Genomic DNA, 72,089 nt, shown 5'->3' on the forward strand with positions numbered 1-72,089 from the left:
AATATCGAATATTTTATTTTAATTATTAAATAGCATATAATTGTTTTACTATTAAAGTATTAACCAATATATTATATATGATACTAAAAGATTATACATGTGTTGACGAAATTTTGTAAAATAATTATTTTAAACGATCATATAATAACAAGTAAAATATTGCCATCAACAAAGGACTATAATTATAAATATAAGATCAGTAGATCCAACGGATTAATGTAATCTTATATTCTTATTATGATTATTAATTCGATAATCAAATCTAAGTATATTCAAAATATTGTTATATAAATTAAGATTCAGTTACTTATATTGTGATGAGGATAACTAATATAGATTTTAATTTATTGCCTTTACTTTAAATATAAGAGATTTCTATTATGTACTATTAGCAAGATTCTAAATAACGTAAGACATGACTTGGTGTTAATATCAAACCTTAAATTTTCTAAGTTTTTGTGAACTACGTCGTTTGTAAAGCGTGACTTAAGGCGACAGTTTTGAATATATTTAATATTTTTATATGTATTTTCAATCATTTTTTTATTTTATACACATAGCGGTATATACAAACATTGGAGTAGAACCTTGAATATTAATGCAATTACTATTGCAAAAATACCTGTTATTTAAGAGTAAATTACAAAATTCGTCCTTTTCTATTAGTTAAAATTCAAGGTTACCACAATAATTTTCTTTTACACTTTTAGTCCGGCATACTTAATTCTTATACCGTTATTAATTTAGGCCTAACAGCGGTGGTTAGTGGCTTAGTGCTAAGAGTAAAGATGAGCATGTGCATAACACCGACTAGCATGATCTATCAAACTCTAGTTTAGAAAAATATTGTACTTGTAAGACTTGAATTATAAAATTAAGATTTACATTCTTTAATTAATATTTTTAAAATGATACTAGTCATATTGTAAAAACAAAAACCCTAGAAAACAAGGTTTAAATGAAATTTATACATAAAAGCATACCCTAACCTAAATTAGTTATAGAATTAATGGAATTCATGCATTTTCAAATATTACAAACACAATCTTTTCTATGTACATGTTTAAAAATATCCGTAACATAACATTTTTTAACCTAAATTGGCGGGGTTGTCGCGTTTCGCTGCAACCCCCATCGCCCTTAAGAAGATATGCCCTAATGAGGATCATCTATCATCGATGCCTTTTTTTTTCAATTGCACCTCCGACCGACACAAACGTCGTTAGTTTTCATGTTAAGTCGATAGAGTTTGACTTTTTTCGGTCTCTAATTATGTTTGGCAATGATTCGCCGTAGTGATGGGTTTTACATGTAATAACGTGGATAAATTTTTAACACTTAAGGATGCATACAACCTAAATATCTAAGTCATAACACTATTGAAATAATATATGTTAATTTCGAAAATCATAAACAAGTTAGGCTTTACATACCTTTTAGTTATTGTAGTAAATAACTAATCAAAATCTTCTTGAAATACTCTTGGAAGCAAACACCAGAAGTGTTGTATCTCTGATGGTTCATACCCAAACCCTTGCAACCAAGGAGACTTGAAGAGAGAAAATAGAGGAGGTTATTTTAAAATTTGAGGCTCTTGAAGTCATGAATCCGAAAATCTAAACCCATATGGGTTTGTATAGGTGACTAGGAAGGTATTGGATAAGGTAGTTTCCTAAGATAAACCTTTATCCATTTTCTTCCTCCCTAAGGTTCCAAGGTTGCTTAATGCCCAAGAAAAAACCTCAAAGACTTTCTAGAATTCGTCCCCCACCTAGGGAGGTTCTAGCATTGCTCAATGTTCAACTTTTAAACATTGTCACCTTTAGTCCTTATACTTTTTATTAATCCAGTTAATCTAAAACTTAACTCTAATTAATTTCTAATTCATTGTTAATTAAACAATACTATTTCTAATTAATATATTATTTTTGTAATATATTAATAAATCATTTATTGGGATTTATTAATCATATAACAAATCAATAAACCAGTCTCCTTTTTTAAATTTCATCTTATTCAGTTACTAGGTTTGAGAGCAACCTAAAAGAACTTTGTTAATAATTCAATTATATACAAATTTAGTTATTACCTTAAACACCTAATCCAACACTTATAACACACACTTTGAATAGCGAAAAAGTCCAATCAACGAGACGATTTCAGGTTTTGATTTATCATCACTTTGATTCCTAACTTCTTCTTCCAAAATCTTGATTTCTTTTGTGTAGCTTGTGGAATCATATAATTGTAACCTGGTGAAGATTTCCTTGATCTGTTTTTTTTTTCTTTTATGGAACAATCATTCTCTTGATTCCATCTCATTTATGTATTACATCGTTTACTGAGATTGATATCTTTTCATCTATCCAAACTGTTATTTTGGAGCACTGTTTCTGGATTAAGTTGACTAATTCTTCAACACCTTGGCTTAGATTCATTGCTTCAATAGCACATCCCACCCTCATATCACTTCTTTATCATTAGTAAGTGTTACCCCATTGTCCTTTTGTTTACGGTCTCAATCCTCCATCAATTCTAAAGTGATACAGCCTAAGAACTTATCTCATGTCCATTTTGAGCTTATTATTGGCAGAGAAATCAATTTATGCTAAACTTATTATTGCCTGTCAGGTGTTTGTTAAAATGCTTGTCGTTTTTGTTTGAATCTTTTGTCTTCATCTTACTAAAATTTTCTTCATTTTAATTGTGTCGTTTTGATTTGATATAGGGACAAACTACCTTTATATGTATAGATTAAAATATATAATGAATTTACCTTATTGTTGATTTGAAAATGTTTTATATGATTTTATGCGAACATTGTGATTATTGAAGCTGAGTTTGTGTTTTGTTTGTTGTTTTGGTTATTATAAAAGTTATTTTAGTATTATTATAGTTGTTTGTGTGATTGTTAATTCATCTTAAATGATATAGGTTCCATGGGAAGAAATATGGTTTTATATCAACCTTAAGTTTCACTAAGTATGGTGGTGATATCAAGCTCAAGTTTCACTAAGTGTGGTGGTGTTCTTTATGTACCATTTTCAAGAATGAAGGTTGCTTCCAAACAAGGTGCATGAAAGTGTTAGCTGAGTCTCTTGTTTAGCTCCTCCACAAAACTTGAGAAGCACATTTCTGATAATAGGTATTTATTTATTTATTTATACATATTTTTTTTTCAAAATATGCTCTTAGTATGTGAGTTAATTATGTTGTTTTGATTACAACTTTTGGTAGAGTTAATAAATAGGAAGCTTTAAATTCCTGTATCTTTAAAGTGGGTGAAGTTAGTGAATTGGAGAAGGTATTTTTCAGTGAATTACAATTTGAAAATATTTTCTTCATTTAAGTAATATAAATATGTTACCATTATTTTTTAATATCCATTTCTCACTATTTTGATTATGTTGTAGGAATAAGTTGTTAAGGTGACAGGTCTTGAGAAACAAAGAAATGAGCTCAAAGCTGAATTAAAAAGGGTTTGTATAATTGTATATATTTAATATATAAATGATTTGTTATTTTCACAATCATGGTAATAATAATTACTAATAAATAACAAGTTTGAATCATGTTTTTTTGGATTAGTGTCTAAGTCCATAACTATTTTGGTATGTACTTGACTCGATGGTGCATGGTCCTTTTGGGTTGCCTTCACCAAAGCAACTTGATAGGATGAATTATGGAGAGAAAGGATTAAATATAATTTATTAATATATTATGAGAATAATATATTAAAGGATAGATCATATTGTTTAATTAATATTAGTCAAGAATTAATAAGAATTAAGTTTGTCGCTAAAAGAGATTAATTAAACTTAAAGGACTAGAATTGTAATTATAAGATAATTGCAATTGGGCTATGGATTACCTTATAATATAAGGTTGGACGAATTCTATGGGGAAACCCATTAGAAATCGTCCAAGGCTTATTAAAGAAGGGTCCATGGGTTGCTTAGGGCCTAAGCATCCAAATTAGGGTTTCCTAGTTGAGAACCCTGATAGCCTACATGTATATATAGTACCCTTAAGCCCCAAAAACGTGGTGAACTTGTTCTCTAGGGTTTCCACATGTTTTGGGCAGCCTCTTCTCTTCTCTTCTTCATCCTCTTGCTCTTGGTGTTTGTGAACCATTAGAGGAGTGTCATTTGTGACTCTAAGCTTTCTAAAGTCAATACAAGGAGGATTTGAGATTGTTATTGCTACATAACAATCAAGGTATGATCTAAACCCTAATTCATATGTTATATTGATTATCATATACTAGATCTAGGGTTTATAGTCTTGGATGAATTGCATGTACAATAGAGAAACCTAGATCCAAGCATTAGGGTTTGCATGAGCACATAGGATGTTCTTATAGCTAAAACCCATCAGTGGTATCAGAGCCTTGATTGGTTTCTATTGTATTGATGCCTTGTATGTTTGTTCAAGTTGCAAAATCGATTTTTAGCCAACCTGCCTGATGAACTCGGCGAGTCCCATTGTGGACTCGGCGAGTAGGCCCCTACTCGGCGAGTTCATAGGGGTACTCGGCGAGTTCGAGCGTCAGAAGGAGGGGATTTTGGGATTTCTTGCTGTTTTACTCATGGATACTTGCCTTATCTGTTTTAGGTTATTAAAATCCGATTTTAAACATATTTATGAGTATATCCTTGATTAAACAAAAGATAATTACCAATTGAATAGATAATAACTTCCTTATATGATTAAAGTTGATTATTTGTATTAATTGGGTAACTTATTTTGCAAGAAATTGAAATTTGGTCAAATATAGATAATGATAAAATTAATTGTTTAATTTATATTGTTTGTTATTTGATCCTTGTGTTATGAAAAGTTTCAATTTTCCCCTTTAGGTTTTATAGTTTAAATTTGAACTCAAAAGTTTTGTTTTGAAATTTAAATAGTTGAAACCCTAATATTTTGAAATGTTTCAAAACTTGCCCTCAAGTTTTGGAATTTAAAAGTTGATTAAAGGTTTAATTTAGGAATGTTAAATTCTAAAACCCTAGTATTGTTTTGAAAAGTTCATATCACACACTTATGGTTTTATTAATTAATTAAGGTGTATAATTAAAAAGAGATTTAATAAATCCATATAGTTTTTGGTTTACATTTAATTAAATTAAGGGTATAATTTTTAAATTAGACCAACTAGTATTTTAAAACTGTAAAATACACCTTATACTATATATAACATTAAAAGTCTAACATTATATATATGTATGAGTAAAAGTCAGTCTTACCGTTAGTAAGCCTCATTCACGAAGCTGGTCTATAAGGGGTGTTTAAGGAAATTGCCTATAAAATGGCGATTGAATGGGTATCCACTCTTACCCACCGCACTCTTGACTAGTGGAGGGTCGTTAGTCGAACGGGTAGGATAGGACAAAACTTTCCATTATAAGTATAATGAAGTACAAAAGTAACTAAATGTTTTACAAATTCCCACTCTTAGTTACTTTAGGCAAAAGTGAATTGATGCAATTCCATGAAATTACATTTTGTACCCTTGCAAAGACGTTAGTGGAGCGTGTGTGGTTTACCGGCACACTAAATGGTTCTAAGAAAAGGTAGCAAAGAATGACTCAATGTTTGTTATAGTTCGGTGGAGCGTGTGTGTTTAACCGGCACATCGAATAGGTGACTGTAAAATTGGGGGGACCATGTAAGTTTGCATGGTTATTAAAACCCGCTTTGTGATCCTCGGCATCCCAGTCACAAACTAGAGGGGCATATTGATATTTAAACATGCCATTGAAAAGGTTCAATGAATCTCAAAGGATCTAGGAGTTTTCAATACATTTAAGACTTAATCTGTTTTTCGTTTTTCATGGTGGAAAATTAGTGAATCGTCATTCACTTACCTTCAAATGTTCTGCAATTAGGGTTACGAAATCCCTCTCCCGAGTTGTGGAATAATGTGTTGGGTCCTAGCCTTAATATCTCATTTAAGTGATTTATTAAGATCTCAATCAATCAACTAACTTAAATTTGTTTTCTCCCGTTTTGTAGATGTCAAAGTACGACAACTATGGTCTTCCCAAATCCCATGGAACAAGCATTCCACATGAAGATGATATTCCACGATTCGATCGAGGAACAAGAAATCATGCTTCACTTCCTCCTCCTCCTCCCATTGTTCTCCCTAACCCACAAGATTGAAGAATTGAAAGGTTCAATGTCACTAAAGCCCTATTGGCAATGAAACATGAAGATGGTAAACCCGTGTGTGCCCACGTTCTAGGAATGAAATCACACATCGATAGGTTGATAATGTTGGGTGCATCATTCTCTGATGATTTGGCTATAGGCTGGGTTCTACAGTCACTTCCTGAATCATATAATGAGTTCAAAAGAAAGTATTATATGATGGATCATGATGAAAACCTCATTGAACTAACTTACATGCTCATTGCTGCTGAATCAGAAATGATTTGGCAAAGCAATGGAGCATATTTGTTGGGAAAGTCAACCAACCATGCTTCCGAGGATGTTTTAGGAGAACCGACCTGCATTTGGTGCCAAGAGAAAGGGTGTTGGATACAAGTCTGCCCTAAGAGCCTGAAGAGTCCAGAAGATGGGAGAGTCAAAGAGTATGGTTGTGCTTCAGGTAAAATCCACTATCTAACTCCATTAAGTTCCTATTCGTTGATTCTTAATACGTGATGTGATAAGATTGCATTTGAATGTTTTGCAGGATCAGTAAAAAGAGAGGAAGCTTGATGGAAAAACAAGATAAGTCTAATCACGAAGAAATGGATCTCGATCGCATGGATTTGAAGATTAGATTTTGAGCTTAGAAAGTTATGATAGAGGTGTTAGGAATTTTTTTCTACATAGTTTTCAGTTGATTTTTCATTGTAAGGACAAATGTTTTCCGCTGCTTTTATGAATAAAATAAATTTTGATTGGACTCATTTATTTATTTATTTCCTTGCGATGAAATCGTTATGAAAATTGATGTTTGCATATTTCTACAACGAATGGATGTGATTCTTAATTATGTTATTTATGGAAATGTCAAGAATTTACCAAATAGAGAGAGTTTCTCATCACCCAAGTTTCAATTGGACAGAAACTTGGAATCATGCAACATGGTTGCACGGTGAATGAGAAATTTCATATTTGGAAATTAGACTGATTCATTGACAAAGTGTCAAGTGAAAGACTAAGAGATCGAGTACACAAAGTTGTGTGTTGATCAAATCCACCACAAGAATAACAAAGATATTCGTCATGATTTACTAAAGGTTTAGTAAATATGATTATACTTATAAGATTAAGCATAATTATGAATTGATTGAAAAAAAAGTTTAAATCAATAGCAGAACGAATAAGAAGAATCAAGTAGGCAGAAAGATAAAAATTTCTCTATTCTAAGAAGAAGGGAGAGTACCTTTTATTATGTTTTATGATGAGTCTTAATGATTAAGAACCATATCTCAATTGATCCTCTAAGTAAATCTTAGTACAATTGTATGTCTGAGAAGAGGAATCGAGAATTGAAGAAATGGTTAAATCAAGAAGTCAATCATACTTCGTTCCAAAACAAGTCTTAAAGTTAAGATTGTGACATTGAGTGACAAGTCTTAAGAAGGTTTATAACACTCATAAAATGTAGATATGGAAAAAGTTTTCTTATTCTTGCACATTTGAGATTGGAAAGTTGTGATGTCTTGGATAAGACAAAGATCAACTAGGACCAATTTTGTGAAGTGTTTTGTCTTGATAAAAACTACACTAACTCTTGAATATTTGTTTGTCAAGAAATGTTTTATTGACAAGAGAATCTTATATGTCAAGGAGTCAGTGGGAGTCTTAATGGTCTTGAAAGGTTTCAAGAACAAATCAAAATAAACCTTATCGAACATCACTAGCACACGACTTGAGGTTTACAACCTATCGTGTTGACATTATCTTGTTTCTGTGCCGTTCCAATTGAGTTAATTATGCATGTGAGCCCTATGAGTTCTCATTTGAATGCATAAAAGGCAAGGACCTTGATCAATGAAAAGTACATTGATAGGAAAGGGTGAGCTGCTTAACTACTTGGAAGACATGGTGGGCAGCCGTGTTACCATAAGGCAAGAGATCAAGATTAAAAAAAAGGTTTCGTCCATAAGAGTTTGGATTTGTCGCAAAATTTGGTTTTGACAATTCGTATGGATAAGAACACATACACCATTGAAATCTAAGTGTCATAAGATTTTCTCCTTCATGAAAATGACTGTGAGAAAATGCTTTCACTAAGAGAGATTTTAAGAAGATAGCGATTGTAAAATTGTATTCTCAAATTTGATTATGGTTACGGTATCCCTTTCCATGATCCGAATTGTGAGATTTGGCAATTAGTCTGAATTGTTTAGACACACATATGAGTTATCTTAGACAAAGGTGTATGAGATTAAGAAGCTTTGATAAAAGATTATCAAAGCATTAAGTATTAGAAATATGAACTTAAGAAATTCAATAGGTATTGTTTTTCTGTAAGTTAAGCTGTTTTCTAAATACATGTTGATGCTAATGGAAGCATAAGTGTTGTGCTTATTTGATAATAATCATCATGATAGTGGGAGCATAAAAGTTGTGCTGGTATGATTATTAAGTCAAGTATTGCAAGTTAGTAGTATTAATTATAGAAAACAAGAGTCATACTTTGCAAAGTAGTAAGGATGTAAAGTTGTTTTTCTATAATTAATGGAGAGAATATTATGCTTCATTTCAAATCTAAAGGCTTAGGTTGTGGAATGTTAATACTTTTTGGTCAAAGATACATAGTGTGTTCTTAAATTTCGATTATGATCACGGCATTCCTCTTCATAGTTCGAATTATGAGAACGTAGCACATAAAATATTATGGCAGAAGATTGATAAAGTATTAAATCTTCATGTAAGACATTATGCATCATGTCCCATACGCTTCAGGTATAAGATCGATTGCAAATGCTATAATATTTGACCATTCTAAATTTTTTCAAATGTCTAGCACATTAAAAGGGAAAAGGACAAGAATCGGTTTTGATTAAGATAATTAAACAACTATCAAAGGACGATCTAAAGTTCGCTGAGGATTGGTCGCTTGTAAGTAGTTGGAAGTATGATATTGGATGGATCATATCGACATTATTATGAATAGATAAGATTCTATTAAGAATAAGTTGTGGTATGGTAAGTATGGAAAGGTTTCCATATTGGGTGTTAGATATTGAGAATCTATGTCTAGATTAGAAACTTTATGCAAAAGGATGTTCAAAGGAATGTACTTTGAGTGAGAGACATAACATCTATGGAATTGTCTTGGAACAATTTCCGATGGAGAGCTTTGTAATTCATTGGCAATAGTCATTGTGACCTTAGTGCAGTGACATTACAAAAGGAACATTGCATAAAATGTTAGAATCTAGCATATTCTATAAGTGGCAAGAATTTGATATTCTTACACTTGTGATAAGGATTGGGAGTTGTGAAATGAGTATGATTGGAAATGTGTTTATTTGATCTATTTCACAAAGTAAGGACCATAGGTAAACATTGTGTGCATGCTAAGAGCATGGGACAAGTGTAGTTATAGTTCAAGTAAGAAGTTGATTACCCGAAACGACAAATAATGAGTAATCGATATGGTGATAAATAAAAGGTGTTTTATTTATACTCAAAGGTTTGAGGCCATATGGGAATAGTATTATTCTTGTGTTTCACCTTGCATGTTTTGACTTCCTGAATAATTTAATTGGTTAAGAACAGTCAAATTATTTGAACGGGCCACAGTCGTTCATATGTTGGAAGTAGGTATGAATGAAGACTGTCGTGAATTGGTGTGTAGATTGTCTAAAGAGCATTAAACATAAGCAAATGTTTGCTGCAACGTTCATGAGTGCTTATGAATATGATTTGAGCATTGGATTAAACCCACGCTCACTTGGATCACTTCATGGATTTTATCACGAGTGATTGGTGAGACGATAACATCTTATATTCTTGAAACCGAGATGTGTGAGTTGTATGTTGCGAGTCGGTTGCACATTCATAATATGTAAACGCACCAGTAACTTGGTGTTATAAAACATATTGTTGTGTGTGATTTGGTGAGTGAGTGCAAGCGAGCATTGAGTCAAAGTTTATCCGTTCCTTTTATCTAAAGTAGGATAAAAACGATATTTGTGGGCCCCTCAATGATTTAGTGATGGCACCTAAGCGCTTGGCCAAGCCGGGACTAAATTGATGTGTTCAATTGTAGTCTGTTGTTAGTCGTCATAAATCTGAATTCGGGAACAATTTGGAAATTTAGGCCATGATTGGGCCTTGGTCTTTTGGATGGTAGGTTTGGGCCTTAGTCTTGGACCAAGCTAGGTAAGGGGTAACATGGTCATTTACCCAAATTTAGACTGTTGGTTATAGATTGGAATCCAATTATTAATTGGATTTATTTGTGATTAATAGCGCGAGGATTTTTACCGGGCCAACGGCTAGGGACTTATTTATGAGATTCAGCGGTGTGAGGTGAGTTTCCTCACCATGTTTAACGGGTATAAGGCACCAATGTCAGCCCATCAATTGTTATGTAGGATGCTAGATGCCTAGATGTTTGCATGACTCTTGAATGTGTATGTGACTGTACGCTTACCAGGAGGGGCCTAATGGTTATTTTGTATGTTAGTATCTTGTTATGCTTGTATGATTTGTATGTGGGCGAGACCAGTTATGCGAGTTTGGGCGGGGCCCATTATACTCAGTGGGCAGGGCCAGTTGTATGAGTTTGGGCAGGGCCGTTATACTCAGTAGGTGGGCCCCATTATATTCAGTGTGTGGGGCCTATTATGCGAGTGTGGGTGGGACCCGATACACTCTTCGGGCGGGGCCCGTTATGTTATTTATGTATGGTATGTGGTGTGTTGGGAATCTCACTAAGCTTTGTGCTTATGATTTTCAGTTTTTGTTTTAGGTACTTATGGTTCTAAATGGAAGAGCTTGAGATGATTGCAAAGCACACACCACATGTTTCTGCATTTTGTGATTTACTTTGATGATTGATGATGTATCAATACAATTTGTTTATCTGGATTTTTATGATGATGTTTTTGGGATATTGATTTTATTAAATTAAAAATGAAATTTCCGGGTCTTATTTTTTAGATGTTACAACAAGTGATCACATATGAGTTACATGTGTCTGTGTGTGAGAGAGAGAAAGAGAGAGGACCCTTTTATTATTATTACTATTATTATATATATATATATATATATATATATATATATATATATATATATATATATATATATATATGTTCAGGTTCATTTGAAACCATGCTAATTTTGTGAGACCGTGAGACCAAATCTAAAAATATTTATAATGCAAAATAAAAGGAACAATCCAAAAAAAAAATTTTTAATTATTATTTTCGGAACTTTAATTACCTAAAAAAATATATTTTTTTAAAATACGTGAAATATTCTAATAAAATAATGTTAGAATATTATACTAGATTTATCAGATATATAGAATATTCTATTTATTCTACTAGAATATGTAAAAAATGTATTTTTTTTATATTTTTATATTTTTTTTGGAAAATATAAATTCCGAAAATAATATTTGATTTTTTTTTTTTTGAAAAATTTCAATATTTTGCATTTAAAAAATGTTTCTTGTTTTATCTACAAAATGAATGGTTAGGATTGCGTCATACGGTCAAAATTAGGCTGTCTTACATGAACCTAACCCTATATATATATATATATATATATATATATATATATATATATATATATATATATATATATATATATATATATATATATATATATATATATATGCAAAAGTTCATAAATGGTCATTCAGGTAGTGAAATAAAGAAAATGTTATTCAGTTAACGGATAAAAGATGACGGGTGGATAATAAGGATCAAACATCAAAAGTTTTGAAACCAAATGGACAATCTGTGAGGTTTTTTAAAGTTAAAGACTAAACTTCAGAATTCAACATACTACAGGAACAATTTATGAACTTTTGTCTTTTAAGATTACACTTTTATACACTAGGTTTGATGTCTAATTATTGTTTTATATCTTTTGTATAATATCTTTATGCACTTTCAAACTTAGCTGATGTTTGTTTTTACAACGTGATAAATTATTTTGCAATCGTAATCGTTGATCAGTTTAATCTATCTTCGCCGTCACAATTTAAATATTTCTATGTAAAGTGTTCGAATATTTTTATGATCACAATACAACTTATATTGCATCTTGTACAAACATATGACAAAATTGAAGTATTTTTCTACTGATTTTTTTATTTTGTTATTGTAAAAGACAAATTGATGAAAATAAACATAACTGCTTATGTCTGACAATTGGGTTGAGTTCAGGTTGGCGGGTCACGGGTTGACGGGTCGAAATATATTGATCCAACCCAACCCATATAATATATGGGTTGGTAGGTTGGCGGGTTGAAAACATCAACCCGAGCCAACCCATATAACCGTATAAGTATATGAATTCGTGGGTTTGTGGGTCGAACTCAACCCATATAATAAGCAACACATTTTAAAATGAAATTAAAAAATACAAATAAAATGAAGTTATAAAGTCTTAAATATTCAACATAAAGTCATAAACAAGAGTGACGACGACGAGTGGTGTGTGACAGCCGGAGGACGAGAAGACGAGTGGTGTGCGTGCGACACTGCGACAGTCGATGACTCAATGCCTCAATCGATGGAGACGGGAGACATGGAGTTGTGAGTTTGGAGACTGAAGACTGAATTTCTTTGTTATTAGGGGTTTCTTAGGGGCTAGAGCACGCTATGTCGACTCGAAGATGTTTTGCAGTTTTGGAATCGAAAAACAATTAAACGATAATCAAATATTCAAAACTAATAAATAATTAAATATATGTTTTAAACATTATATATGTTATATATAATTGGGTTGGCGGGTTGACCCATGAACCCAAACAGATAACCCAACTCACTCATGAAATAAACGGGTTGGCGGGTCAAAAATCTCAATTCAAACCCGTTTATTTTCGTGTTGATTGGGTGTCGGGTTACAAGTTGGATCAAGGATTGTCATCCCTATATAACTGCTTACATTTTCACCTTCCAATGATTATATTTGCAACACTAGCTATGGCTATTTTAAGCTGAGATTAAAAAATAGGAATAATCTAAGGATCAAACTTGCAAATTGATTATAGAAGACGTTTTTGTGTATCCTCCAAATGGTGAATTTAGATTTAAGTACGAGGTATTTAATGCAAAAAAAAAAAAGGAAAAAAAAAAAAAGAAAGAAACAAGGACCCAAATTTACAATATCTATCCTCATCGGTGAGGTACACGCATGCATATAAAATCTCTTTGCCGTGAAACGTGGAAATCCCAAGTTACTACACTTTTCTCCTTCTTTCTCTCTCTAAAACTCTCGCTTTCTCTCTCTAGAAATCCTGTGTGTATATTTATAGTCAGAAACAATACACGGAGCTAAATTCGCGTAATCTGACTCTCGCGGAAATACCGATTCCAATCGCTGGTGATTTGTTCTTCCCCGAGCTTTACTTCAGCTGCTAAGATTTTCAATTTCACTTTACTGATTTATCTGCAAATCTCGGAGGTCGGTGTTTCTTATGTTGTTTTTAAGTATTCAAGTCTCTGATTGGATTCCGTCAAAATATATGTACCAGAGATCTATCGATTCGTGTGAAAGGACAATATCTAGTGTGAATAGTAATTTTCGATTGAGATTTGTCATCCGAATTCCGGAATCGTTGATTAAATCACCTTCCTGAATGTGTGTATTTCGTTTTGTTTGCTTAAATCGATTTCTAAGAGTTGATACGAGAAAAGATATCGAGAAAATACAGAGTTCGATTAGAAGGAGATTTTCTTTGGCGTCTAGTTAAAGCTAGATATCTTGTGCTGTTTTTCAGCCTTTCTATTTCAAATTCTTGATAGGTCGAGTGTTTTGTTTATATATAATAAGTGTACAATTGTTTTTATGTGCGTGTGTCCCTCTCCTTCTCTCTTTCTCTCTCTCTCTCTAGGAGTCACATGCAGACAATTTGCATCTCGAAATTTTCACATATTGAGTAAGGTTTACGGCGTACACGCAAATTGATCCAATTGTTGAAAAGCCTACTAAATTGATTCATCAATCTTCTCTCTTTCTCTCTCTAAATTCAAGGATTACTAGCTGATACTGTTGTATTATTTGCCGTTAATATCTAAGTCTGACATTTGATGGTCAAACTCACGGTTTTCTATATCAAAAGAAACAGAAGAAGTTATTACATGGTTTATTTAATACACACAAATTGGTCGTATGTTCTTTATTGGTTTAGAATTTTCATAAAAACGTATCAAGATTACCTAATACTGCATTATCAGGGCTGATTACTTTTCAAGAAGTTTCAAACTGTTAATATTTTGACTTGAAAGTGATGTGCAACAGCAAACATATGATGTTTTATTGTCTTTTGCTTAAGAGCTTATTGTGGCTCTGTCATAAATCCTGCCAAAGCTCAATACCTGACTTCCTTGAGAAACGTATACCATAATAAATGCATAACGGCTTTAACAGTCTAGCTGAAGATTCTGAATCACTGATAATTATCTGTGTGCTCATTTATTACAAAGGTGTCAAATGTTATTGATGTTTTCTTCAATTTAATGGCTGCAGTTTGGCATGAGAACATATAAGAACAGTATCTGTCTATGAGAGAATCCAAACCATGGAGGAATCTATTGAAGAAGAGACACATCCTTCTTGATTGGGTAAGCTTATTTAATTGAATTCAGTTTTATTCCGAGGCAAACTCTGTAAATCTACGTTGTTGACATTGCAAAAGGGATTCTAAACTCTCATCATACAGAGTTATTAAATATGCAGGAACTTAGCAGATTCAAGATGAAATCATTCATGGGAGTTGTCTGTACAATAATGTTATACATTGTATATAGAACAACCAATTATCAGTATTTAGAGACAGAGGTAACATACTTCCAATGACTGTGTTGTTAATTGGACTAAAACTAATTAACTAATACTTTTTTATTTGTCTGTGTCATCAGCTGGACTCAAAATTATATCGGTTCTACACGTCAAAGGTGCAGCTCACAACAATCTGTTTAAAAATATGACCATGGGTTGTGTTTATTTGTCCTCTGATTTGTGTTAATATACTAATGTGGTTTTTAGGAAACTGTGTCAGCTTCCACAAGCTTGAAGGGTTTACCTCGTGGTATTATTGAAGCTAAATCAGACCTGGAATTAAAACCTTTATGGTCAACAAGTAATTCAAAGTCAGAGGTTAGACAATTTTTAACTGTAATTATTTCCATAAACTAAGTACTATATTTGTATTTTGGGTAAAGAAATATAAGTAAAATTTATGCTTGCAGGCTAATATTTCCACTACACATAACTTGCTGGCAATTCCAGTGGGTTTGAAACAGAAGCGTAATGTGAATACAATTGTTCAAAAGGTAGAATGATGAATCAAAAATTTTATATGATCCATATGTGGATATTTAATTTGTGAATAATAGCAGCAGCCTGACATTGATAATTTCAGTTTCTTGAAGAAAATTTTACAATTGTGTTGTTCCATTATGATGGAATGTTGGATGGTTGGCAAGATCTTGAGTGGAGCAACAATGCCATACATGTTGTAGCTCAAAACCAAACAAAATGGTAAGGAGTCAAATTTATTTTTCTTATTAGGAGATTGTAATGTATATTAAATAGCAAAGTTATTTCAGGTGGTTTGCAAAACGATTTCTGCATCCAGCTGCAGTGTCTATTTATGATTATATATTTCTTTGGGATGAAGATCTTGGTGTGCAGCATTTTAATCCCCGAAGGTATAATAGGATGCTTAAATCTAAATAAACAAATATATGAAACTACATTGCTGTTTCTTGCATTTAATCCCTACTACTTTAAAGATACTGATTTTTTTTTTTGTTGAGAAAAATGGCAGTAGTAAATTATTATATGACATGTTTTTCAGATACTTGGATATTGTTAGAACGGAAGGATTCGAGATATCACAGCCAGCCTTAGATCCAAATTCAACTGGTATACATCATAGGATCACAGTACGAAAAAGAACAAGTAAATTTCATAGGTGAGAATATTTAATTATTTCCACTTTATACTCGTAAAACTATTAATTATTCTTAATACGCCCATAACTTGTTTAAATAAACAGAAGAGTGTACGACAGCAGAGGCAGTGTGAAATGTTCAGATGCCAGTAATGGCCCACCATGTTCCGGGTAAGTTGCAGAAAATACCAACATACTTTTACTTTTTATTTTTTTATAACAAGACATGTGATATTTAAATTTTGCAGATTTGTGGAAGGAATGGCTCCGGTTTTCTCCAGGGCTGCATGGCATTGTGCTTGGCATCTTATTCAGAATGACCTTGTTCATGGATGGGGAATGGATATAAAACTCGGGTATTGTGCTCAGGTAAGTTTCAACTTTCAACCAATAAAACCATGTTTTTTGTATTTGTTTATAATTTCATCATACTATAGATTTTGATGAATTTACTTACTATTCATTCAGGGGGACAGATCCAAGAAAGTGGGAATTGTTGACAGAGAATATGTTGTTCATCAGGGAATACAATCATTAGGCGGACCCTCTGCCAAAAAGGTTTCCTCTTAACTAATTCCATTTAATCATTTCACTTATTGATTAATTTAATTACATTGTGATTTATTTTTTCTTGTAGACTCCATATGATTCAGATTTAACAAAGGTACAAATCCCTAGTGCTTTCAATTTAACTCCACTTCAGTTATATTTTATGTTTTCATTTTTTTTTTCTTTTTCTTCAGAGACACACTGTTGATATGCGAGCTGAGGTAAGGCGATTTATCTTTTTGAAAATGCTTGGAAACTTTTATTAAATGTAAATGTTTGTAGTATGAATTTAAGCACATATGGGATGCAGATTAGGAGGCAATCAACAATGGAGCTAAAAACGTTCAAACAGCGGTGGGAAAAAGCAGCAAAGGATGACACAAACTGGGTGGATCCATTCTTTAGAAGAAAACGAAGACGCAAACAAAGAACAATTGGAAGTACTGACTCGTGAGTTTTGACCATGAAATTTATTTAGTTTAGTTGAAAAATATAGTGACTGTTCATAAAGCTCTGTGTTTTTAATGTAATTTACTTTCTCTTCAGGCCCATTTGACCTTATGTTTATATCAAATTTGTTTTTTTTATTGCATTCGTCTCTTTACCTTTTTCTTTTTGTTATATTTCCACGGTTGTTTATTGTTTTACATGATACATGTGAATGTGATATGATAATGATATAAATTATCACTTTTCCCCAACTCAAAATCCAAATGTAACATGCTTTAACTTAGATAACATTTTGCGTATAATAGAACAATATTGTTAATTTTTTTGCAAATAATAATGCTATCGACATTAATGATGAAATATTAACTTTTACACTAAGTTAGATTTATAAAATTTGAGTCATTGTATAAGATAAACGTTTATTATAATCACTAGAATACAATTTAGGGAGACCCACTCGTGGCTTCTGTTCCGAGTAAAAATCAAATAAGGTTCTCGTGCTAATTTAGTGAGAGCCACCACCGCCTCTGCCCTACTTGCGCCACCTCCGCCACCACCACCAAGAATCTAGAAGAAACACCAATAATGGAACAATGACACACACAATGAAGTTCAACTTTTGATAATCCGGGGTAAGAGATAAGAACATCAAGTATCAGTATGCTGTTCAAGCACGATACCATCACCTATTAAAAATATACTTCGTAATAATTATGATATAAAAAATGTAATAATTGTGATGTATCTTATAGTATGTGTGTCATATAGTTGTGAATGTGTGTCCAGTGTCCTAAGTCTATAAACGTGTTTGATATGGCTAGTAAAAATTAATATATATGTGTAATTGACTAGCAATAGTTTGTCGTGTTGTTTTTTGATGGTATCAATAATAGATGCATATATGTAACATGCTACATAAGGATTGTCAATCCTTAGAAATAAACAGAACGTAAATATATAAAAAAGATTTTATTCTCAACCATGTCTGTTGAAGTTTTAAACTTCTGAATAGCAGATAGTCTATCAAAAATATCATTCCATAAGAACACTTGCAAAAAAAAAAAAAAAAAAAAAAAAAAAAAAAAAAAAAAAAAAAAGAAGATAATCAGGTGCTCTCTTTTTTATCAATCCTGAAAATTTATATATTATGACTGATGCTAAAATTCAGATTCAAAACAATATATATTATCTTATTTGTTAAAAGAACTTATATTATACTATTATTTTCTTTTAGCATACAATAATTTTTTTTTTGAGAAAGTTTTACCATCACTATTATTTTTTATAGAAGATTTTAAAAAACAAATAATTTTTTTATTAAGACTAAAGACATGGGAAAAAAGTGTCCATATCTTATCCGTAAACATGAAAAAAGACTGAATACATTTACTTCTTCCAAAACAAACATCATCAAAATTTTGTCCTAGACACTTAACCGGGAAGTAAACACAACTTTCTCACTACCTACTTATTAAGTTAACTAAAACTAAAACCTAATATATTTTAATAGATCTGCTATTATATGAAAAATGCTACTTCACGATATATAACTCTTGATGTTTATTATTAGAAGCTGTAATTTCGATCACTAACTTTTTTACTTCATTGTTTTGGGTATGCTTGATCTTTTGAAACAAAAAAAGTTGGCTAACAAGAAAAATAAGTTGAAGCCTTGAAGGATGTTCTAAAATAAAAGTTTAATGCATACAACCTTCGAAACTGTGTTATTTAAAAATCTAGATTATTATTATTATAATAATCTAGCTTTTGTATTTGTATATGATGCATTATTTATTTATTACTATAAAAAAACCGTGCAATGCAAAAATAAAGGCCCATTGAAAAATTGGTTTGACTAAAAAGCGCGCATCTTATATGATTTCGGACCACCTTCTGATTTTAGTGACAAGTAACTGGTCCAAGACAAAAAAAGTCTCGTAGATCCGTATGTTCACCTCTATTACAAATTACACCCCACAATTCGTATAGAATACAATACCCAATTTAGTTACATAAACACCTTTCCAAGATATTACAATATTCACACGAATGAAAAACACAAATATTGGTTTTTGACATTTTACAAGAAGCTAGAGATTCACATATCATTCTGTCCAAGTAATATCCAAATCTCCCCAGTTACTTTCGGATACCCCTAAGGCTTTCCAAACAGCTTTGGAAGCATCAACGATATTATTAGGGCAAGGTGGTTGATAGTCACGTATGGCATCACACCCCATTGTAGAATCACACTCATCCACAACCATTGTCTTCACACTCCTCCTGTTTCCATTAATGGTAATGTACTTGTGGCACCTGTCCCCTCCTTTATACCATTCAGTTGACAATGCCACAACGGGTGTGTCATCAGAGTGGTACTTTTTGTCACACTCTGATGGACCACAGCCATCGCCTCCTTTTTGGAAACTGTTTAATGTAAGTGTTGCTTTTGTCTCACTTGTCACCGGAGCCGAGCATGTGTATGTGGTGTAAAACTTACCTTGAACACAACAAACCAAGTCATTCTCACGGTTGCATTTTCCATGAGGTGGTTTTTTCCCCTTATACCACCGCTTGGTTTGCAAGTACTCTCAACCTTCGATATCTCTAATGAAGTTGCTGCTGCCAGGAGAACCAAACCAATACTAAAAGAAAACAGAAGCTCTTCATTCTCTTCTTCAGTTTGTGAGTAACTTCTTACAATGGTACTGAATACTGCGGGATGAATAGCAAAGCACATGGATTGTGTTTGATATAGAATTTGGCTCAACAACAAGCCTACGTAGTAGTCAAAGTTTTTTTTTTTTTTTTTTTTTTTTTTTTTTTTCTGAATTGACAAGATGTTCTTCTACGTTTTTCAAAAGCATATATCTTAGACATTCAATTTCCCTTTAATTTTCATAAAATAAAATAATTGCAGATGCTGTTTCAACTGATTTGACCAATATAATACAAAAACAAAATTGTCCACTATATATGGTGCTGTGCATAATTTTGTCCCTGTAGGGATGTTTATCTGCGAAGTTCAACATTGCGTGCAGTGTAGGTTGGACTATTAATTAGGACAAACCTAGTTTTCCAATCCAAGGCAGGCATGTGCAAAGGCTTTATATTTTTACCAATCTTTGCGATGTATTTTTATTGTATAACTCACAAACGTAGTACAATCTTGTTATAACAATTACCATTTTAGTTAGTTAATAATTAGTCATTCTTCCAAGTAATCATATTATAATTTCACTAGAAGTTAGATAGAATATGGATAGTTTTTGTTTAACCGTACCCTCTCTATATATAACTTACAATATCCTCCATACACAATCAAACCCATTGCCTCAACAATGAACCAGAATAGATATATTCCAAGACAACCATAAACCGAACGAAAGTACGTAATTGTAACGCCTGTGTTTCTGGGCTTGCCATTTTTAGCAATGTAATGGTCTAGGTTAACCTTTGTAACCCGTTTTGAAATAATAAGATTGTATTATTTGAGTATTACGTGTTTTGTGCTTAATTGCTTAATTATGTGGTTTGATTAATTAAGAATAAAAATAAGCGTAAAAAATTTAACTGTAAAATAAACTTGATATATTTAGATAATGTTGTAGTAGTTAAAACAAGGTTTCCGAAGATATAAAGAATGCCGAAATCCGAGTTATAACGAGGAAGTTATGACCTGTCGAACTTTCGCGACAGAACCGGCACCGCTGATTAACGTAAAAAGTGAAATTTACGTTAGAGCGATATTTAGCCTTAGTGATCTAAATGAGAATCGAAGATCTCGTTGTTAGTTTCAAAGCGATAAAAAGTTAGGCGAGAACGGACGTCAAACGAAGAAGTTATGAATTTATAACGAAATTTTCTGTCTCGGCCTATTAAAAATAAATAATAAAAATAAAGTCAAAATTAGCCGACGGAGTCTAAACGAAAGTTGTAGAGCGTAGTCTCACCTTTCCGTGGATATAAAGAACGTCGAAAACGGAGTTCGTATGAAGAAGATATGAATTTCCGAAGTTTGATAAATAATTTGTATTTATTTTTAAATCAAAAATCCGGCATTATCCGAAGGGGGAGTCACAGATCTGATCCAAGGTACACGCCGCGTACTCCCCCTCGTACAGCCAAAGTGTCGACACTTCGGATGACGCATGCGATGACGCATTTCGGAAGCAGCACGCGCTGCATACTGCTGTACGCCCCGCGTAACTCGGGCTTCCTGCCTCCTATAAATAGGATGCGAGGGGTCCGGGTTTAATTGCTAATTTCCTCTCGTTTTTGTGCCGAAGCTCTGCGTTTTTACCCCCGAAGCCCCGGTAATATTCCCGAGTCCCGAGATCCCGAAGATCCCGAGAAGTGTGGTTTCCGAGCCGAAGCTCTGCCCGCGAGAAGTTCGATTTTCGTAGAGATCTTCCAGATCTGCAGAGGATTACGACTTTTGCAAGCCGTAGTGCTGTCCGATCATCTTCTGATCAAGTGAGTGTATATTACCTTTCATAAACGCAATAATAATACAAGTATGGTTCGAGTGTATTAAGTTTATTGTCGTTTATACGTGTGAATGCATTGTTACTTTCTCATAACGTATAACTACGAAGTATTTTATACGAGATATGTGTTATGTGTATATTTTGTTGTTATGTGTGTGAATGTATATTCACTTTCTTCTATCTTACAGATATGATTATTTCTATATGAAATACGTGTTATGTGTGTGTGCCTCATCTGTTATATGGAAAATGTATTGATCAAGCATGCTATACAGGTTTTGAAAATATGTATAAAAATGTATGTTTTTATCTACTAATATGTTGGGTAGAACATGGGTAGATAGTTGGAGTGTAATAAACAGATGAGAGGCCTCGTTGTTGTTTTGATCCAGTCATCTAGCGGAATTTAGATGACGACCACGGACTTTTCTAGACAGTCCAGTGGAACGCTAGCAGGCTCATAACCTGTAGGTGTTAATGAACTTGGGTGTTCATTCGATATATTCCATCCCCCTCATGGTTGCCTTATTTGACTTATATTGCTGAGGAACCCCCGCAGCATGTGTTGTCACCCCGATGAAAATATTCTTAGATTAGGTCCCTTGTGTTAGTTATTTTAGGGACGTAAAGTGAGAATAACGGGAATGGGTAACTGGGTTATTGTTGGTTGATAATAATTAATTTAATTATTTATTGTGGGTTGAAAACCCTATATGCTCACCAGGCTCCCAAGCCTGACCCACTCAGTTTTATTTGTATTACAGGAAGTGGCGGAAGGGCATGAGATGGACGAACCATCAAGTTGTTTTGTTTGCAAGTCTGCATATGTTTTTATTTGTTATATGACTTGTAATGTATTCGTTTATGCTTATTGGTCTGTATCGGAACATGACACCCCGAGTTTTGATTATAATGAAAATACATTTCTTTTATGAAATGCTTTGGTAAACATTGTTTTATCATGTTTTGTTTTTGGGAACAAATTCCGCAACTCTTTCAAATCAAAAGGATTTACTCTGAATTTATTTAAAAGCATAAATGAAAATCGGTCTTTTCTGGCCGAGATTTTGGGGATGTCACAGTTGGTATCAGAGCATTAGTTTAAGCGAACTAGGAATTTGTAGGATTTCTAGACTTAAACTTAGAATGCTAAGTGGAATTTTGAGATGTGTGTCTGTTATATTTTAGACACGAGCACTAGTTTATTTTAGGAAAGTTGCCTAAAATGTTTTATGTGCTAAATGTTATATGTTGCCATATATGATATTATTTGTTCGGATTTATGGTTTGTTGCCAACCGGATCTAGAAACCTTATGTGTGTAGGATTCTAAGCGTACGTCTACGATATTAGAACTAGCATGTAAACATTTCGGAGTGATAAGGATGATTTGAAAATCTATCGTGAATAAGGATCTAATTTCGCCTTATTCGGTGTGTAGATCAAAAATGGTGAGAACAAGAAGTGGAGTTGGAAATGCTGATGAAAACAGGAATCAACCACCAGTGATTGAACAAAGACCTGTCGTAGCAGCAGCACCTGAGCCAATAACCATGGCTGGTGTGCAAATGATGATTCAAACAATGTTGGATCGTCAGATGGATGAAACTAGACAGTTGCTTCAACAGAATCGTGAAGAACTGTCAATTCGTGTGGAAGAGCCTGAATTAAATGAAGGACACTCGGAAGGTGGAAACTTCAGTAGATCAGTTGGTCAAGCCAACCCACCGATCGTTAGGCGAGACAACCAGGATGGAAGGAATGATGGAATGGGATGCAAGTACAAGGACTTTCTAACTTGCAAACCATCGACCTTCAATGGAAAGGAGGATCCAATTGGGGTTATGGATTGGATCTCCGAAATGGAGTTAGCCTTCATGACGTGTGGCTGCAGAGGTAAGTTGCAAACTATCTATGCCGTGCGTCAATTTCGAGGTGGATCCGTTCGTTGGTGGAACACTCTAGGGAAGACTTTGAGACCTAATGAGCCACTGCAAATGTCATGGGCAGAGTTCTTGGTGCAGTTCAAGCGCAAGTTCTGCTCGGCTCAAAATCTATTGGAATTGGAGAACAATTTTCTGACACTAACGAAAGGTAGCATGTCAGTCGATGAATACACCAATAACTTCACCGATAAAATGGAGTTTGCCTTGCGTATCATTCCAGACGAGCTGACTAAGGTGGATCGGTATGCAAAGGGACTTCCATGGGAGTACGAGGTGCCAGTACGTCAGGCACTTACTCTAGAGGCAGCCATCTGGGCTGCCAAGTCTGTTGAGAACATGATCAAAGGGAGAACCACCAACAAGGTCTAGGTTGGTGAGAAGAGGAAGTTTGAGGGAACATCTGGTTCCGGTAAGAAAATAAATTTTCAAAATCTGATTCGAAAAGGTTTGGTGGGGGAAAAGGAGGAGAAGCGAAGTGGTGTGAAAAGTGTAAGAAAAAGCACTTTGGGAAATGTAGCGAGGATGTGACCTGCTACAAGTATGGAAAGGTTGGACATTTTGCCAATGAATGTCCGAGCAACAAAAGGATGTGTTTTGGTTGTAATGAAGAGGGGCACATTTTGAAAGACTGTCCGAAGAAGAAGGAGGCAGCTAAGCCCAACATTCCACCAAAGCCGAAGGCGAGAGCATTCCAGATGACACTTGAAGCTGCTAAGGATGAAGCTGATGTCGCTTCAGGTACCTTTCTCGTTAACAATTTTCCTGCCCAAATTTTATTTGATTCTGGAGCCAACTACTCCTTTATATCGCATGAATTTGGTAGAAAACTAGCTTTGCCTGTTGATAGACTAGATGATGCTTTATTAGTCGAAGTTGCTAGTGGCAAGTTTGTACCTGTTAGCCATCGTATGAAAAACATCTTAATTGACTTGAATGGGAATAAGTTCCGCGAGGAATTATTGCCTATCGAACTTAACGGTTTCGACATCGTGTTGGGAATGGATTGGCTCAGCGCCAATGATGCCGAAATTTTATGCAAGAAGAAGATTGTTAAAGTAAACCCGCCTGGAAAAGATTCGTTTATGGTGTATGGGGACAAACGCCGAGTAAATTCTGGAATCATTTCTCTAATGAAATCCAGAAAGTGTTTGACCAAGGGATGTACATCATATTTAGCATTCGTGATTGATGCTAAGAAGGAAAAGAAGGTGATGCAGAGTATTCCAGTGGTGTGTGATTATCCGGAAGTATTTCTCGAAGATCTTCCTGGAGTACCGCCTGATAGACAAGTGGAGTTCAGAATTGACTTGTTACCAGGAACCACGCCAATAGCAAAAGCACCTTATCGATTAGCACCGACGGAGATGAAGGAGCTGATGATGCAACTTCAGGAGTTATTGGACAAAGGTTTCATTAGACCTAGTTCATCACCCTGGGGAGCTCCGGTGTTATTCGTGAAGAAGAAAGATGGAAGTATGAGAATGTGCATTGATTACAGAGAGCTGAATAAGGCAACAATAAAGAATAGATACCCGTTGCCAAGGATTGATGACCTGTTTGATCAATTGCAAGGTTCGAGTTATTTCTCAAAGATTGATCTAAGGTCAGGATATCATCAGCTGAAAGTAAGAGAGCAGGATATAGAGAAGACTGCATTCAGAACTAGATATGGACACTACGAGTTCTTGGTTATGTCATTTGGACTAACCAATGCTCCGGCAGCATTCATGGATTTAATGAATAGGGTTTGTAATATGTTCCTTGATAAATCCGTAATAGTGTTCATAGACGACATTTTGATTTACTCAAAAAGCCAGGAGGAGCATGGCAGACACTTGCGAGAAGTGTTAAAAGTCTTGAAGAAGGAGAAGCTGTATGCTAAGTTCTCCAAATGTGATTTTTGGATTCGTGAAGTCCAATTCTTGGGTCACATGGTCAACCAAGAAGGGATAATGGTTGATCCAGCGAAGATCGAAGCTGTAATGAAGTGGGAACAACCGAAAAGTCCCACGGAGATTCGAAGCTTTTTAGGATTAGCCGGATATTACCGCAGGTTTATCCAAGGTTTTTCTTCGATCGCTACTCCGTTGACAGCTTTGACCCACAAAGGAGCTGCTTATGCTTGGAGTGAGAAGCATAAAGAAGCATTCGAGAAGCTAAAGAAGAAGCTATGCGAGGCACCGATACTTTCTCTACCCGATGGAGTTGAAGACTTCGCTGTTTATAGCGATGCGTCTGGGGTTGGATTGGGTTGTGTTTTAACCCAAAGAGAAAAGGTGATAGCATATGCGTCTCGACAACTGAAAGAGCATGAAAAGAACTACCCGACTCATGATTTGGATTGGCAGCGGTAGTTTTCACTCAGAAAATATGGAGGCATTACCTCTATGGCACGAAGTGCAAACTTTTCACTGATCATAAGAGTCTCCAGTATCTCTTCAATCAGAAAGAGTTAAATATGAGGCAACGATGCTGGCTAGAGTTACTCAAGGACTACGACTGTGAGATACTTTACCATCCCGGTAAAGCTAATGTTGTTGCTGATGGTCTCAGTCGGAAAGTCAATCTTGAAAGGAAAAGGCCAAGAAAGTTGAGAATTGAAGTTGTCTCGACTATTTTAGAAAGTAGAAAGAAAGCTCAAGAGGAAGCTTCTGAGAAAAATGACCGGAAGGAGGAACGTTTGGGCAAAACATTGGTGTTTGGTACAAACGGTCATGGACTGAAGGTATTCCAAGATCGTATTTGGGTACCTAAGTCAGGAGGAATTAGGGATCTTCTGATGGAAGAAGCTCACAAGACCATGTACTCGATTCATCCCGGTAGCACTAAAATGTATAGGGACCTGAAACCCTACTACTGGTGGCCGACGATGAAGCTTGATGTTGCAAAGTATGTGGCTGAGTGTGTGACTTGTGCAAGAGTAAAAACACAACATCAGAAACCGTACGGGAGTTTAGAACCTTTACCTGTGCCTATGGGTAAGTGGGAAGACATTGCTATGGATTTTGTCACTAAACTGCCCAGAACAAAGAATGGTCACGACATGATTTGGGTGGTCGTTGATCGATTCACTAAGAGTGCGCATTTCATAGCAGCCAGGGAGAAATGGTCTATGGAAAAGCTTGCAAATTCTTACGTAAAAGAAATTGTGAGGCTTCACGGTGTTCCGTTAATGATTGTATCGGACTGTGATAGTCGTTTCACTTTGAGGTTTTGGAAAAGTCTACAAGAGGAAATGGGTACCAAGTTATGTTTAAGTACAGCTTACCATCCGCAGACCGATGGTCAGAGTGAAAGAACGATACAAACACTTGAAGATATGCTGAGAGCATGTACCTTGGAATTCCTAGGTAATTGGGATGAACATTTACCACTGGTAGAATTCTCCTATAAAAATAGTTTTCACTCGAGCATTAAGATGGCACCTTACCAAGCTTTGTATGGACAAAAGTGTCGTACGCCGTCTTGTTGGCTTGAGGCTGGGGAAAAGCAGTTTATGGGACCGGAGATGGTTCATCAAACTGCTGAAAAGTTGAAAATAATTAGGGAAAGAATGTTAGCAGCTCAAGATCGTCAAAAGAGTTATGCTGACAAGAAGCGAAGACCGATAACTTTTGAGGTTGGGGATTCGGTTTTGCTTAAAGTCTCGCCGTGGAAGGGACTTATAAGATTTGGAAAAAGGGGAAAGTTGAGTCTAAGGTTTATTGGACCGTTTAAAGTTCTTCAGAGGATTGAGAACCAAGCTTACAAGCTCGAATTACCCGAAGAACTGAATGGAATTCACAACACTTTTCATGTGTGTTATTTGAGGAAGTTCACGGGAGAAGTTCCCGATATAATTCCAATTTTTGAATTGAGAATTGATGAGAAAAAAAGGTTGATTGAAGAACCAGAGGCAATTATTGACCAAAAGACTAAGAAGTTGCGACGCAAGATGGTCGAGTTAGTGCTTGTCCGATGGAAACACACGAATGGGCCGAACCTCACCTGGGAGACGGAGAGTGACATGTTGAGTCGCTATCCGCATTTGTTTGTTGATGTGTGATTCCGGGGACGGAATCATTCTAAGATGGAGAGAATTGTAACGCCTGTGTTTCCGGGCTTGCCATTTTTAGCAATGTAATGGTCTAGGTTAACCTTTGTAACCCGTTTTGAAATAATAAGATTGTATTATTTGAGTATTACGTGTTTTGTGCTTAATTGCTTAATTATGTGTTTTGATAATTAAGAATAAAAAAAGCGTCAAAAATTTAAGTGTAAAATAAACTTGATATATTTAGATAATGTTGTAGTAGTTGAAACAAGGTTTCCGAAGATATAAAGAATGCCGAAATCCGAGTTATAACGAGGAAGTTATGACCTGTCGAAGTTTCACGACAGAACCGGCACCGCTGATTAACGTAAAAAGTGAAATTTACGTTAGAGCGATATTTAGCCTTAGTGATCTAAACAAGAATCGAAGATCTCGTTGTTAGTTTCAAAGCGATAAAAAGCTAGGCGAGAACGGACGTCAAACGAAGAAGTTATGAATTTATAACGAAATTTTCTGTCCCGGCCTATTAAAAATAAATAATAAAAATAAATTCAAAATTAGCCGACGGAGTCTAAACGAAAGTTGTAGAGCGTAGTCTCACCTTTCCGTGGATATAAAGAACGTCGAAAACAGAGTTCGTATGAAGAAGATATGAATTTCCAAAGTTTGATAAATAATTTGTATTTATTTTTAAATCAAAAATCCGGCATTATCCGAAGGGGGAGTCACAGATCTGATCCGAGGTACACGCCGCGTACTCCCCCGCGTACAGCCAAAGTGTTGACACTTCGGATGACGCATGCGATGACGCATTTCGGAAGCAGTACGCGCTGCATACTGCTGTACGCCCCGCGTAACTCGGGCTTCCAGCCTCCTATAAATAGGATGCGAGGGGTCCGGGTTTAATTGCTAATTTCCTCTCGTTTTTGTGCTGAAGCTCTGCGTTTTTACCCCCGAAGCCATCCCGAAGCCCCGGTAATATTCCCGAGATCCCGAAGATCCCGAGAAGTGCGGTTTCCGAGCCGAAGCTCTGCCCGCGAGAAGTTCGATTTTCGTAGAGATCTTCCAGATCTGCAGAGGATTACGACTTTTGCAAGCCGTAGTGCTGTCCGATCATCTTCTGATCAAGTGAGTGTATATTACCTTTCATAAACGCAATAATAATACAAGTATGGTTCGAGTGTATTAAGTTTATTGTCGTTTATACGTGTGAATGCGTTGTTACTTTCTCATAACGTATAACTACGAAGTATTTTATACGAGATACGTGTTATGTGTATATTTTGTTGTTATGTGTGTGAATGTATATTCACTTTCTTCTATCTTACAGATATGATTATTTCTATATGAAATACATGTTATGTGTGTGTCCCTCATCTGTTATATGGAAAATGTATTGATCAAGCATGCTATACAGGTTTTGAAAATATGTATAAAAATGTATGTTTTTATCTACTAATATGTTGGGTAGAACATGGGTAGATAGTTGGAGTGTAATAAACAGATGAGAGGCCTCGTTGTTGTTTTGATCCAGTCATCTAGCGGAATTTAGATGACGACCACGGACTTTTCTAGACAGTCTAGTGGAACGCTAGCAGGCTCATAACCTGTAAGTGTTAATGAACTTGGGTGTTCATTCGTTGTATTCCATCCCCTCATGGTTGCCTTATTTGACTTATATTGCTGAGGAACCCCCGCAGCATGTGTTGTCACCCCGATGAAAATATACTTAGATTAGGTCCCTTGTGTTAGTTATTTTAGGGACGTAAAGTGAGAATAACGGGAATGGGTAACTGGGTTATTGTTGGTTGATAATAATTAATTTAATTATTTATTGTGGGTTGAAAACCCTATATGCTCACCAGGCTCCCAAGCCTGACCCACTCAGTTTTATTTGTATTACAGGAAGTGGCGGAAGGGCATGAGATAGACGAACCATCAAGTTGTTTTGTTTGCAAGTCTGCATATGTTTATATTTGTTTTATGACTTGTAATGTATTCGGTTATGCTTATTGATCTGTATCGGAACATGACACCCCGAGTTTTGATTATAATGAAAATACATTTCTTTTATGAAATGCTTTGGTAAACATTGTTTTATCATGTTTTGTTTTTGGGAACAAATTCCACAACTCTTTCAAATCAAAAGGATTTACTCTGAATTTATTTAAAAGCATAAATGAAAATCGGTTTTTTTCTGGCCGAGATTTTGGGGATGTCACATAATCTCATCATCAACATCCATGTATCAAAAAAACTTTTATTATTCATTGAAATTGAAACGTAGAGAGAGTAAAACATACAGAGGTTCTCAGACCAAATCGTCTGAATTATCGCGGTCGCTGAGGTATAGATTGAACACGTCGATGATGGTTGGTCATGTCGGGTGGAATTGGAAAGCCGTGGGAGCGACAGCTCGGTGGTGACTCTGATCCCCCATATCTGCCAGGTTTGGTGATTGAGTGGTGATGGATGTTAAAGGACACCACCACCACTAGCTGCCGGAGCTCTGAACATATACCGTCGCCATTGTCCCCAACAAATTTAATTGTATCGAACTGTGGAGGGTTTTAGAATTTGAGGAAGATGGAGGGGTTCATTACCGGTGGAAAAGGCGGCGCAAGCAGAGGCGGTGATCGGCTGATAGAGTCGATTTCAGGGAAGGTCGACGACGGGAGGAGGTCGGAGGAGGTGATCGACGCTCTACAGGGTCGGAGGTGGGAGGAGACAGAAGAGAAGATATGAACGTGGGGATTTTATTTGGGAAAATGACTTAAAAGGGTAATAATGTTTCTAAAACGTACAAAAAAAACACCATTATTCTTTTTTTAGTAAAAAAAATACCATTAAATCGGGTATTATAGGTTAGCCGGTTAAAAGATTTATCAGAATAATTGTGCCCTTACCCTTTGTTATTTCCCCCAAAATCAAGGGTTCCTTTTTTCCTTCTACTTCGTTCGTTCATCCTTTCCACAGAATCACAATGGATTCCAAGTTCACAATCGAAGTAAATCATACAGGTTCTTTTGTCCCCAAACCGATTGTGTATTTCAATCCAGTAAAAATGGTTGTTAGTAATGTCGATTTCAGAAGCATGAGTTTCATGGAGTTCATCTCGTATGTGAAGAAGTTGGTCAAGGATGGAACAATCAATGTGTACTATTGTCTTCCACAACGTTCACTGAGAGATGGGTTAAGAGTCTTGGAAGATGAAAATGATTATGTTTGTTTCCTTGATGCTGGGTATGAGAATGGGGGTATGATCAATTTGTACATTGATCACAGTCAATATCCAGTTATGGAGTGGATTGAAGAAGAGATAGCTAAAGATGGATCAGTAGATGGTAATACGGATGATGATGATGATGTAGACTCTGAGCTTTCAGATGATGAGTTCGTGGAGCATGAGCCTGATGATGAAGTGATACAACTACAGCCATTTGATGATCCTTTCATTAGAAGAAAATTTTTCAAGCCTCCAAGAATTGTGGATGATGAGAAAGATGATAAGAAAGATGTCATGAAAAATCTTCATAAGTATCCAGTTCGTGATCCTAACCAAAAATGGGATACAATGTTTCTAGTCTTAGGTATGAAATTCTGTGATCATTATGAACTTAAGCATTTGTTAAGTAATTATGCTGTTGCTAATGGGTATAAACTGTGGTATGAAAAAAATGATTCAACAAGATTATTAGTTAGATGTTGCAAAGGTGAAGAGAAGTCTAAATGCCCTTTTAGGTTGTGGGCAACTTGGATGAGTAAAGAAAGATCATTTCAGATTAAGTCCTTAATCTCTGAACATAATTGTAGTAGGGCCTTAAATTTAGGTTCAATGGTCACATATAGTTGGATTGGAAAACAATTAATAGAAACCATAATAGATAATCCAAGAATTAGTTACAGGAAAATGGCAGCAGCAGTCCTTAGAGATTTTAATCTAAAAGTTAGTTTTGGACAGTGTAGAAATGCCAAAAAAATTGCAATGGATGAGATAGAAGGGAGCTTAGTGGCACACTATGAAAAGCTTAGGAGTTATGGTTTGGAGTTATTGAGGACTAATCCAGGTTCCACAGTGAAATTGGATGTGGATATCATGCCTGATTCTACAGTCCATTTTTCTAAGATGTATATTTGCTTGAAGGCTGTGAAGGATGGTTGGATTGAGGGGTGTAGAAGAGTGATTGGTGTAGATGGATGTTTTTTACAGGGACTTTGTAGAGGTGAGGTAGTTTTAGCTGTTGGTAGGGATGCTAATAACCAAATGTATCCTCTAGCCTGGGCTGTTGTACCAGTTGAAAATAAGGCAAATTGGAAATGGTTTTTGGATCTATTACTTGAAGACATTGATATGGGACAAGGTAGAGGACTAACCATCATATCTGACCAACACAAGGTACTCAACTGTTTTTTCATAATAGTATTTCTATTTTATTTTTAACTTATAATGACATCAAAATGTTACTTAATAGGGACTGATTGAAGCAGTTAAGGAAAGAGTGCCAGAATGTGAGCATAGACAATGTGCCAGGCATGTTTATGCCAACTTCAAGAAAAAATTCTCAGGAGCAGAATACAGGAAACTTTTCTGGTTTGCTGCCAAGGCCACAACAACCACAAAATTTGAAGACATCATGAAGGATATCAAACTGATTGACAATACTGCCTATGAACAACTGATGGAAAAAAAAACCAAACACATGGTCCAGGGCATTTTTTTAGGGAAGATAGTGGTAGTGATGCCATTGAAAATGGTGTATCGGAGTCATTTAATGCAGCTATTGTGGAAGCTAGAAAAAAACCAATAATAGCAATGTTGGAAGACATTAAAGTGTATGTCATGGAAAGGATGTTTACTCAGTAAAGGAAGGGATTGAAGTGGAACTTGGACATTTGTCCCTCAATAAGAAGGAAGATTGAGGACATGAAGAAAATATAGAGGTATTTATACATTATATATATATATATATATATATATATATATATATATATATATATATGTTACATTTCATAACAGGTTTTGGGGAGTAATTCCAAGTGGTTTTCATCAATATGAGTGTAGATGGTTGAATGAGGTGTATGCAGTTGACTTACATAAAAGAACATGTGGATGTAGATCATGGAAACTGACAGGTATACCATGTGTACATACTATTTCTGCAATCTTGTGCTTGAATGGGAATATAGAGGAGTATGTAGCAAATTGGTACACAACACAAATGTTTGGAAGCTGCTACAAGTATAATGTTAAGCCAATTAATGGACATGAAATGTGGCCAACAAATGATATGAATACCATCTTACCACCAAAGCGTAGAAGATTGCCTGGCAGACCAAAGACAAACAGGAAGAAATGCATTTAAGAAAGAAGTGACAGACACACTGTCAGCAAAGTTGGGATCACTTCTAAATGCAGTTTATGTTCCCAACCAGGTCATAACAAGAGGAAATGTCCTCTGAAACAGCTTAATGCAGTAGATGATTCAGATCTCTTTGATTACCATGAGCTATTTGAGGGTGAGGGGCAGGGTCAAGGGCAAGGACAGGGAGAAGGACAGGGACAAGACCATGAGGAAGCTGAGGAAGTTAGAGTTGATTTAGAGGATGAGGTTGGAGGTGATTCAGGGAAAGAAGTTGAAGGAGATTCAGAGGATGATTTAGAGATGGAGGTTGAACAACTAGTTGATGAAGAAGTGGTGAATCATCATGTGGTTGCTCCAACTTTGAAAAGGAGAAAGTGCGGTCCTTCTCAGAGGAACATAAAACTTCGGTTGAGGAGGAAGGTGGTGACCAAGGATGATACAGGGGGAAGTCTTGAAAATCCTGTAACACTCTAGGAGTAGTAATGGGGATAACTTTTGTTAGCTTTTTTTAGGGAATCTTTTGGTAAGTGCAGGACAACTTTTGGTAGGGAATCTTTTGTTAGGCACAACTTTTGATGTCTTGTTTACATTTAAGTCAAAAACTGCTGAAGCTACATGTGGTTATGTGTAATGTGTATTTTGACAATGTATGTGGTAATGTGTATATTTAATGTATGTAGTAATGTGTATATTTAATGTATGTGGTCCCACTTAGATAATGCATGTGGTTTGGTAATGTGAGTGTTTATATTTATGGACAAGGACAGAGACAAGACCATTCCAATATGTGGTCCAACTTTATCCCATTATATAAACCAGGAATCATTAATTCCATTTCAATATATAAACCAAGAATAGTTAATTCCATTCCAATATGTGGCCATTCCAATATATAAACCAAGAATCATTAATTCCTGGACAAGGCCATTCCAATGTGTGGTTTGGTAATCAATATTTCCATTCCATTCTAGGAATCAATGATTCCATTCTTGGAATCACAATGACAATTAACCAAAAATCATTAATTTCACTTCTATATACACAAAGATAATTAATCAGGAACCATTAATTCCATTCATGTGTGGAGAATCAATATAAAGCAATAATCAATATTTCCATTTCATTTCAGGAATCAATGATTCCATTCTTGGAATCACAATGACAATTAACCAAAAATCATTAATTTCATTTCTATATACACAAAGATAATTAATCAGGAACCATTAATTCCATTCATGTGTGAAGAATCAATATAAAGCAATAATCAATATTTCCATTCCATTCTTGCAGTCACAATGACAATTAACCAAAAATCATTAATTTCATTTCTATATACACAAAGATAATTAATCAGGAACCATTAATTCCAATCCTGTGTGAAGAATCAATATTAAGCAGTAACTAATAAATCCATTCCATTTCAGGAATCAATGATTCCATTTCAGTATTAAGCAGTAACCAATAAATCAATTCCAACACAAGACTTTTAGTTAACCAAACTTTCTAAATACATTACCAAAGTCATTACATTACAATTTTCATTTCATTTCAACATAACATTCATACAAAACATAACAAAGAACAACAACATACAACATTTGAGATTCCAATACTTCCTAGTTAATTTATCCAAGTCTTTTCTGAAACTCATTGATTCTTTATCTGCCTTCACCTTATGTGTCCAAAAATTATTTTCCAATATTGATATCTTGACTTCAGTGTTGTCTTCTTTTATTAGTTCTTCATTTTGATCGACCCATTCCCAGAAATCACATTTCTTCTTCTTCTTATCCTTCAATATACATAATAAAATTCACATAACAAATTAAGTATGAAGAAGAAGTAGATGATAGATGCTAGAACCACTTACTAGTGAGTTACGACATACTCTGAACTTTCTACCCGGATTATTAGTCGTAGTTGAGGTCCAAACTTGGGAAGGCTTCTCACAGTGACAAGGGTGGGCATAATCAATTGTGCTCCTGCTCTTCGAAATGTTCGAATAATTCGATGAACTTGAAGATGCCATAGGAGCCAAAAGAGATGAAGAAGGGGGATAAAGATGGAACCCTAATTTGATGAATGAAGGTTAATAAAGACGTTCAGTAGTTGACTTGAGGTAACCGGTTACCTCAGGTCATTTAAAAGGTTATTTGTACTTTGTTGGTATTTTTTGTACAAAAAATTCACTTTAATGGTATTTTTTTCACTAAAAAAAGAATGATGGTGTTTTTTGTACATTTTTGAAACATTTTTACCCTTTTAAGTCATTTTCCCAATTGTAATTTTCGAAATTTGTACTAGGCAATACCATTTCTTCTATCCCGTTTTTTTTACATAAAAGTAAAATGTGAATATTGTAAAATTCTGAATTCATTCTTTCAAAAGTATCTTATGTATCTTGGTGAAAGAACAAACCATTTTGGGGCTTTTGACATGTATAAACATAAAAGCTGTGTTTACAAGCAACAAGTTTAGAAAATGAGACTAGCTGCTCTCTCTTTGGTGTGTGTTTGGTTCTGATTGGCAGAAATCGAAATGAAATCCTTTTTGTTTTCTGTTTGGTTTGATAAATGTAAAAAGATTACAGTATAAAAAAAAGTTCATGTTCCAAAAAAAGTCAAGTTTGAATAAAGGGGAGGAATGGTCATAGAAACAACCCAAAAGTATGATAATTTGCAAAGCTAAATTACGATGGGAACTTCTGAAATCAACTAAAGCTATCCATCAACCTACCAGTAAAGAACAAAGCTAAAACTCAAACTTAAAACACTCAAATTGTTCTACGAAAAGCTACTTGAAACTCGCACACTAAAATAGGAAGAAGGGCTAATCTGGACTGCTTTTTTATCATCATCCTCATCATCAAGTGGCCTAAAAATGAAAAACATCAGCACACATACCACAAGAATACCGATTTCCTGTACCCCATAATTCACCCATGCGGGAAATAATCCACGAACAAGAAACCTCGTAAAGAGCACGTATAAAAAAACCACAATCCCAAATAGGCACAACCTGACCAGATTCATAGCAGCATTCGCATCAGCCTCACGATTCTTCTTCAACGAGATAACTGACAACACTATAGGGACGAAAATAACAAAGCAACAGATGATATCTAAGGTTGTAGAACTATAGGTCCAACGTTCCCGGTATATATTATAAGGTCCGTCGAATTTCCATATCAATATAGAATCTACATTAGCCCAGACCTGAACTACGATCACAAAAATCAAAATCACTATTTCACATTCTTCCAAATACGGCTTCCACAAACACCATCCAGTACCGATCAACGTGATCACGGTAAACAAAAGCACAGTCCTGATAAGCTGAAATATGTAAAATAAGCCATCGAATCCATGAGGAGTACCTGTAACCTTCACAAAATATAGATCGGCTGCCGCACATATAAGCTGAACATAATTCATAACAAGTAACCCACCCATGAGTGAATGGATCCCGTGAAAACATCGTTTGTTCTTTATCCAAAACCCTAGAAAACGCAAATAAATGAAGGAGGAAAAGAAGTAAAGAAACGGGAGGTGCGTTAGCCCTGCTGATAAATAGTTTCTGGTAGTACCATCATCCATGTTGTAGAGCTCTGCACGGCCGGCCGTAGTCACAAAGGATTCGCCTTCGCCGTTGCAATTGACAAAGAAAAGTGAGTTCATACCCGGATGTGTGACAGGGTATGATTTGTTGAACGCATGGGAAAGATCTTGGAAAGTAAAGACGGTTGAGTTTAATTTGAAATCCAAAGGGCAAATACTAGTGTTTTGCTGGTCTTGCACCTCACGCCGTTGAAGGACGAAACCACTATGCGTAGGATCGAAGGAGGTGGAGGAGTTGACCGTCAGGGAAGATATATCGAAGGATACGTAACCGGCATGTGAGAATTCGAAATCCGAGAAAAATATCATATGTCGATTATCAGAATAGAGATTCAGAGATATGATATCCGCAGTGGATGGTGCAGTTAAGAGGAAGAAGACGACAACGGAAGTGAGAATTTTTTCTAAAATTATCATTTTGGTTTACCGGTGCCGGCTAACGGCGAAGGAAGGCGGTAGTCCAGAAAAGGTGAAACCGTGAGAGTAGGAAAGATTATCCGGTGGTCGCGGAAACCCTTTTAACACAAACAAATAAAGGATAAGAAAAACAGGGATAAAGATGAAAGTTTAAAATTTGAAAAATAAATAACTGGTGTGATGATAAAAGATTATATTAGGAGTGAATCCCGTACTACTTTCAAATATTGGATTTAAAGCAAGTTTTATAACTATTTTTCTCTAATATATTTATGGAAATCTCACGATAATTGTTAGAGATTTAGGTTTGAGACTCAAGTATTATATCAGTTTAATATATATATATATATATATATATATATATATATATATATATATATATATATATATATATATATATATATGAAATTTTAACAATTTAAGAAATTTGAATTTATAAAAGAAATTAGAAAAATTTTGAATTATTAAAAATAACGAGGTTTTTATTAATTGAATACTTTACATATATAAATCTTTTCTAATAAATATCTTATATATATTATCTTATATATTAAATGTGAAATTTTAATTTAATACGATAAAAGGACAAGTGGAAAATGAAAATTTTAAAAATTTTAAAAAATATCATGTATCCCAATGAAGAAGAAATAGACATGTTACAAAAAGATTTTAATTTATTAATGAAGATTATTAAAGAAAATTCAACTAGGTGTTGCGCAAAAACAAAAGTATTGGTTTGTTTTTAATTAATACGTAATCATGAGTTTTTGGATTTTTGCAAAGAACTAACTTTAAATTAAGAAAAGTTGAGGGTAAAGCATGTACAAAAGGTCTAATTTTGAGATAAATGTTCATAAGTTAATAATAATAATAATAATAATAATAATAATAATAATATATTTGTGGAAATCTACAAATTAGTCACAAACTTTAATAAAAATGTTTAAAAGAGTTCTAATTTTTTTATAACAGAGAAGTCTTATTATTTTGAGAATTCATATAATATGTCATTGGTTGTCCAAATATATATATAAAAAATAAAAAAAATAAAAAACAAATCGTTAATTTGGACAAATTGTTAAATAATCGAGACTTTTCTGTTAAAAAAAATCTTTTAGGATTTTATTGAAAATTTTCCCAAAAATTCAGGACTTTTCTATAGATTTCCCTATATCAATGGTGGTGATCGAACAAGCTAAGAGTGTTTTGATTTCGCTTCTTATTGGGTACAAAGGTGTACGGGGTCCAAAATATCCAATTAGCATGTTTGATATCCCTTTTAAAATGGTGGGCTCGGTCCATGAATCTTTGTTGATTCGGTCCCCTATGTAACGTTGAAGAACTGTAACTGTGACAACCGACTATTCTAGGTCAACAAAAGTCAATCAATTCAACAAAAGTCAAACAAGTCAACAAAAGTCAAATGGTTAAGACAAAACACTTTTACACCTTGCTTTTAGGGTTCTCGGTTTTATGACCGAAAAACCTTGAGATTTCGGTTGTGATGGACCAAAATCACATGCCAGGATCGAAATCTTAACTAAACTGAAATCATACCTAGACCGAAATCACATGTGATTTCGGTGGTTTAAAGGTGATTTCGATGGTGCATAGGCCGAAATCACCAATTTGATTCAATAGTGCTGAAATGTGATTGGTAGATCCTTTTCCCAAGATGATAAATTACACATACCAATGCAAACATCACTTTACCCCCCCCCCCCTCCCCCCAAACCCATAAATAGGGTCGAAAACCCCTTCATAATCCACATATACATGTTCAAGTTTCCCCACTTTTCTCTCAAGAGCAAGTCTTATGTCTTCAAATCTTCATAAGTGTCCCAGATAACATCTTCAAACAATTCCCAGGAGACTAAATCTTCAAGATAGTTCTTAAGAATTGTTGTAAGTATTCCTTATATAATCTAGTGTTTATACGACACTTTCTTGATAATTCATCTCATTTACGCACATTATCGTTTGTTTCAAACTATTAGGATACAATCACTTTCAAGTGTTCTTAGCTTGAAGATCTTCACCGTCGCTTTTTATCCAACCACGATCACACTCAAGGTGAGTTCATACCCCTACATTTTCAAGATTTTCGTGTTTTAGGGGGAGGGTACAAGTTAAACACAAGAGAACTTGTGTTAATATACAAAATCGTGACTTATGTTTTCTTACATTTTATGTAAAAATGTTAAATACATGAAATAACGTTACTACCAAGCTTATGAATATTTTTCATGCAAAGTTTACTAAAAATACAAAGATTTTCATTAAATGGAAGATACATTATAAATTATAATAGATATAGTTTATGGGTCATTTAGCCTATTTTACAGTTTGAAATACAACACAAAATAATTATTTAAAGGCATAATTATTTTGCATTATGTAACTACTATGGAAGGATAATACTTCCACATACAAAAGGGTTTTCATTACACTATACGTAAACCGTTAATACATTTTATGAGACAAGTCTTCAAGTACTTACTAGAGTACCTACAAAAGTTATGTATTATAACCAAAATCTCCCATAAGAGAGTGTGATACTTGTATATAAATCTATACGTGACTGACAATCCCGCACCTAAAATTATAGCTACAGTTAGACTGGTAGGTCTGGGGTGACAAATGTCTCTTGCTTCAAGGCTTAGAAGTACCTACACGAGAAGTACCACGCCTTCCTAGGCCCCCATGTGGATGAAAAACAGGAAGTGAAAGACATCAATGATATTCCATAAGTCCGTAACCTTTCCGATGTATTCCCAGAATACCTTCCGAGACTACCACCCGTACAACGAGTCAAGTTCAAAATCGACTTAATCGCAGAAGCAACCCCTGTAGCAAAGTCTCTATACAGACTAGCCCCAGTAGAAATACAAGAATTGTCTAGTCAAATACACGAAGTATTAAGACAGTGGATTCATTGAATCAAGCTCCTCACCCTGGGGAGCGCCAGTCTCACTCGTGAAGAGGAAAGTTGAACTCATTAGGAAGAGGACTGACTACCAGGAATTGAACAAGCTTACCGTCAAGAATCGGTACTCGTTATCCTACAAGAAATGGTATGTTTTGGCAAATTACAAGGACCTGATTCTTTTCAAAGTTTGATTTGCGATCAGGGTACCATCTACCTAGAGTTCAGGAAGAACATGTCCCTATAATAGCATTCAAAAGTTGATATGGATATTACAAGTTTGTAAGTTATGCCATTCGGATAGACAACCATAATTGTTATAAGTGCAATCAGCCAGAGTATTTTAGGAAGGATTGCCTGCAACTAAAGAATCGAGGTGGAAATGGAAGGGTACCTATGATCATTGCAGGAGAGGCTCTCCCGGAACCACCTGTGGTTATCAGTACATTTCATAACAACAATGTTTAGGCTTCGGTATTTATTAACGCTAGTGCCAAATAAAGCTTATCGATCATAGGTTTTGAAACGCAACAAAACATGAAAACTACTCAGTAGCTATGGAAAAAGTAGTCGTAATTACTTTCTTGCCCGAGTTAATCACATCATTCATATGGAAACTAAGGACCCTTGCTGGTAGTCTATGATTACTTAGTGTATACGTTAGGGTTATTTACATAATTAAGATTCTACAAACTTAGGATTTGTGATTCCGCTTTAACTCCTGTTCCTTGTTTGGTTGTGGGCTTAGGGTAGAATCACTTATTTAATTGTCTTTTCAATCTTGATTATATCACTACAAGAAAACAACCCTTTAATGACGCGTAAACAATGACACTCGCTGATAGAGGACGCGCATTTGTACGTGCCTTAAAAAATAATGTCAGCTTTGCAAAATTTGAAGGATAGAAGACACGCATTTGTACGCGCCCTAAAATTAGTGTCAGAAAAGAAAAAAAAAAAGAAATGCGGAGGGCGCCTTTCATAAAATGTGCATCATGTAAATGTGTAGCTTTATAATTTTTAAGTGAAACACGCGTTTTAGGCGGGAAATGAAATCGACGAAAATTACCCCCGCCTATTGGATCCCAAAAATTAATCCCCCCGCCTCAAGAAAAAGCCTTAGGGCCTTCATCTTCATCTTCAGCGGTGGGAATACCTAAGTCGATTCTTCAGGGTTCAACAACAGATTTGTAAACAGCAAACGTATACGATTCTGGATCTCAGCATGATTATGGTGCTTTGGAGCCGGCGGCGTGAATTTCTATGGTTTCGATTATTGAGTGAGGTACAAGGACGTGTAATCGTTTTAGACTCTTTAATAATTGAGTTGAAATTGAACCCTAAAAACTCAATACACACTTCTAACACAGCGGCCCCTTTTTCCTCTCCAAACCCTAATATTTCTCATTTCGAGTTGGCAAATCTTGTTGTGGACATGGAGAGATCTGATAGTAAAGACTAGAGTAGCATCAATAAGGGCTCTTCCTCGGGTGAAGTTATCTCTTTCTTGTATTCATAAGTTTTGTTGTTAATTGTTTGTTGGTCGGTGGTCTTCCACCGTTTTCTCTATATCTGTCGACGCACCCGCAACACTATTGGGACCTACATACGCACCATCGCTGCTCTTCCACCTTCGTCTTTCTTAACCACCGCTCCTTCCTCTCTGATATCAACACCGGTGTTTGGATTCCAAGTCAAAAGTATCATTGCTTTCTCTTCTTTTTCAAACAATATGGTTTGTTTTTTCATTTTTCCTAATCAAAACTAAATCCTAACTTCCATCATCAATAACACCATGTTTCTCAGGTTCTACTATTTATAAGATCAAATCAAAGGAATAATCTTCTTGCACTGTGCTTAGGCACACTTCTTGCTTCGTGATCAACCCAAAAGTCTCACCAGCTTCATCTTCATTTTCTTTCTCATGGTAAACCTCACCAACCTTCTCTCACTCTAAAATTTCTGTATGTTAAACCCTAACTTCTCTAACCATAAAGCGACAACTCACTCAAAATTTCAACAGAGGAGCATTTATGGAGATTGAAGATAAAAAAAACATCTTGAAGAATCATTCATTGTGCAACACGAACGATGGTTGCAGACGAAGGGAGATTGGAGATTGTTCATTGATTTGCGTTTTGATTTTTCAATTTAGTCAAGATGTTCTACCGATTCAAGAAAACCGAAGACGGGATATCCCTTAATTGATATTTCATATTTGCAACTGTAGTGGTACTTTTTTTTTTTTTTTTTTTTTTTTTGCAGTTGTTTCCCTTTCGTTTCATGTATGTCTTTTCCTTCTCCCTTTTCCATTTCTTTATTTCTATGATTTGTATCAATATAATCTAATTTTAATGACGTAAACTGAAGAATTTGCTTTTTTAGGGGTTTGCCCACCAGCTATTTGTATATATGTCTACAATCATTGCTTCCTTCAATTAAAGAGTTTTAGATTTTAAAGAGCTTCACAAAGACACATAAAGGGGATGCTCAAAGTATATATAAATATTGTCATCAAAATAGCAACAAAATCAGCAATGGATCTCTAGATGAGGCAATGCAAGATCTCAAGGAAGCACTAATGATCAGGTTTGTTTCCTCTTCATTAACTTTTTGTGTGAAAGTTCTGTGAATTAATAATTGTCATGGATTTGAATAGATTATGCTCCTGACCTCCTGTATTATGTGTTCATTGATAAATAACCCTTTGTCTGTGTCATTCTTATTTATGAAATTCTTTCAGGTTTAAGTAGTTTTGAAGAATACCTTGCTTGAATGGAGGCAGACTATGGAAAAATGTCATCAACAGGTTATGTAAGTTTTTATAGATATATAATTTAGCAAATTTTATGACCATTTAGTAGTATAACATTATATAAACTGTCAATTTTCGTATTTTTTAAAATTCATTTTATATTTTGGGAAGTAGTTAGAAAATATAAAGGTTTATTGTCCTATTGCTTGATCTTGATGCCAACTTTTTTGAATGATTAGAAATGCATAGTAAGTAGACTGCAATCTTGCTACATTATGAAGGTGAGAATTTAAACTAAAGAATAATAATATAATTTTTAATTTTTTCAACATCATTTTTAAATAAAAATATGATAAAACAGTTTATGCTGTAGGCTAAGTGTCTGACCATTTGAATGGGATTTATGGAGTTGGTGCATATTCGGATCATGGTTTGATTACTCTTGGTAACTGATAGCCTTTTTAGAATCTAAGTATGCAAATCTGATATTAGCAACATGTACATGTTTTATCTTTGAAAAAATTTGATATTAATTTTTTTCTTTTTTTGATTTTTAAAGATATGCAAGGACAAAGATGTTAAGCCTTGGGTGTGGGAATCTGCTATACCATTAAAAGGGTAAGACCATGTTTCCTTTTCCCCCCATTAATTGTTGTTTGAAAACAAATATTGTCATAAATATAAAATATTTGAGAAAATTGTTAATTATGTCACACTTGATGAAATGGAAGAAAAAGATATATAAAGACAAATTTGTAAAAAGTTGGGACTTCATGGGGAAAGTTTAATTTCTCTTGCTTTCTCTTCTAAACCCTTCTGTATTTGGTCAAAAAAAAGACACGTAAATAGCATCCTATTTTGACTGGTTTTCAAAGTACTTAAATCTTTGAAAATAACATATTAGTTTGAAATCTTACCAAAATAACGTGTTTTGACAAAGTAGGATGTTATTTTGACATATTTTTGCTACTTGAGCAAAGGCACATGTGGCTTAATCTTTAAATTTTGTTATTTTATTTCATTTATCCAATTTTAAAAAACTAATAAAGCATATGATGTTAATTTTCCCTTGATTCCACACTTTATTAAACATTAAATATAACTTGTTGTTTCAAAAACTCACTACAATTTAAAAACCAAGATAATTCGAAACAAGAAATATAGAAAAGAGTAAATTATAGAATTGGTGGCTGCGGTATTTGACCGATTGTTGAATGCATAAATGTTTAATCTGTAAATTACAGAGAGATGGTTCCTGTGGTATTTTGGTGGATTCTTTTATTTGTAAAATAATATCCTACTTTGGTACTTTGTTGGTACTTTTAGCTTATTAGGGAACATACTTTGATATAACAAAAAACAAAACCTACAGCTGCCAAGATTGTATCAGACTGTTGATAATGACCATTTCCCGATTAATATATATGAACAGATGCTCTCCATGGATACAAGATGAGACTAGACAAAGCCAGTGAAATTGGAGATATCCATGTTCACATGGTTATTGAGGTGAACAACCATGGATACAAGATTTTCTATTTTTGATTTGATATAACTAATCTCTTATGTAGGCTACAAAAATTGTGTTGTTTTTTGGAAGGTAAATATCTTCGGGGTGCTAACTGGCTATTAAGAATGCCAACAATCTTCAACAAAAGCTGCTCTTGTCCCAATGGTTCAACAAAAGCCACTTGGAGAAGTAAAATTGTTCAACTAGAGAGTCAAGGTTGAACCTGTGGGTTAGCTGGGTCTTTCTCCCGACCCTATCTTGAGTTACAAGAATCTTGAGTCTTTAAAGGTTAAGTTAAATAACCTATTTACCCTTTGTTGAAAATTAAGTTAAATCTACCCCACATCCATCAAGTCTTGCCATTATAATTATAAATAACCTAAGTTCACTATAAGGAAACTGTAATTGTTCTATAGCCCCACCTTTTCTTAATACTACTTAAAGCCTTTAGAATCATCTCCTTATAAGCATTCTAAGAGTAATTTCAAGTTCCTTCCCTATTTACCTGTTTCTTCTTACTTTGCTTGCTTCACTTAATTGTTAATCAATTTTTTTAGTAAGCATGTTTACATCTTTCTCCAACCATTTTCCTCATAATTTCTTAATTTTCCCATTCTACCCTTGTTATGTTCTGAAACATTTTTTGTTTGTGTGGTAACATAACAATTAACAGGTTCACTGCATTTTCTGAGCTATTACCACTTCTGGAAGTGGGCACAATTCCATTGTTGAAGGTTGGCAAGATTTGTCTACAAATCTCTACCACCACCCTTACCATTGATAATTCCATCGCATTCTCCACCCCTTTTTCTACTTTCACCTCCACTGCATCTGCAAACCTCGAAGTCAAAAGTCCCCCAAGAATCCAGGTACCTTTTTATACCCTATTTTGTCTACAAATCTCTACCACCCTTATACATTTCTACCCTATCTTATTCTTGCAGACTGTCTCTTTCCTGACTTACCTTTTGAAGAGCTTTGTTGATTATATCAGACCTAACGAAGAAAGCATTTGTAAAAGCATTGTGAACCTGCTTGTTACTTGTTCAGACTTTGTTTCCATTAGAAAGGTGATAAATATTATGGTACAACTTTGATATCTCTGTTTAAAGTGTCAAGAAAATTTCCTCCCCTTATTCTCTGTGCTCTTTTTGTTAGGTGGAGCCAATTTTTGAGAAAGGTGTTGATCTGCCATCCATGGATGAAGCCAATATTTTGTTGGTAAGTTTTTGTGTGGCTTCTTTACTTATTTCTGGAGATGCAATTGATAGTGTGTGTGTGTGTGTATATATATATATATATATATATTCTTTTATATACCATGAGACTTATCTGTTATCTATACTTTGTTTGGTTATTTTCAGGTGAATGAATGTGAATCTATCTCCCATAGAATTTGTGAACTTATCTCTTTAGATGGTGAAAAGGATCAGAAAACAAGTTCATATCCAAACATACCAAATGATTTTTTTGAAGAGATGGAATCTTCATGGAAAAACCGTGTTAAAAAGATCCATCTAAAAGAATCATATGAAGAGGTTGATAAAGCTGTTGAAGCCTTATCTTTAGCAGTAAGTGTTCTTCCTTTGGTTTTATTATTATTATTATTATTATTATTATTATTATTATTATTATTATTATTATTATTATTATTATTATTATTATTATTATTATTATTATCTTGTAGTAATACCACGTGGCGAAATAATTTGTTATTCCTTTTCTTCCTTTAGCAGTAAGTGTTCTTCCTTTGCTTCCATAGTTTGTTATTCCTTTGTTATTATTTGTTATTTACAGTTTTACCCCCATTCTAGGTGGCGAAATAATACCACGTTCTGTTCTTCTTTGTGCCTTTGAAGGTGTATGATTCTCATCTCATCTTCATCTTTATCTTCATCTATGAGGGAAAATTTGTAAAAAGTTTTTAATGTTTAATTAAAGATACCTTAGTTGTTGTGTGCACTTAGGGATGGACATATTTTGAACTTTTTACTCAACACAAGCAGACAGGAAAAAGGTGTCACTTAGGAAAGAATTAAGAATGTTGTCACAGGCTGCAAGAGATGCTCGACCCCTTAAAGAAGCTAAGGACAAACTGGAGAAGTGAGTTGAAGAGCTGACATGGAGATTAGACTTTGAAAAGCATTTTAGGGTATATTTTTTTTTTATATTTCTTGTATCTAATTAGTTAGTAAATTTTTGTTACAACTTCTATTGATTTGTTTTATCTTTCCATGGAACAATTATTTGTATGACATTAAATTTTATGCAATGGATTGTATTTTTTGTATATGATATTTTATTTTCTATTATGAGACATTAAATACAAATTTAATTTGAAAATTAGTAAATCTATGAATAATATTTTTTTTAAACATTTAAAATTATGATACGCAAAAGTGTGTGTCATCTTCATTTATGACATGGCCTTTCTTGACAGGGTCTTTCTTGATACACATTGTGTGTCATTAACACGCGTGTCTTAAGGTTACAACACGCGAATGCGTGTCATCTTCCTTTATGACAGGGCCTTCCTTGATACGCATTGCGTGTCGTAAACGCACGTCGTAATTTCGCGTCGTCTCTTTTTATGACATGGTCTTTCTTGACGCGCATTTGCGCGTCGTCTGAGCCTTTTACGACGCGCGATGAGCGTCGTAAAAGGCTATTTTTCTAGTAGTGTATACGACTTGTATACACCAAGCGATTATAGAAGGACCAGGTATGGATCAATACCACGAACTTCATGACAAAGTTGATGGGTTTTGAGCATTCTAACACTCCTATGGTGTACATGCAACCCTAGAAACCTTGGATCTATGTTTGACTAAGATACATGCAAATAATTATTTTTCCAAGGTTCTTATCCTAACTAGCATGGCATGGGGTACTTGAATCAAATAAATCTTGTAGAATTACTTACCTTGTAGTAGTAGTTGATTGCTTGGAGTTTGAGAGCCTAGCACCAATAGTATGGATGCCTCAAATGGAAGTCACAAATCACCATAAACTTGGAAACTTAAGAGAATAGTCACAACCTTTCTTGAAATCGGCCCTCTTAGTGTAACGCCCTAGTTATTTAAATAAATTAATAAATGTGAGTCCCAGACTAATGTGTGAAGAATTTTGATAGTTGGGGGTTGTTTAGTAAATTACAGAGTTTATTTGAGAAGAATTTTATAAGTAAGGGTATGCTTGGTAATTATTAGGATTTAAATTGTTAAGATTTTGAAATAATGGGGGACTAATCTGATGGATCTTGGATAAAGGAATGGAAGTTTGAATGGACACGGGATATACTCGTATCCATTTCCCCCCACATCGCATCTTCAACCCTAACCTAAGAAACCATTTCCAGCCAGTTGCCAGCCGCCGCCTCCCCTTTTCTTGTTGTTCCTACCAGGTGAAGCTGCTCGCCGAAGTTCTGCCAATATGCGACTGCCGGAGACGTCGTGGCCATCAAAGGACCGCCGAAGACCGGGGAAAAACCCACAGTGTGCGTCGTTGTGCAAGTTATCTGCGATAATGAGGCCCTAAGTAAGACTGCTCGCCACTCACTCTTCTTCTTTTGTCTCACCTTCAGCCACATTGCCGATGTTGCTAGGGTTGTCCAGCGCCGCCGCCAACCGCTACTGTTGCAGTTGTTCTGTTGCATTAACGTCACCATTGATCTGCTGCCGGCATGATTAAGGTTTATTGAGATGGGGTGATGGGAACCTTGGGAGAAACCAGAAGAGCTGAACGTGGCTGTTGTCATCGGAAGCCGCCGTTGTTGCTGCCGTATGTGCCTCTGCTGTCCGTCATCTCATGCCACTACCACCCCAGCGACTGTTTTTTCTGTTGCCGACCTCCTCCCATTGCACATCTCTAGGTGGGGGTTTGTTCAAGTTAGCGTGATGCTGCTGCTGATTATGTTTCTTGTGTATATCTGTAAGCGTAGCCGAAGAATGAGAGAAAAACCCACCATGGCCGCCGACCATGGTGGTTGATGCCCTGAAACTGTTTTCTGCCACCATCTCCCACCACCAGCCACCACAAGGTGGTTGTGTGTGTTTATGTTGTTTAGTGTGTGTGTGTGTGTGTTAGTTAGTGTGTGTTAGTGTGTATGTGTTTATTTTTGGATAAAAACCTTGTAATTGTAATTAGCATGAATAATAAAAATAATAGTAACCACCACTATAAGGTGGTGGCCGCCGCCGTGAGCCGCCATCAACCACCACTACCTGAGGTGGTAGTGGGTGGTGCCCCGCTAGCAAACCCCAATGGGCTTAGAGATTGGTTTTGGGCCTATTGGGCCATGTTTGGGTGGAATACCCTAATTATGAGTATTTAGGCCTTGGACTTATTTGGACCCACTTTTTAGCCATTAGGATTGGATTGTGAATCAAGCCCAAACTATTTCATACCATTTATCTAGTAGAATAAAGGACTTAATGGACTAAGTCCTTAATGGGCTAATTGAGAAAATACTAATATTTGAGAAATTATCAGGACACACACACGGGAATTATTTAATAAGTGAAATATTAAATAATAATCATTGGCAGAAATTAATCTAAGCAATAATGGACTTAATGGATTAAGTTCTTAGTGGGTTCAGCCCTTAATGGGTTAAGTGAGAAACACTTAACCCTAATTATTATTTTATGAGAAACCCTAGTTTCACTTGGGCTTTGTGTTGCCATCCAAGAATAATTAAATGGATTAGAGTAATTAGTTGGGCTCTAGGGTAAGGCCCATATGAAGGATTGAGCCCGATTTGGAAAATTAGGCCATAGATGGGCCATAGTTTGGGCCTAGATGGTTGTACGATATTGGGCCCTTAGAATGAGACATGTTGGACCGGATTGAGCAATTGGGCCTTAAGGGAAGTCCATGTGGAGGTTTGGGCCCAATTTGGAAAATTGGGTCATATGTTGGGCTTTGATCCCTAGTTGACTTTGGGCCTATGGATTGGACCTTGGGATTGGGTAAGCCAAGCTTCGGGTAATGTAGTAATTATCTAAAGTATGTAACTATAGTTATGTAATGGAACCCAATTATTAACTGGGTGTTATTTTGATGTTGACAGATCGGGAATCTGTCATCTAGCAGTTAGGGTCGAGTCTACGGGACTTCAGCAGTGTGAGGTGAGTTTCCTTCTAGTAGGAACAGGTCTACGACCACAATGCTGGCCCATCTAGTTAACAGTCAGTCCCGGACTTCGGTCCGATGCAGTAGATCAGGGTGCTTGATGTCTTTGTGATTCAAGCATGTATATGTGTTATGTGTTCCGGAATTCGGTCCGATGCAGTATGCAGTATATGTGTTTATGTTAGTTGATGTGTTATGCTATGCTATGTCAAGTCAGTTCCGGACTTCGATCCGATGCAGTCAGTTCCGGACTTCGGTCCGATGCAGTTAGTTCCGGACTTCGGTCCGATGCAGGGGACAAGGTCCTAATCAGTTCCGGACTTCGGTCCGATGCAATTTCCGGACTTCGGTCCGATGCAGAGGGCAAGGCCCTGGTCAGTTTCAGGACTCCTGTCTGATGCAGTTTCCGGACTTCGGTCCGATGCAGTGGGCAAGGCCCAGTATGTGCTTTATATGTTATTTTATGGTTTGTGGTAGCTTGGGGGAGCTCACTAAGCTTTGTGCTTACAATTTCAATTTTGGTTTCAGGTACTCGGTTTTCAAAAGAGGAGCTCGGGAAAATTGTAGTGCACACACCATTTGTTCAGCCTGGGATGTGTATACTCTGATATACTTGACATTTGTTATAATATTTTGAGATACATTGTTTAGCCTGGGATGTCAATACTCTGATATACTTGACATTTGTTATAATATTTTGAGATACATTGTTTACGATTTTTATATGAGGTTTATTGACCATGGTTTTTATTATTAAATTAAACGAAATTTTCAGACTGTGTTTTTGGGATGTTACAAGTTGGTATCAGAGCCTTGGTTTGAGGGATTCGGGCACATTTTCGGTTGTGTCTGAACTCAAACTAAGGAATTGATATAGAAATTTTCAATATTAAATCAGCTTTTATAAAAAGGGAGTTTTGAGAAAAGAAAAGAGTTTTAGAAAAAGCGAAAAGAATTTTTAGAAAGAAAAGAACTTTGAAAAGAAAAAAAAGGTGTTGTGAATGCAATCAACCGAGCTTAAGTAAGTACTCCCAAATTACCCATACAAATTATGTTATGATTATCAGTTTCAGTTTCAGTTTTAGTTTGAGCTTCAGTCTCAATAGAACAGCATGCTAGTATAGGACTAAGGATCTAGGAGGATGCCTTATGTGCCTGCTTTATGTGTTTCAGCTTTATGAGAATTGCGTGCTAGTATTGAGTAGATAGTAGTAGGATAGCCTGTTTAGGTTATGCTTGATAGTATGAGCTTAGTATTGTATGCTATTACAATTTCTTGTTATGAGAATAGATTGCTTGAGTAGTTTCCCTTGGTTTGAATGTTGCTTGCTTTGTGCTTTGTGGGACTTTGAGTGATGGGAGTTAGCTATTAGGTGGATACGTTAAGTCACATGCAATCAGGGTTGAATAATCTTAGAGGATTGGATTTAACCCTATTGCGTAGCTCTTGTCTGAGTCCTAACCGTTGTAGGGATGAGTCCCTTACTCGAAGGATTATCTGAGCCTCATTGCATGTGATGGTATCCATGTGGTGGCTAATTGGCATTATAAAGGGACTTTCAGCAGCTAAGGACTGGTTTGGATGAGTCATAAGTTTCCCTAGGGCGAGTCTAGGATGAGAGAAGCAGAGATCAGTAGTAGTAGAAGTGACTTGGTGGAGTCAAGGTAGTTCTTGAGGAAAGTACGGATAGATGTGGAAGGTAGTATGGGCCCTTACTACTGAAAGCAGAGGATCCGTACTCGAATCAAGGAAGGTTGAGATAAGACCAGGGAACTTGTAGTGTGTGAGATCCCTTGAGTTTTGATGAGTATTGTGACGTTAGTGATGGTATATTGCCGAGTATAGTGACGTTATGTAGTAGACAAGATGGTAGTCCTGGTGTCGACAATGGATCAGGCTCGAACTCTAGAGTCGGGCAGATTGATGATTAGATGAGGGAGTTCATTCCATCTGAGAATTATGTGCAGTATCATTGACCAGACTCCTGTGATCCTCAGTACGATCAAGGAGGGCATTATAGAGATTTGTGATGAGAGGTCGAGTGCATTCTGCACTGAGATAGCAGTCGTGATCGGGACCCGTACGTTGATGTTTCGGGAATTCAGAGTTTATGAAGCTTCAGATTGTCAGGGGGGTTAGGGACCCCATTCTTAGCAGCAGATGGTTGACAGATGTCGCCAACACTTTTAGTACCAGATGTTGTCTCGAAAAGAGACAACATCTGACTTACATCCTGTTTCTTGAGGGACAGAGCACGAGATTTATAGGAAGAGGTTTGTAGTGGGTTGAGTGATGATGTGGTTGATGCTATGTCATGGGATGACTTTTAGACCAGATTCTGGGCGAAGTGTGCCCAGGCGATGGAGGCGCAACAGTTGGCGCAAGAGTGTTAGATCTCCACCAGATGACTGAGACTGTGGCAGGGCTCACTTCCAAGTTTGGGAAAGAGCTTATATGGTACCACAGTATGCATCGGATGAGGAAATGTAGTAGGTAAGTTATCACAACATACAGTAGAATGATAGCAGGGAGATTATAAGTATCTCGGGGTGCAAGACCCTGAATGATATGACTTCTAGAGCTCGAGAGCGGGATATTGACGTAGAGCACACTGGGAAGAGGGAACCAAATCGGTTGCTTATAGTGAGGGGTCTTGGGAGGAGACCGTAGATTTCGGACCAGCTTCTAAGAGGCCAGCGGGGTCGGATTCGGTGCAGCACTTGCGGGAATCTGCACAAAGGAGCCTATTGTTCCAAGGGTTGAGTAAGTGTAACCCTAAGTTATCCCCGGTTTGTGTCTGAATTATATTTTCAAGAGATGTCATATGCCAATTGCATGCCGAAAAGCATTAGCGAATAGTGATAGAGTAGTTCCCCAGATTCGGGATTGGGAAAGTGCATCGTCATCTTGGTTTATTCCAAGACTGAGGAGCAGCACGAGAAGCACCTAAGGGAGGTGCTAGAGACTTTGAGGAGGGAGAGAATTTTCGCAAGGTCCTTCAATTGTGAATTCTGGTTGCGCGGGGTGCAATTTCTTGGGCACCTTGTCAATCAGAAGGATATTCTAGTCGATCCGGTCAATATAGAGGCCGTGATGCAGTGGGAGATTCTGAGGTCTCCAATTGAGATTTGGAGCTTCTTGGGTTTAGCGGATTATTACCGAAGATTTATTTGGGTTCTTGGAGGTTGTGTGATCTTTTGGACGGGCTAGTATTGAAACACTAGCAATGGTAAACGTGGTTTTCAACAGATTGGGCATAGAATGGTAAGAAGGATTGAGAATCCTTTTGGTATTGTGTGTTGTAAGACGTAAGTTGAATCAAATTGGGGAAGAATCATCCAAGGATTCAGAAGTAGAAGCATTTTCGAAACTTGGAGTTAGGAAGGAAGACAGCCCAAGCGGATGTATGGTTTGAGAATAGTGTGAGTTGGAAGTTTGGAAAAACTTGCCAACAATGAGATCGCGTCCTCAGAATGTTGATAGCCAACCTTAGGGAATCAGGTTGGGGATTCCAGTCAGGTCATGGGTTTAGTAGAGTGTTAGGTCAAGTGCGCGTTTGATCTAGATAGTGATAGAGTTTTGTAAGTCTACGGGTGTGCTGTAGCATTCACTAGCAGCCAGATAGTGATAGAGTGTTGTAAGTCTACGAGTGTAGCCGTAGCATTCACTATCAGCCAGATAGTGTTTGAGTGTTGTAAGTCTACGGGTGTAGCCATAGCATTCACTAGCAGCCAGATAGTATTAGAGTGTTGTAAGTCTGTGGGAGTAGCCGTAGCATTCACTAGCAATCAGATAGTGTTAGAGTGTTGTAAGTCTGCGGGTGTAACCGTAGCATTCACTAGCAGCCATATAGCATTAGAGTGTTGTAAGCCTGCGGGTGTAGCCGTAACATTCACTGGGTTGGTAGATTGTGTGAGTGCATTGTTAGGACGCGGAAACAATAGTAGTACCCACCAGTTCGGGTGTAGTAGTGAGGATATGTGTAACGCCCATAGATCAGGGTTAGTCAAATTAGAGACGATAAGCATCAAAAATGACTTTTTGATGGAATATTATTTAAAAGGATTAATATTAACCAAGTTTTAGTATATGTCACAAGGTTCCCGTGCATATAAAGAACGCCAAAATCCGATTTATAACGAAGAAGTGATGACCTGTCGAAGTTTCGCGACAGAACCGGCACGACCCAGCGCGACGTAAATAGTGAATTTAAGGTAGATAGATATCTATCCTTAGTGATCTAAACGAGAGTCAAAGATTTCTTCGATATTAGTCCAACGATAAAAAGACAGACAAAAACGGAGTTCAGATGAAGGAGTTATAAATTTCGAACGGAGTTTTCCTGTCCCGACCTACTAAAGATAATATATAAGTAATATACTTATAATATATTAAAAATAAAGTAAAAATTATCCAATGGAGTCTAAACGAGAGTTGTAGAGCATAATCTCACCTTCGAGTCGATATAAAGAACATCGAAAACGGAGTTCGTATGTGAAAGTTATGAATTTCTGAAGTTCGGGGCGCGAACCCCAAAGTTGTGTCAGAGACCACGATGTGGCAAGAAGTGCCACGACGTGGCAGGTCTTCTGAGACCTCCGGGAGTCCCCTATATGCAACTTGATATGACGCATGCAGTGAAGACCAAGCCCACGACATGGAAAAAGGTGCCATGACGTGGCAAGGTCCAGTTTTTCCCTATAAATAGATTTGAAGGGCCAGCCGAGTTTGGTTGCTCATTCTCTCATCTCTCACCCATATTACCTCGATTTACGTGCAAAGAAGTACTCCCGAAGCCCTGGTATAATCCCGAGACCCGAAGCGAGTCCCGAAGTCCGAAGATCCCGAGAAGAAAAGAGTTTCCTAGCCGAAGCTCTGCCCGCGAGAAACCCGGTGTGTGAAGTGATCCCGGTTTTGATGGGTTTTGGACATAAGAACTTTACCTATGTGCACATACAACCCTATAGCTTGGATCTAGGTTTCACTAATTAAACATGTAACATATCCAAGACTTTCATGGCTAGATCTAATGTAAACAAACAATTAAAACATATGAAAACAGATCTAGAATGATACCTTGAGTTACTTGCTTGAAAACCTTCTTCTTCTTGGAGCTTAGAGTCACAAATGTCACTCCTCTAATGGCTTACAAACACCAACTAGCAAGAAGATGATTTGATAGATATGAGGAAGAGGGAAATCGGCTCTAGGGTTTCTCCAATCACAAAGGTGCCGATTTCCTCAACCCTATGGGTCTATTTATACTGTGAGCTCCTAGGGTTTCACCCTAAAACCCTAATTGGATAACTTAGCCTCAAAGCAATCCAAATCCCTTCCTAGATAAGGCCTTGGACAATTTCTAGGTGATCCATATCCCTAAAATCGTCCAACCCTAAATCCATAAGGATTATCAGCTCAAAATACAACTTTCACACATTTGACAGTTTATACCCCTTTATTCAATTAATCTCTTTAAGTCACCAAATTAATTCCTAATTAATTTATGACTTATATTAATCAAATAATATAATTATTCTTTTAACATATTATTCTTATAATACATTAATAATAATATCTCTTCTCTCTAAATCATCCTATCAAGTTGCTATGGTGAAGGCAACCCAAAAGGACCATGCACAACCAGATCAAGTACTTACCAAATATAGTTACAGCCTTAGACACTAATCCAACAGTCTCCCACTTGGATAAGTCTAGTAACTATAAACGCAAACACAATCCGATTAGCAATCGTAGCTCTCAAAGACGCTGTCAACTCTGATCATATCAGTAACTTGTCCTTTAGATAAGGGATCGTACAACCCTCTGTTTTGATATCGTGCAGACGATTTCATAAGACATTGTCATACTCATTGTCCAACAACTATTTTTGTCGATCTCAGATTTATTTGACATAGAACTTAATTGAACACATCAATTTAGTCCTGACCGGGCCCGACACATAAGTCAAATCAAATCATCGAGCAACCATGATATCGCTTTTACTCTCTTAGAATAAATGTAACAGATAAACTTCGACTTATATGCATTTACTTATCGACTAACCAATTATACACAAAAATGCGTTTTATGACATCAATTTACTGATGCGGTTTTGCATTATCAATGTACCACCAATTAGTAAATAATAAACCATATATATAGGTTTTAAGACCATATGATATTATCGTCTTGCGATCACTTCAAAGTGATTCCAGCAAGCGCGGGTTTATGCCAATGCTCAAAACTTGTTCATAAGCACTCATGAACGTTGCAACAAACCTTTGTTATGTCTAATACCATTTAGACAATCTACACACCAATTCATGACAATCTTCATTCATACATACTTCCAACATATGAACGGTTGTGGACAGTTTGAATAATTTGATTATTCTTAATAAACTCAATTATTCTGGAAGTCAAAACATGCAACGTGAAACAATAGCTAAACAATTAACATAATACAATAACATTACTTATAAATAATAATCCTTTATTTAATCATCAAATGTCAATTACATTTATCTATTACACGTTTCTAATACTATCTAATCTAAACTAATATCATCCTTCAGCCCAATACTCCTAGCATGATCCAAGTGCTTAACCCTGCTCAATCCCTTCGTAAGCGGATCTGCTGGGTTATCTTCTGATGATATCCTCTTAACCACGAGGTGTCCTTATTCTACTCGATGCCTAATAAAATGATATTTTCTGTCGATATGCCAAGATCTACCATGATACCTCGGTTTCTTGGTCAAAGCAACCGCTCCTTCATTATCACAAAAAATTCCATGGGATCCTTTATGGCAGGCACAACTCCAAGATCTCCAATGAAGTTCTTCAACCATATTGCCTCTTTTGACGCTTCGCTCGCTGCAATGTACTCTGATTCGCACGTTGAATCAGCTACAGTTTCCTGTTTGGAATTTTCCAAGTTACTGCTCCTCCATTAAAGGTAAAGACCCACCCCGACTGCGAATGGTAGTTGTCCCTGTCGGTCTGGAAACTGGCGTCACTATACCCTCGCACCTTCAAGTCATCGCTCCCTCCGAGGACTAGAAACCATTCCTTGGTCCTCCGAAGGTACTTAAGGATATTCTTGACCGCAATCCAATGCACTATACCAGGATTCCCTTGATATCTACTGACCATGCTCAAAGCAAAGGCCACATCAGGTCGAGTACAAGTCATAGCATACATGACTGAGCTAACTACGGAAGCGTAAGGTACTCGGCTCATCACATCTATCTCGGCTTCGGTACTTGGATTTTGAGTCTTACTCAACTTGGTATTACTCTGTATCGGTAGTTCTCCCTTCTTTGATTTTTCCATACTAAAACGTTTTAGTATCTTATCTAAGTAAGTATTCTGACTAAGTCCTATTAGTCTCTTACTTCATTCTCTCACTATCCTTATTCCTAAAATATAGGAAGCCTCTCCGAGGTCCTTCATAGCAAAGCATTTCCCAAGCCATGACTTAACTTCCTGCAGAGTCGGGACGTCGTTTCCTATGAGCAGTATGTCATCAACATACAAAATGAGAAAGCTAACTATGCTCCCACTGGCTTTGACATATACACATGATTCATCTTTGCTTCGTACAAATCCAAACTCTTTGACTTTCTCATCAAAGCAAAGATTCCATCTGTGAGACACTTGCTTAAGTCCATAAATGGACTTCTCAAGCTTGCACACTCTATTTGGATGCTTCGGATCGACAAAACCCTTTGGATGATCCATGTAAACATCCTCAGCCAACTTCCCATTAAGGAAAGTGGTCTTGACATCCATTTTCCATATCTCATAATCATGAAATGTGGCAATAGCTAGCATCACTCTAATAGACTTTATCTTTGCAAATGGTGAGAAGGTCTCATCATAGTCAACTCCGGGAGTTTGAGTAAAGCCCTTAGCAACTAATCGCGCCTTGTATGTGTGAACATTCCCATCCATGTCGGTCTTCTTCTTGAAGATCCATTTGCACCCAACCGTCTTACGTTCGGGTACATTGTCAACCAAATTCCAAACTTGGTTGTCATACATGGACTGAATCTCGCTATCCATTGCCTCTTTCCATTTTGCATACTCCGGGCTTGCCATGGCTTCCTTATAGCAATTAGGTTCATCTAGATTTATTAGTGTACTATCACTAATATAGGTGTCCCCTTCGGTAGTAATATGAAAACCATACAACTAGGGTTGAACTCTAACTCTTTCGGAATGTCTAAGAGGTAATGACTCGTCAATTGGTTCAATCGGAGTTTCCTCCTCGAGTTGAACGCCAGCGGTAGAGGTTCCTTCATCGCTCGACTCTTGAATCTCTTCAAGATCGATTTGCCTCCCACTATCTCCTAGGCTTATGAGTTCTCTCTCTCGAAAAACCCCTCTCCTCGCAACGAAGACCACATTGTCACTCGGTCTATAGAAGAGATATCCAAAGGATTTATGCGGGTAGCCGATGAAAATACATCGCTCACTACGAGGTTCGAGCTTGTCATGAGTCTCTCGTCTTATGAAAACTTCACAACCCCAAACCTTGATATGTGCCAACGAGGTAGCTTTCCCCATCCACATCTCGTTAGGTGTTTTGGTAACCTTCTTTGTAGGGACTCGGTTAAGGATATGGGCGGCAGTCTCTAAGGCATACCCCAAAAATGAGATAGGTAGTGAAGCACGAATCATCATAGAACGAACCATGTCCAACAGGGTTCGATTGCGCCTTTCTGCCATACCATTTAACTGTGGTGTCCTAGGTGGCGTCAATTGTGAAACTATTCCACATTCCTGTTGGGTTATGAGCATTCTAACACTCCTAAGTGTACATGCAACCCTAAATACCTTGGATCTATGTTTTCTCTATTATACATGCAAATATGAACATCCAAGGTATTATCCTAATCTAGCATACAAAATAATGGATATAACAAGATAGAATACATACCTCTTTGATAGTGCTTGTCTTCATGAAGCTTGAGTGCCTAGTGCCCCAAGTGTGACACCTCAAATGGTTCACACAACACCATAAACACTTGGAATAACTTAGAGAGAAATTAGAACACTTCATGAAATCGTCTAGCCCTCATACACACACATAGTGTTAGTCACGATTTCTTGAGCCATGGGTTTCTTTTATATGGTGGCTATTAGGGTTACACCATGTAACTCATGACTTTACCCATTCCTTATGCTCCATGGATTTTAACCTCCATGGAGTATCCATGGGTCACCCCATGGACTTAGTCCAACATAAGGAATCTTGGATCACAAGCCCACACATATAAGAATGAATGATTTACACAATCAACCCATATATTTAATTAGTCTTCTTTTGATCACTTAATTAATTGCAAATTAATTCTTGATCAATACTAATTAAATAACCTTATTAATATATTAGAACTTATAATATATTAACAAACCTTAAGTGTTATTTCTCTCATTTTAGTCTATCCAAGTGCATGATGCCATGCAACCCAAATGGACCATGCCGGGTCGGGTCAAGTCTTACCAATTATAGTTATGGACTTAAACATTAATCCAACAGTCTCCCACTTGGATAAGTCTAAAACTATTATTGCGTATGACTTCAGGAACTAACTAGCAATCGTAGCTCTCAAAAGCTTCTGTCGAACTCTGACCTTGTAGATGAACTCTGATCTTTGTCAACGACTTGTCCATTAGATAAGGGATCATATATTCCTCCATTCTAGATATCATATGGACTGAGACATGGATTATAATCATTCTCTCTGTCCATTAGTTGTTTCCCGATTTCCGATTTATGACGACTGACTAATTGAACAAATCAAATCAGTCCTGGCCCGGCCGAGCACTTCCATTTGTCATCATCAAATCATCGAGGGGCCCACAGATATCGCTTTTATCCCGAAGGTAAAAGGAATGGATAAACTTCGACTCATATAGCTTGTTCTACTACTTGTTGAATCATACACAAAGACACGTTTTATAACATCGAGTTACCAATGCGTTTCGTGTAATCAATGTACTATCAACTCATAGTAACAACTCATATCTCTAGGTTTGAAGAATATAAGATATTATCGTCTCATGATCACTCGTGATAAAATCCATGAAGTGATTCCAATGAGCGCGGGTTGAATCCAATACTCAGAACTTATGAGCACTCATGAGTGTTGTAGCCCTTTGTCCAACATCTTAGACCTCTACAAGCCAACCCATGACAGTCTTAATTCATATCTACTTCCAACATATGACCGACTGTGGATGGTTTGAATAACTTAGTCATTCCGGAAGAATAACCTAGTTTATTCGGGAAGTCAAAACATGCAAAGTGAAACACAATAACAATTGAATCCAATATGGTCTCAGAACTTATGAATATAAATAAAACACCTTTTATTTATCACCATATGATTACACATTATTCATTGTATACTGTTTCAGCTATCAACATTATTCTTGAATTTAAAACAATAGTTGTCCCATGCTCCAAGCATGTACACTATGTTTTTCTAAACACTAGTCATGCCATACACCAAGTATGCATACTATGTTTGTCTATGATCTTTACTTTGTGAACTAGATCAATTGAACATAATCTTCAATGATTCTCTTTTCACACTCCCAAATCCTTACTGCAAATGCAAGAATTCCAAATTCATGTCATTTACTGAAATCTATTAGATTCTAAACTTATATGCATCGATCCTCTTGTAATGATTATGCACAAAGTCAGAAAGACTTAACAACAATCATTACAGAGCATTCTAAAGGAGATCAAGTCCTTGGAACCATCCTTCTTGCATTAAGTTTCCTTAATCTTACACAGATTGAAAATTCTAACTTTGAAACATTTCCAGATTCCATTTCGACTATCACTTCTGAACAAGAGTTGCCTCCTTACAGATTATGTCAATATGGTCCTTCCAGAATTATCACTATACTTCCAATTCTCCTTGAGAAACCAATCCTTGGTAAACCTTAGATTGTCCTTGACAATTGTTTAATCCTTTTAGTCATATCCAGTTCTAAACCTTTTTCCCTTCTTAATGCCCTAGACATTTGGAAAATTTTAGAAAGGATGAATATAGCACATGTAACCGGTCCTATATCCGAAGCATATGGGACACGATTCATGATGTCTCACATAAAGACTAAACCAGTCTTTTGCTATAACATTTCCCTTTTTATTTGCCAAGTTCTCATAATTCAGATTATGAAAAGGGATGCCGTAATCATAATCGAATTTAAGAACGCAAATAATGGACCCATATACAGAATTTCCTTATGTTGAGCCATTCCAACATGAAATTCATATATATCCTTGACTAAATGATTAAAACCTCACGATCTAAGCTTATAGATTTGAGATGAAGTATAATTTCCTCTCCCTTAATTATAGCAAAACAACTTTTTCCCAATTGAAACCTTTTGTTTTCTATAATTAACATTGCTAGCTTGCAATACTTATCGTAATTATCATGCTCCCACTAACATGATGATTATTAGCATAACACTTATGCTCCCACTAGCTTTGACATATACTCAGAAAGCTCGACTTCTAGAAATCAATACTTTATTGACTTTCTTACCAAAGTTCAGATTTCTGATACTAGATTGTTTTGATAAGACTTTATCAAAAACATACACCTTCCCTTAGATAGCTCATGGGTGTGTCAAAACAATTTTAAGAACTATGAAAAGGGATGCCGTAATCATAATCTTGATCGTTTTGACCTTTGCCATTTCTCACAAGTCCAAGTTAGTGTGCCGGTAAACCACACACGCTCCACTAACGACTTTGAGAATGCAAATATCACAATTGCTGTCTAACTAAAATCTACTTAGTCAAAGTGTTTCCTCACCATCATTTTCATGAATCGGAGAGAAACCTTATGACACTTAGATTTAATGGTGTATGTGATCTTATCCATGTGAATTGTCATAACCATAGTCACAAGACAAGGATAATGACAAATCCAAACTCATATGGACTGAACTCAATCTTAATTTCTTGCCACCTGGCAGCTCAAGGGCCTACCATTGCTTCCAAGTTGTTGTGCAACACATTGAGAATTCTAAGAACTCATATGCAAAGCCAACTTTAACTAGAATGGGCACAGAATATGTCAACACGATAGGTTATAAACCTCAAGTTGTGTGCTAGTGAAGAACTTCAGGTTTCATTCTTGATTAGTTCTTGAGACTTTCAAGACCTTTAAGACTCCCACTGTCCTCTTGACCTATAAGACTCCCTTGTCAAACATCCAAGAGATAGTGCGGATTCAAATCAAGACAAACACTTCACACAATTGGCCTTAGTTGGTCTTTGTTTTATCCAAAACATCACAACTTACCAATTTCAAATGTACAAGAGTAGAAAACTTTTACTCTTACATTTGATAAGTGTTTTAAACCTTCTTTAAGACATGTCACTCAAATTACAATCTTGGAGTACGACTCTAAGACTTGTATTGGAACGAAGTATGACTCATCTTCTTGATTTAACCATTTCAACAATTCAAGATCCCTTCTTCTTAGTCATAAGAATGAACTAAGACTTCCTTAGAGAACTAATTTTGATATGGTTTCTTAATCATTAAGATGATCACAAAACTGATACTAAAGTACTCTCCCATCTTTTCAGATTTGAGAAACTTTTATCCTTCTGCCTAATTTGATTCTACTTATTCGATTTGCCTTACATTGGAACCTTTTCCAATGTCTCAGAGTTACACTTAAGCTTGTAAGTATAATCATATTTACTGAGCTTTAGTAAACTATGACGAATAGCCTTATATCTTTTGTGGTGGACTTAATCAGTGCACATGACTATGTACTCGATCCCTTAGTCCATTACTTGACTCACACATTCATGTGAATAATTAATTAGTCTTAATTTTCCAATACTTGAAAGTTCTCATTCATCATGCTATAGAATTTGCATGATTCCAAGTCCCGGTCCAATTGAGACTTTGGATGATGAGAATCTTTCCTTGTTTGGTAAATTTAGACATTACCACAAATGAAAGAATCAATTTCATATTTCCACTCTTGCTATTAATGGAATCGTATAAGCAACAATTTTTCCTCAAATGCCATTGTAAGGATATTTTAAAATAAATAAAATCAAAATTTTCTTTTTATTTTAAAACTATGCGGAAAAACTTATCCTTACAATCCATATGAAAACTTGTTGTTGTCTATTCCTTAGCAATATCTCATAACTCCTAAGAAGTAGCTCAAGAATCCGATCTTCAAACTACGCGATAGAAATCCATCTATGCGATCAGATTCAGCATATTCTTTCTTTAAGTTCCTTTACTTTTCTTTGATTCTTAAAACATTACCATGTGACCCAGTCACATCATGTATCCGGAATCTCATAATAGAAACTTAACAGAGTTAGATTAGTGGACTTTACCTGAAGTAGAGTCAATCTTATTGACTTTAACATCCTTAGGTAAACTTGGCAGCTTCGCAACTAATGACCCTTCCTTTGGCAATATAAACATATGGACCCTTTGATAACGGTACACGAGACTATCACAGACTTAGACTTTTCTCTTTACCATTTGGTCAACCGAGTTGACTATGGCCGATCCTTTTCCATTGGGAAGAGAATGTTTTTTTCTGTATTTCCAGTGTCACCATTGTCAATGTCCATAAAGTTTCAGGAAGTTGATCGTAACAATAGATAAGATCATTAAGGGTCTTGTCATAGTCTATTTCATAGGTGTTCCAAAAGAACTCACTATGTGACTTAGAAAGTAGTTGAGCCACTAACTTTCTCAAGACTTTGACACCCAACTCTCCCGGCTTGTCAATATGTGACTACATCTCCAAGAAGTGATCACACCTAGACCTTGCCTTGCCATTAGGGCTTGAGTGACCTTAAACTTTTTAAGAACTTGTGGGGTAGGGAGAATAATTGGAGGAGGAGAAAGAAGTATGATATCCATGGGACATCATCTCCATTTAGGAAAGCTTGTTTCAAGAGATTTGGGAAGATCATAAATGTCTAAAACAGACATGTTTTGGGAGATATTCAAGATAGTTGATCTTAAAGTCCTTAATATGACACCCAATATGAAATATTAAGGCTAGGACCCAACAAACTATTTTATAACTTAGAAGAGGTATGCCGTAATCCAAGCTATAAAACAATTTGAAGGTAGGTGAATGACGATTCACCAATTTCCACCAAGATAAACGAAATGTATTATTAGGTTTTAATTGGTTTTTGAAACTCCTAGATCTTTTAAGATTCATTGAACTGTTCAATGGCATGTTTCAATCTCGAGTTGTGCCCTTCAGGTTTTGTGACTGGGATGCCGAGGATCACAAAACAAGGTGTGAAGTAACCATGCAAATTACTTGGTACCCTTAAGTGTTTACCCCTCAATCGATGTGCCGGTTAACCACACACGCTCCATCGATACTATGATAAACATTAAGTCACCCTTTGCCTACCTTGTTAAATACGAGTTAGTGTGCTGGTTAACCACACACGCTCCACTAACCGACTTAAACAAAGTGCAAAGTGTAATTTCATGGATTAGCACCTTATTCACATTTTCCTAAGTAACTAAGATTGGGAATTATTAAGAGTTTAGTTACTTAGTATTTATCATTAATACTTTTAATGAAGGGAGAATTATAGTCATGTCAAACCCGTTCGGCTAACGACCCTCCACCAGTCAAGCAAGCGGTGGGTGAGAGTGGACACCCATTAAGTTGCCATTTTATAGGCAACAACCTTATACCCACCTTATAGACCGGCTTCGTGAATGAGGCGTACTAGCGGTAAAACCGACTTTACTCTTATACATATAAATATTATTAACTTATAATATTATAAAGTATAAGGGTTGAATTTTAACTTTTAAAATTCTAAGGGCTAACTTGGAATTAAAGTATTCATAAGAGAAAACTTTACAAATTCCAAAACTTGAGGGCAAGTTTTGAAACTATTCAAAACTAATTAATTCCATAACTTATGTGTTTAAAGTAGTTTTAATCCAAAAACTCTTCAAGTTCCATAACTTGAGGACAAATTATGGAAGACTTTAAACTAATAAAGAATTAACTTTTTCTTTATTTTATAACTTATGAAATTAATTAAGGTTACATTATTTTTTTTTATATTTATTTATTAATGAAGTGACTCTTGAACCTCCATAACTTAAGGACAAGACTCTTCATCTTTTGTAACCATTGCCAACTTTTATGAGTTTTTATGAAACTTAAATGTGACTTTTCATATAACTTGAGGACAAGTTAGAAAAACACATTTTAGAATCAATTCTTAGATTAATTTGGATTGAAAACAATTTTTTCACTCAACTTTTCTATTAATCTAAGCAACTCATAAGAACAAGATAATTCAAATCAAACTTTTTCATGTAATTAGTCTAACCTTTAAACTAATACAAAACATGAATCTATTGAAAATTATCTTTAAAAATGGATTAGCATGAACATTACCACATTAAAAAACAAGTTTATAAGTTCAAAACAACTTAGGGTAATGTTCCTAGTCCATTTCTATCCAAAAACCTCGAAGATATGCTGTCTGGGGTCCAACTCGTCGAGTGCATGAACACAACTCGGCGAGTTGGATGCATTTTGCCTTGGACTCGTCGAGTCCCTTCATGGACTCGGCGAGTCAGCTGGGCTGACAGCATCAAAACTCGATTTTTCAGCTTCTATTGCAGGTATAACAAGAAGACAAGCCTAGGCTCTGATACCACTGTTGGGTTATGAGCATTCTAACACTCCTAAGTGTACATGCAACCCTAAATACATTGGATCTATGTTTTCTCTATTATACATGCAAATATGAACATCCAAGGTATTATCCTAATCTAGCATACAAAATAATGGATATAACAAGATAGAATACATACCTCTTTGATAGTGCTTGTCTTCATGAAGCTTGAGTGCCTAGTGCCCCAAGTGTGACACCTCAAATGGTTCACACAACACCATAAACACTTGGAATAACTTAGAGAGAAATTAGAACACTTCATGAAATCGTCTAGCCCTCATACACACACATAGTGTTAGTCACGATTTCTTGAGCCATGGGTTTCTTTTATATGGTGGCTATTAGGGTTACACCATGTAACTCATGACTTTACCCATTCCTTATGCTCCATGGATTTTAACCTCCATGGAGTATCCATGGGTCACCCCATGGACTTAGTCCAACATAAGGAATCTTGGATCACAAGCCCACACATATAAGAATGAATGATTTACACAATCAACCCATATATTTAATTAGTCTTCTTTTGATCACTTAATTAATTCCAAATTAATTCTTGATCAATACTAATTAAATAACCTTATTAATATATTAGAACTTATAATATATTAACAAACCTTAAGTGTTATTTCTCTCATTTTAGTCTATCCAAGTGCATGATGCCATGCAACCCAAATGGACCATGCCGGGTCGGGTCAAGTCTTACCAATTATAGTTATGGACTTAGACATTAATCCAACAATTCCTTGAGATAGTCGTGGAATTCAAGACTTAGGTACTCTCCTCCTCGATCGGATCGAAACATCTTGATTTTCCTGCCCAATTGATTCTCCACTTCATTCTTGAACTCTTTGAACTTTTCAAACATTTCAGACTTGTTCTTGATTAAGTAAATATACCCATATCAACTATAATCATCGGTGAAAGTCATGTAGAAGCGGTTTCCATTATTTGTGGTGGATCTGAAGGGTCCACATACATTGGTATGTATGAGATCCAATAAACCCTCACCCCTCTCACATGTGCCAGTGAAGGGTGACTTGGTCATCATTCCAAGTAAACAAGATTCACACGTGTCATCTTCCCTAAGTTCAAATGACTCCAACACTCCATCCTTTTGGAGTTGGGCTATGCGCTTCTTGTTGACATGTCCCAGACGACAATGCCACAAAGATGCTTTATCCATACTATTGGAAAAATGTATACACAACACATCATTTCCTAGGTTATCTACAACCATAACAGTTTCATAAATTCCATTAAAAGGCATAGCTTGAAAGTATAAAATACCATTTAGATAAGCATAAATAGAACCATTCATATTATTAAACGAATATCTAAATCCTTGTCTAAACAAACCATGAAATGAAATGATGTTTCTTGCCATATCTGGCGAGTAGCAACAATTACTTAAATATAGACCTAATCCATTATTAAGCACTAAAGAATACACTCCAATCTTGGTGACAGACGACGATCTTCTGTTTCCCATGATTAGATTTATTCTTCCTTGCTCCACATCTCTATCTCTTCTCAGTCCCTGCAAGTCAGAACAAATGTGGTAACCACATCCTGTGTCAAGAACCCAAGAAATAGTGTGAGATGAATTACTAGATTTAATTGTGTATATACCTGCAAAGGATGGTTTGATCTTTCCATCCTTGATGGCTTGCAGATATTCTGGGCAGCTTCTCTTCCAATGCCCTATCTTGTGGCAATGATGGCACTCTGCCTCCTTCGGGTTAGGGTTGTGCTTAGTGGGATCAAGTTTGGTCCCACTAGAAGAGGAACCATATTGGGACTTTCCCTTGCGGTGGCTCTTTGAAGAATCCTTCCTCTTCTTGCCCCTTCCCTGCCCTATAGCCAAAACAGGAGCAACGGTTGGTGCGGGAGTTGGTGCAACAGACTTGTCCTTTAGGTTGCTCTCAGCAGTCCTTAGGAGTCCTTGGATTTTGCTTAGGGTGACCTCTTCCTTGTTCATGTGGTAGTTCATCCTTAATTGGTTGTAGCATGAAGTCAAGGAATGAAGAACAATGTCGATGGCCAAATCCTCCCCAAAGTTAATATTTAACTTGCGAAGACGATCAATATATCATTTCATCTTTTGCAAGTGCACAGTCAACGATTCTCCATTTCCCATCTTAGCGGTGATCATATTAGTGATGATCTCGTAGCGCTCTTGCCTCGCGCTTTGGTGGTACCTCTCCATCAAGTCTTGATGCATTTCATACGGATACATGTCCTCATAGGACTTTTGGAATTCTTGGTTCATAGTGGCTATCATGATGTAATGAACTTTTGTTGCATCACGTTCGTGTGTCTCAAAAACAGTCATCTCTTCGGGAGTAGCGATTTCCGGGTTGACCTTCTCGAGCTTTTCGTCGAGGACATACTCTTTGTCCTCGTAGCGTGCAATGGTGCGAATGTATCTTATCCATTCGCTAAAGTTGGTACCATCGAAGGTCACCTTTTGGTAAAGACTCATTAATGTGAATGAGTTGGCAGCAGCGTTGTTTGTGTTCGACATCTACAAATAGAAAGGACAAAGTTTGATTAGAATTTGGATCCATAATTAAACACCCAAAATGAAAAATTAGGGCTAGGACCCAACAACATTATTTACATGTTAGAAAAGGGATGCCGTAATCCAATCATGCAAATAATTTGGAGGTAAGTAAATGACGCTTCACTAATTCTTCACCACGAAAACATAACCTTAAGTTTTATTGAGAATTCCTAGATTTAAGAGATTCATTGAACTTTTCAATGGCATGTTTAAATCTCGATATGCCCCTCTAGTTTGTGACTGGAATACCGAGGATCACAAAGCGGGTGTGAATTACCATGCAAATCCACATGGTGCCTTCATTGTTACAATCATCTATTCGATGTGCCGGTAAACCACACACGCTCCATCGAACTATGATAAACATTGAATCACCCTTTGCCACCTTTGCTTAGAACCAATTAGTGTGCCGGTAAACCACACACGCTCCACTAACTTCTTAGCAAGGGTGCAAAGTGCAATTTCATGGGATTGCATCAATTCACTTTTCCTAAAGTAACTAAGATTGGGAATTTTATAAAATAGTTTAGTTACTTTATAGTTTCATTATACTTATTAATGAGGAGAGAGAGTTGCCATATCCTACCTGTTCGGCTAACGACCCTCCACCGGTCAAGCAAGTGGTGGGTGTGAGTGTACACCCATTAAGCGTCATTTTATAGGCAACAACCTTATACCCACCTTATAGACCGGCTTCGTGAATGAGGCCTACTAATGATAAGACTAGCATTTTAATTTTACATATAAATTTATTAAGCTTTTAATAATATAATAGTATAGGGTTGAATTTTAAACTTGTAAAACTGTAGCGGTTGAAATTTAAATTCTTCTAAATTAAAAACTATTAATCACAAAATTCAAATTTCAAAACTTCGGGATAGAAATTGAACTTTTCAAACAATAGGGATCAAATAACAAATAATTCAAATTAAACAATTAATTTCATAATTATCTATATTTGACCTAATTAAATTTTAGTCATTAGATAATTACCAAACAATCTTAAATAGTCCAATATTTATCATATAAATAATCAATATTTAAAAGATTTGAAATTATCTATATTTATGTCAAGGATAATCATTAAATTAAGTTAAAATTTGGATTTTTACATAATAAAACGATTTAGGTATCAATCCAAAACAAAACAACAACAAAATCCCGAATTATCCTCTGTCTAACGCTTGAACTCGCCGAGTCAAGCTTTGGACTCGTCGAGTAGGGCCAACTCGCCGAGTCTAAACACTGACTCGCCGAGTTGGGTCGACAGAGGGCAAGAAACACGATTTTCAGCAAGCAAAACAGTTAAGCATCACATTCAATTGAAACCAATCATGGCTCTGATACCACTGATGGGTTTTTGATATAAGAACTTTACCTATGTGCACATACAACCCTATAGCTTGGATCTAGGTTTCACTAATTGAACATGCAACATATCCAAGACTTTCGTGGCTGGATCTAATGTAAACAAACAATTAAAACATATGAAAACAGATCTAGAATGATACCTTGAGTTACTTGCTTGAAAACCTTCTTCTTCTTGGAGCTTAGAGTCACAAATGTCACTCCTCTAATGGCTTACAAACACCAACTACCAAGAAGATGATTTGAGGGATATGAGGAAGAGGGAAATCGGCTCTAGGGTTTCTCCAATCACAAAGGTGCCGATTTCCTCAACCTTATGGGTCTATTTATATTGTGAGCTCCTAGGGTTTCACCCTAAAACCCTAATTGGATAACTTAGCCTCAAAGCAATCCAAATCCCTTCCTAGATAAGGCATTGGACGATTTCTAGGTGATCCATATCCCTAAAATCATCCAACCCTAAATCCATAAGGATTATCAGCTCAAAATACAACTTTCATACATTTGACAATTTATACCACTTTATTCAACTAATCTCTTTAAGTCACCAAATTAATTCCTAATTAATTTATGACTTATATTAATCAAATAATATAATTATTCTTTTAACATATTATTCTTATAATACATTAATAATAATATCTCTTCTCTCTAAATCATCCTATCAAGTTGCTATGGTGAAGGCAACCCAAAAGGACCATGCACAACCGGGTCAAGTACTTACCAAATATAGTTACAACCTTAGACACTAATCCAACAGGTTTCACCAAAGAATACTACTTCTACAAGTCGTAGTGCTGTCCGATCATCTTCTGATCAAGTGAGTGTATAGGCACTTTCGTCTTACACATAGATATGAAGTATTTTATAAAATACGTGCTATGTGTATAATATATTGTTGTTTATATGTGTGAGTGTGTGGTCACTTTCTTCTAACACGTAAATATTAAGTATTTGCTATGAAATACATGTTATGTGTATAATATAAAGTTGTTTATATGCGTGGGTGTATAGTCCCTTTCATAAACACGATTTTAATACAAGTATTGTTTGAATGTATTAAGTATATGTTTGGTGTGAGTGTGTGGTCACTTTCTTCTAACACATAAATATTAAGTATTTGCTATGAAATAAGTGTTATGTGTTTATATATTGTGGTTTATTTGAGATAAGCGTGGAATGGATGTTTTATAATGGTTTTAAATGAGTTAAATTGCATATGTATTTTATATCTACAAATATGTTGGGTAGAACATGGGTAGACGAACTAGTTGGTGTGTGATGAAGGATAAGTTTGAGGATGAGACGAAAGATAAACCTCGGTAGCTATGGATTTAGTACTGTAAAGAATAAACTTTGGTAGCTATGTATTTAGTATTGTATAGATAAACCTTGGTAGCTATGGATTTAGTACCGTATAAATGAACGCTGGTAGCTATGGATTTAGTATTGTATAGATAAACCTTGGTAGGTATGGATTTAGTACCGTATAGACGAACGCTGGTAGCTATGGATTTAGTATTGTATATATAAACCTTGGTAGCTATGGATTTAGTACCATATAGACGAACGCTGGTAGTTATGGATTTAGTACTGTTAGATAGACGATGATAGCTATGGACTTAGTACCTATACTGGTAGCTATGGATTTAGTACCCGATGAATGAACCATAGAAACTATGGAATTAGTGCTCTAGGAAGGAGCCTTGGCAGCTATTGTCTTAGTGCCTAATAAAGAATCCTGGCAGCTATTGTCTTAGTGCCTAATACAGAGTGAACGAATAGATGATTCTTAGGGTAGACCCTTAAGAGTAAGGAAGCTAATGGGGATGGGTAATTGGGTTGATTGTTTGATAATTAAATATAATAATTATATTATTGTGGGTTGAAAACCCTATATGCTCACCAGGCTCCCAAGCCTGACTTACTCAGTTTAATTATATCACAGGTATCGATACGAAGCTGCTTTGCACTGAGAGATTAAAGGAGATGTAAATCACTAGAGTAAATGAATGTATGTTTTGTTTATGCTTATGTGTCTGTATCGGAACATGACATCCCGAGGTTTTATTATTCAATGAAAATACATTCTCTTTGAGAAATGTTTTGATAAGTTTTTATCATATCTTGTTTTGGGAACAAATTTCGCAACCATTTTCTTTAAATGATTACCCTGATTTATAAAACAAAGCATAAACAAATCGGTCTTTTATGGCCGAGAAATTGGGGATGTCATAGTCGGTATCAGAGCATTAGTTTAAGCGAACTAGGAATTTGTAGGATTTCTAGACTTAAACTTAGAATGCTAAGTGGAGATTGTGAGATGTGTGTCTGTTATATTATAGACACGAGCACTAGTATATTTTAGGAAGCTGCCTAAAATGCTTGTATGTGCTAAATGTTATATGTTGCCATATATGATATTATTTGTTCAGGATCTATGGTCTGTTGCCGACCGGATCTGGAAACCCTATGTGTATAGGATTCTAAGCGTACGTCTACGACATTAGAACTAACATGTAAACATTTCGGAGCGATAAGGATGATTTAAATATCTACCGTGAATGAGGATCTAAGTTCACCTTATTCGGTGTGTAGATCAAAAATGGTAAGAACCAGAAGTGGAGTTGGAAATGTGAACGAAGACAGGAATCGACCACCAGTGATTGAGAAAATACCTGTTGTAGCTGCTGCACCCGAGCCAATAACGATGGATGGTGTACAAATGATGATTCAAACAATGTTGGATCATCAGATGGAGGACACCAGGCGGTTGCTTCAATAGAATCGTGAAGAACTGTCAATTCAAGCAGAAGTGCCCGAAGTGAATAGAGGGCAGTAGGAGGGAGACAACTACAGTGGGACTGTTGGGAAAGCAGAACCCCCAGTGGCAGAAAGGACTGACCCAAAAAAGGGAAATAAACATGGATGGGCGTATGTATAAGAATTTCTTGTGTGCCAAACCGCCAAGTCTTTCTGGGAGCCCAAAGCCTGTAGAGATTATGGACTGGCTCTCCGAAATGGAGATGGTGTTGGAAAGTTGCGACTATAGCAACAAACAAAAGATTGTCTTTGCAGTTAGACAACAGAAGACTGGAGTC

The 72,089-nt window shown here is 35.9% G+C and overlaps 2 protein-coding genes, 1 long non-coding RNA gene and 2 pseudogenes across 5 annotated transcripts; 3 read left to right on the forward strand and 2 right to left on the reverse strand.

Annotated features, from left to right (window-relative positions):
* Positions 1-13,381: 13,381 nt before the first annotated feature.
* Positions 13,382-17,247, forward strand: LOC145042090 (uncharacterized). 3 transcript variants are annotated; one of them, XM_078990454.1, is made up of 15 exons: positions 13,382-13,617; positions 14,683-14,777; positions 14,893-14,994; positions 15,075-15,110; positions 15,202-15,312; positions 15,405-15,488; positions 15,578-15,696; positions 15,765-15,866; positions 16,016-16,132; positions 16,217-16,282; positions 16,360-16,480; positions 16,580-16,669; positions 16,749-16,775; positions 16,855-16,881; positions 16,971-17,247. In XM_078990454.1, exons 2-15 carry the CDS (start codon positions 14,718-14,720, stop codon positions 17,112-17,114), a joined length of 1,206 nt encoding a protein of 401 aa, XP_078846580.1. In that variant the 5' UTR covers positions 13,382-13,617; positions 14,683-14,717; the 3' UTR covers positions 17,115-17,247. The 3 variants fall into 3 exon arrangements, with proteins under 3 accessions (XP_078846580.1, XP_078846581.1, XP_078846582.1); XM_078990455.1 differs by having other exon boundaries at positions 13,382-13,536; XM_078990456.1 differs by lacking the exon at positions 13,382-13,617 and having other exon boundaries at positions 14,876-14,994.
* A 1,968-nt stretch (positions 17,248-19,215) lies between these two features.
* Positions 19,216-19,850, reverse strand: LOC145039725 (putative ripening-related protein 1; annotated as a pseudogene).
* A 15,874-nt stretch (positions 19,851-35,724) lies between these two features.
* Positions 35,725-36,975, reverse strand: LOC145039726 (protein CANDIDATE G-PROTEIN COUPLED RECEPTOR 7 pseudogene; annotated as a pseudogene).
* Positions 36,976-41,039: 4,064 nt separating this feature from the next.
* Positions 41,040-42,707, forward strand: LOC145038596 (uncharacterized). Its single transcript, XR_013679454.1, has 5 exons — positions 41,040-41,601; positions 41,708-41,828; positions 41,925-42,133; positions 42,287-42,490; positions 42,645-42,707. It is a non-coding gene; the product is annotated as an uncharacterized LOC145038596 (long non-coding RNA).
* Positions 42,708-43,015: 308 nt separating this feature from the next.
* Positions 43,016-46,092, forward strand: LOC145038597 (DNA mismatch repair protein MSH1, mitochondrial-like). The gene is made up of 10 exons (XM_078986906.1): positions 43,016-43,101; positions 43,216-43,274; positions 44,089-44,165; positions 44,257-44,454; positions 44,840-45,035; positions 45,111-45,236; positions 45,325-45,387; positions 45,531-45,737; positions 45,854-45,901; positions 45,981-46,092. Exons 7-9 carry the CDS (start codon positions 45,364-45,366, stop codon positions 45,854-45,856), a joined length of 234 nt encoding a protein of 77 aa, XP_078843032.1. The 5' UTR covers positions 43,016-43,101; positions 43,216-43,274; positions 44,089-44,165; positions 44,257-44,454; positions 44,840-45,035; positions 45,111-45,236; positions 45,325-45,363; the 3' UTR covers positions 45,857-45,901; positions 45,981-46,092.
* The last annotated feature ends 25,997 nt before the right edge of the window (positions 46,093-72,089 follow it).

The sequence above is a fragment of the Lactuca saligna genome, chromosome 4 (assembly GCF_052625555.1).
Source record: "Lactuca saligna cultivar CGN05327 chromosome 4, ASM5262555v1, whole genome shotgun sequence".
In the NCBI taxonomy this organism is placed as follows: Eukaryota; Viridiplantae; Streptophyta; class Magnoliopsida; order Asterales; family Asteraceae; genus Lactuca; species Lactuca saligna.

What these genes read in the sequence shown, in the direction of transcription:
- LOC145042090 (XM_078990454.1), top strand. Translation starts at nt 14,718, where the DNA reads ATGAGAGAATCCAAACCATGGAGGAATCTATTGAAGAAGAGACACATC. An exon ending in GACACATCCTTCTTGATTGG is followed by an intron (nt 14,778 to 14,892) that starts GTAAGCTTATTT and finishes TTAAATATGCAG; the next exon opens with GAACTTAGCAGATTCAAGAT. An exon ending in ATCAGTATTTAGAGACAGAG is followed by an intron (nt 14,995 to 15,074) that starts GTAACATACTTC and finishes CTGTGTCATCAG; the next exon opens with CTGGACTCAAAATTATATCG.
- LOC145038597 (XM_078986906.1), top strand. Translation starts at nt 45,364, where the DNA reads ATGGATGAAGCCAATATTTTGTTG. An exon ending in ATGAAGCCAATATTTTGTTG is followed by an intron (nt 45,388 to 45,530) that starts GTAAGTTTTTGT and finishes GGTTATTTTCAG; the next exon opens with GTGAATGAATGTGAATCTAT.